At 35.4% G+C, this 72,089-nt stretch overlaps 3 protein-coding genes across 5 annotated transcripts; 2 read left to right on the forward strand and 1 right to left on the reverse strand.

Moving 5' to 3' along the window:
* Positions 1–23,139: 23,139 nt before the first annotated feature.
* Positions 23,140–27,417, reverse strand: LOC126722853 (uncharacterized). 2 transcript variants are annotated; one of them, XM_050425998.1, is made up of 8 exons: positions 27,274–27,417; positions 25,775–25,886; positions 25,608–25,668; positions 25,479–25,517; positions 24,698–24,810; positions 23,789–24,029; positions 23,653–23,699; positions 23,140–23,498 (listed from the first exon to the last, which is right to left on the reverse strand). In XM_050425998.1, exons 2-8 carry the CDS (start codon positions 25,880–25,882, stop codon positions 23,319–23,321), a joined length of 789 nt encoding a protein of 262 aa, XP_050281955.1. In that variant the 5' UTR covers positions 25,883–25,886; positions 27,274–27,417; the 3' UTR covers positions 23,140–23,318. The 2 variants fall into 2 exon arrangements, with proteins under 2 accessions (XP_050281955.1, XP_050281956.1); XM_050425999.1 differs by having other exon boundaries at positions 25,775–25,899; positions 27,274–27,415.
* A 159-nt stretch (positions 27,418–27,576) lies between these two features.
* LOC126722854 (homeobox-DDT domain protein RLT3) lies at positions 27,577–44,196 on the forward strand. 2 transcript variants are annotated; one of them, XM_050426000.1, is made up of 18 exons: positions 27,577–27,742; positions 28,156–28,250; positions 29,164–29,598; positions 31,163–31,221; positions 31,369–31,686; positions 31,824–31,886; positions 31,956–32,172; positions 32,287–32,387; positions 33,118–33,204; positions 33,336–33,470; positions 34,430–34,570; positions 38,210–38,332; positions 38,489–38,947; positions 39,455–39,892; positions 40,058–40,678; positions 41,808–41,912; positions 42,051–42,270; positions 43,829–44,196. In XM_050426000.1, exons 2-18 carry the CDS (start codon positions 28,199–28,201, stop codon positions 43,864–43,866), a joined length of 3,612 nt encoding a protein of 1,203 aa, XP_050281957.1. In that variant the 5' UTR covers positions 27,577–27,742; positions 28,156–28,198; the 3' UTR covers positions 43,867–44,196. The 2 variants fall into 2 exon arrangements, with proteins under 2 accessions (XP_050281957.1, XP_050281958.1); XM_050426001.1 differs by having other exon boundaries at positions 31,830–31,886.
* Positions 44,197–52,774: 8,578 nt separating this feature from the next.
* LOC126722856 (neutral/alkaline invertase 3, chloroplastic-like) lies at positions 52,775–61,033 on the forward strand. The gene is made up of 7 exons (XM_050426003.1): positions 52,775–52,941; positions 53,511–54,295; positions 55,010–55,175; positions 55,285–55,496; positions 59,242–59,735; positions 59,830–59,878; positions 60,382–61,033. The coding sequence occupies exons 2-7, from the start codon at positions 53,606–53,608 to the stop codon at positions 60,706–60,708; spliced, it is 1,938 nt and encodes a 645-aa protein (XP_050281960.1). The 5' UTR covers positions 52,775–52,941; positions 53,511–53,605; the 3' UTR covers positions 60,709–61,033.
* Positions 61,034–72,089: the final 11,056 nt, after the last annotated feature.

A 72,089-nucleotide genomic window follows, 5' to 3' on the forward strand; every position in this document is an offset into this window, starting at 1 on the left:
AAAGAAGGCGGAGCCAGCTAAAATTCTATAATAATCACTAACCAAGAAACCCTTAACTTTGCTAGGAATCCAACACAATTTATCCTCACCTAGCCCCCTTATAGAAGAACAATAAATGGTTTCCAAGAAATCAGACATAGCCTCTAGATCCCGAGCATGCACACCCCTAACGAATCTCACATCCCAAAAGCGGACACCATTGGTGGACATCATAAGCTCAGCCACACTAGCATCCTTATTCCTGCAAAATCTGAACAAGTCCGGATAACTAACAGCAAGAGAAGTCTCTCCACACCACCAGTCCTGCCAAAACTTCACTCTAGACCCATCACCAATATCATATAGAATATGGCGAGAGAAGGAAGGCCATCCCTGATGGATATTTTTCCATAAACCAACACCATGAGGGCCAATCACAGCTCTGGTACACCAGCCCCCCCACATACATCCATATTTTATCTCTATCACTTCCCTCCAAAGGGCATCTTCCTCAATCCCGAATCTCCAAAGCCACTTCCCAAGCAAAGCTTCATTGAAGAGTCTAATCTTCCTTATCCCTAAGCCACCCGAAGAAATAGGAGAACAAACAGTAGCCCATTTAACCAAATGAATTTTAGGATCATCTCCAAAATTGCCCCATAAGAAATTCCGCTGGAGCCTCTCAATTCGGTTAGCCACACTAGCAGGAATAGGAAATAGAGATAGAAAATAAGTGGGTAAATTAGAAAGGGTGCTTTTGATTAGGGTGACTCTACCTCCCTTGGATAAATATAAGCGTTTCCAACCCGCCAATCTCCTCTCCATTTTCTCCAGAATTGGATTCCAGATAGTCTTATCCTTGAATTTAGCACCCAAAGGAAGACCAAGATATTTCATTGGGAGAGAGCCCTGCTTGCAGCCAAGAACAACCAAGAAAAGGTCCATATGATTGACTACCCCAACTGGAACCAATTCTGACTTGCCTAGGTTAATCTTTAGGCCTGACACCGCCTCAAACCAGATAAGAATCATACGAAGAATCAAAATCTGATCTAAATCAGCCTCACAAAAGATTAGAGTGTCATCCGCAAAAAGGAGATGAGACACCGCCGTGGATCTTCCCTCCAAGTTACCCACACTGAAACCCGACATGCGACCTTCATGAACAGCTTTACCCAACATTCTTCCAAGAGCTTCCATCACCAAGACAAACAAGAAAGGAGACAACGGATCACCTTGCCTCAAGCCTCTAGTGCTACCAAAGAATCCACAAGGAGAGCCATTAATCAAGATGGAGAAACGGACAGTGGATAGACAAAAGAGGATCCATTGTCTCCATTTGGCAGAGAAACCACTTCTTTCTAACATCTGCAGCAGGAAATTCCAATTTACATGGTCAAAGGCCTTCTCAACATCCAACTTACAAATCAGCCCCGACATCCCAGACTTCAATCTACTGTCAAGACATTCATTAGCAATAAGAACAGGATCAAGGATCTGTCTGTCCCTCACAAAAGCATTTTGAGAAGCTGAGATTAAATCCCCCATCACCGAGCGGAGACGATTAGCCAAGACTTTAGCAATAATTTTATAAACCCCTCCAACCAAACTAATGGGCCGAAAATCTCCAATCTCATTAGCCGCATGTTTTTTAGGAATGAGAGTAATAAAAGTTGCATTTAAACTTTTCTCAAACTGACCAATGGCATAAAAATGATGAAAAACAGCCATGAGATCAGGCTTAACAATCCCCCAGCAAGCTTGGAAAAAAGCCATAGGGAAACCATCTGGACCAGGGGCTTTATCACCATGAAAACTTTGAATGACATCAAAAATTTCTGCCTCTTCAAAAGGCCTCTCTAACCAATCCGCATTCTCACCAGATATCATTGGAAAAACCAACGAATCCGGAAATGGCCGCTCAACCTGCTGCTCAGAGTAAAGATTCATGAAGGAATGAGTAATGTAGTCTGCAATTATACCCTGATCCGAAGACAAGGTACCATTAACCATAAGGCTTTCAATACCATTATTTTTTCTGTTAGAATTAGCCATTCTATGAAAGAATTTGGTATTGGCATCCCCTTCCTTCAAATACAACACCCTAGACTTTTGCCTCCAACTAGTCTCTTCCATAAGAGTCAACTTTTCAATATCTGTACGAAGATTAGTTTGAGCTAACTTCTCCTCAACAGATAGACTAAGAGTCTCCGCTTTAGCATCCAAACCATTCAGTTTGTTCCAAAGGTCTTGTTTCTTAAAAGTGACATTGCCAAACTCGGTCTCATTCCACTTTTTTAAATCCAACTTTAAGGCAGCCAACTTCTTAGCAAGAATAAAACTTGGGGTTCCTTGGAACGAGTAGGAAGCCCACCACATCTTCACTTTGTCGACAAAATTATCCACCCTCAACCACATATTTTCAAAACGGAAAGGAATTTTTCCTCTTCGCTGCCTCCCACCCTCCAACAATATAGGAAAGTGGTCAGAAAGAACTCTAGACATCCTTTTTTGGGTGAACTGAGTGAAGTGATCAGCCAAAGAAGGGGAGAAAAGGAACCGGTCTAGCCGAGAAGCAGAGGAAGAATTGGACCAGGTATAAAGGCCCCCTTCCATATTAATATCCATCAACCCATGCAAAGAAACAAAATCAGAAAAACCAAACATAGCCCTAGAGAAGCTAGCAGCCCCCAACCGCTCTGAAGGGAAACGGATAATATTAAAGTCCCCTCCTAGACACCAAGGCAAATCCCACCAAGTGATCAACCCGGTTAGTTCCTCCCACATCAACTTACGCCTATTGTTCAAATTTGGCCCATAAACGCCTGAAAAAGCCCACTCAAATTGGTCGCCAACATTTTTAAACTTGCAAGAAACCGAAAAATGCCCCACCGCTTCCTCCACCTTTTCCACAACTCGACTATAGAGAGTTAGTGATGGTTGAGGTTAATAATTAGTCAAAAATTGGGATTGCAAAAATTTGACAGTATTGTCATGGGTATAAAATGTGGTGCTGCTTTGGCCAATGAGCTCCTTCCTCCTCCCATAATAATGGGTAGAGAGTAAAATTGTGGGTTCAAAATCAAATTGGTGTATGTGTAACTTACCAATAAGAAAAATGTGGTGCACCTTGACACCACCAATGAGTATGAACAAACTCAAAGAAAATGGTTGAGCAAGAGAGGGGAACTACAACACACTCAATTCCTTCTGGCAAAAACTTAATGGGGTGATCTGCCTTTTTTTTATCTTTCCTTTTAACCAAAATCACAATTCTTTTCAGTATTTACAACCTTCAATATCAATCACTCCAGAGTCCAAACCTCTTGACTCTTTGTTTAATTGAGTGAATACACAACTCACACGTCCACATGGAATTTAACCCATGACCTAACCCTCCACTTCCCTACCAGGGGAGATGACATTTGATCCAAAATTATGTTAACCTTTTAAACAAACCTAACATCTCTCTGTTTTTTTTAAAATAAGTAAAAAAAAAAACATAACGAACTTCAATATCATTTCATTAGCTCATAAATAACCTTAAAAATTTTAAATCAAAAATAACTTGAGGAAATATGTTTATAAAGTCGCACAAAAGCTAACAGAAAGATTCAATAATGCAAACTATGACACTCTAATGTAACACAAACAATGTCCTACCATATAACATAAATATACATGCTTACAGCACAAAGATTTAAACACAATAAATTCAAATGATATATAGTCCAAACAAATGCAATTAACGAAACAAATGACTGATCCTAAACTCACATATAAAAATCCTAAAATAGGTCCATTTTGTGTCAACTCTATGTCAGCTGGACAATATGGCCCAAAATATAGACTTCAATATCAGTTTTTTCAGTCATATATGATGATTTTGGGAGTAAGACTAGAGAAAACACCAAATATGCCTATTGACCCATTGATGTTGATTGATTCCATTGGACATGAATCATGATTGATTACAAATAATGTTGATTGATGTAGATGGATGCCAAGGATATTTTTTTTATTTTAATTTATTTGCTTTTATTATTGTATTTTTATGTAATTGGTAACGATTTATTTCTTTTCCTTACATGGTCATGGAGTTAATCCTTTCCTTTCTTTATGTAACCTGTGAATCCTATTTGAAGGCCTTATAATTCGCTATTGTAGACAACTTGCTCATGGACTAATAAAATTTTTATTGGGAATTTCCTTTGAATGCATGATGCTAACTCCAAACAACACTTGGTGCTAAATGGTCCTTATCTCTATTTCTTTGCTTGGTTCACTCCAAGTAACACTAAGGGCTAACTCCTGTGTTTACGTTTTTTTTTTCCATACTTGATATTGACTCCAAGCAACCCTAAGTGCTGAGTACTAAGTTCTATCTTTCCTTTTTCACCGCTTACTGTTGACTCTACGAAACCCTAATTGTTGATTCAAAAATTCTTCCACTAAAACCCCAGAAGTCAAGAGAAGGTCTCTTAACTTCACAATGTAACTTTGATACCTCTGCCTAAGTTATATGGTCATCAACAATGTCCAAAATCTTCTTCCTGAGTACTAGTAACTATCAAAAATGCTTATTTCAAGAACAACTATCAAGATCACCATGACATGATGTGTGATCCTCATTATTGAGTATATTTTAATCAAATAATAATGGAAGGTTAAAGCTGCAGGGGGTAGCCACCCCATACCCAAATCTCTCCCCTCATATAAGTAAAACTTAAGACCTCCTTAATGAAGGGGGAGGTATCAATCAGCTAGAAGGACTAATAGTAGTATTGAGCAACTTTAGAGCCCTTATCCATCAACAAGTCAATGAAAACTCCCTTGATGATTATCTCCTTCACAACCTGGTATGACCAATGCTCTTCAATTTTTACTTTTTAAGTGTCCTCAAAATCAAGTTTCTCGAAGTTTCAAATATCAATGAATAAAAACAAGAACCTTAAAAAATACACACATTATTTCCAGTAATATTATGAAGTCTCTATAATCTAACTAGAATGTCCAAGAAAGTTATTCAATTCAGCAACACCTGTTGCATTTATAGGCCAAGTTACCGAATCAAGAGGCTTCTTTTCTTTTATAAGTGAGTCTTGGCCCCAAGGGATGATTCAAACTAGTGACCTCCTTCATGAGGTGTGATCCCCATAAGATTCTATACCTATGTAAACCAAAACAATGAGAAAATACTATATTTTGTAGGTTTATTTCTTGATAAAAAAATGTACAACTCATGCACCCACATATGATTGAACCATTGAACTCATCCTTCACACCTTGGGACCATCTCAATGATAAGAAAAACCCCTAATCAATAAACTCTGCCCATATGCCAACTATTGAAGAAAAAAATCATTACTTGATTTGTTTTTCACTTTTTGGTCCACCTAAAGGATCAAAACCCAAATTCCAACACAAACCCAACAAATAGTCCAATACTCTTACAGCTATGCTATAATCCTCTACTGCTATTGGGAAAACAACAATAAGCAACGCTCAAATGTTTAGTACATTGTCCACAATTGGTTTTACGAACAATATTCAATGCGTTAACACTAACAAGAAACAAAGCCATAGAACAAAGACCAAGACTTAGAAAAGAGGTCTTACCATGATCTCACATCATCCAATAGACACAATTATCTGCTTCAGCAATTGAAAATGTCAAACCCCATGATTCAAAAAACAACTATTTACACAAAATTCAGGTTGAAATGGAACAAGCACTTGCCTATGTTACTTACTTTAGTCTGAGCCTTGAAAATCTGTTGTATAATCTGATACTCAGAGAGACCAATCTTTGAGATTGAGAAAAATAAAAGTTTTGGTGTTGCATAGACTGAAAAGGATTGATATGAAGGAGGTGGTGAGGGGCACAAGACAAGACAAGAGATGAAGAAGAAGAATTATGGGTTGTCATAAAAAGGGGTTGAAGGGCTGAGAGAGAGAGAGAGAGAGGCAGATGTTGCAAAGGTCGTCCCTGGGTTCTCTGCGTCATAGAAATTAGATAGAACAAGAATAAGGTAAGGTAGTTTTGTAATGTGGAAATGTATAGAGTCCTAGTGCTCGGACCTGATCATGGATGTTTTTTTTTTCTTTCAATTATATAGTGCCCATTGGATTCAGATTCACCGTCAATGACTCATTTTATATAGGCTAAGAATGTGTTTACACACTGTTTTTCACGTTCTTAACACGCGAACAAAATGCGCTGCACAACAGTGTATAAAACAATTAAACAAACACTGCTCCTTTATATATTCTTGTTTGTAGTTACCAGCCAAATAGCCAAATTTTTGGTGGATGCTCTAACTTATTAATGTAGCCAAGAGATGCAATCGGTACTTTATAGTGTTTTCAACAAAAAAACATCTAAGGTTCAAGTCTTTTGTATCTCATTTTGCAAAACAGCTGAGTTCAATGGGAAATTGAAAGATTTGCTATAAGTATCGGTCCATGAGGATTTTTGGGTATCTTAACAAGCGGAATATTTTGGTTGTGAGTTGTGACACTACTTCCTTCTATATATATATACTATAGGGGGAATTACACTCTCATTCTTTAAGGTTTATGAGAGAGAAAATATTTTCTCCCTTACATCCATTTGACTAAACTCTATTAAATTGACATTAAAAATATTTCGTACTAACCTACCCTCAAGTCTCCAAGATTTTCCCCCTTCTTTTTTCTTTTTTCAATGAGTTGTGGAGAGATTTTCAACTACAAATCTTTTGGTGCTTGATAAACTTTTCATTACTATTTTAAATTTATCAATTATGTTTTTACTAATCATGGTTAAACTTTGGCAAAGAGAATTTTGTATAAATATATAATATTTTGTTACTAATCTATATATATTGTGGGGTCCAATAATTTGTGGCCTTGGCCCACTTTTACATTGAGACCCAAGGCCCGAGCCGAGGAGGGATATAGTCGAGGACACACAATGAAAGTCCAAGTAGCTTTGATACATAGCCGAGGATGATTCTGTCCTCGGTATCCCCAAGGCATTCCTAAAAGAAATGACAAGAACGGCATAGGAACAATTTTGGGAAGAGCCGAACACATCCGCATCGATAGATAGAGCCCTGGACAGTATGGCGACAACGGACAAAAGAAAGGCTGCCATTACTGCCATTGAATACTCTGCGTCAGACAGAGCAATGTTTTTCAGCTTTTACAACTATCCCCAATCACTTTGAGTATGGGCTGATGAGACAAGTATCAGTCTTGGAAAGTCAAACTTACACGTGGACGCTGGATGAGGGGTGCAAGCTAATATAAAAGGGGAAGTAAGCAGTCCAGAAAAGGGGCTGGGAAAAAAGGCTAAGAACCAGAGCCTCCCAGGCCGTACCGAAGAGAAAGACTTCTCGAATGAACATAGTTTATCTCCGTATGAACACCACGACTAACCATCGTCCGGTGACCAAGGCTTAGCCTTTCAAGCCCACGCTCTACAAATTATATTGTTTGGGCCTTTTTACGTGCGAACCCAATATCATATCATATTGTGGTCGTAACAAATCGAGTCCTTACCATTGGCGCCGTCTGTGGGGAGGCTTGTGTGTTGGCACAGGCGGTGGGTCGAGAAAGTCCCCCCATCACTTCCAACAGCTCGTTGTAATGTTATAACATAAAGTTCCATTAGGGGCTACGCTTCAAAGCGTCAGTAGCGCGGATGGTTCTAAGGGCTTAGCCGAAGGGCTAATCCCCCCAAACCAATGTCCCACACCTTGGCCGAGGGGCTAATCTCCCCAACTACTTAAAAAGGCTAAGTTTTGGACAGAACCAAGGTATTGCATGGTCCTCGGAGTCAAACCTATGGGGAAACTAACTACTTAAAAAAGCTAGGTTTTAGATAGAATCAAGGTATTGCATGGTCCTCGGACTCAAACCTATGGGGAAACCAACTACTTAAAAAAGCTAGGTTTTGGACAGAACCAAGGTATTGCATGGTCCTCGGACTCAAACCTATGGGGAAACCAACTACTTAAAAAAGCTAGGTTTTGGACAGAACCAAGGTATTGCATGGTCCTCGAACTCAAACCTATGGGGAAACCAACTACTTAAAAAAGCTAGGTTTTGGACAGAACTAAGGTATTGCATGGTCCTCAGACTCAAACCTATGGGGAAACCGACCACTTAAGGAAAATTCTAGATTGCTCAAACCTACGGGAGGATTATTTGCTAAAAGTCGGGTTAAGCCCTAGACAGAGTGAAGATCCCGACCTATCCTCGGATCCTCAATTCAAAGGGAATTGATGCAAACGAGCGTTTAAGTTCAGTATGATCGTACTTCAATCCTCAGACCGGATGCCAAAAATGGCTAAGGCTATGAAGGATGTTAAGAAGGTGGCAAAGCACCCTAGTACTTGGCAACCCGCATGGGCAGCTCATTTTGGGTTACCCCTCCTCGGATGATTACCTCTTACACAGTACCGAACATTCAGCTGTCATCTAGGTTAGTCTTGGGTGTGTAACCTTTTTTTTTTAGGTCGGCATTATTGTGCCGAATAGTTTCAATAAGCTCGAAATAAGACCTTTTTCTTAACAATGGACTCGGCCCTAAGTATCGTTTTTTCAGGTCGGCATTATTGAGCCGAATAGTTTCAATAAGCTCGTAAAGATACCTTTTTCTTAATAGGAGTTTTGACCCTAAGTATCGTTCGGAATAATAAAAGAAAAATCATATGATAGCACATCCGTTCACAACATAACTATTGCAGAAAAGAAAGAATACATAGAATAAAATAATGTCAACTTTTATTAATATAAAGAAGTAGTACAGCGTACTATGAGGGGCTTAAACAAGCCTATACAGGAAGCTAATTACAAAAGCAAAAGTAAAAAAAATAAATAATACAATAAAACGACAAATCTTTCTAAACTCTGCTCCAGAAGCGATCGTGTATGAGAGGGTGACCCCCTTTGATGGATGAGGAGAAGAAGAGGAAGAAGTAAAAGCACCAGGATGGATCCGGTGATGGGAAAGAAGAAGAAGAGGAGGCAAAAGGAGGCATCAGTGAAGGAAGAGAGGAAGAAGCAGGGATACATAGTCCTTGCATCAGCCCTGATTTCTAACACGCTGGTGCCATATTAGCTATGCTCGAAGGAGAGCTGATGGTACTGATGATGAGCAACCCCAGCTCAGTTGCATCAAAAGCTTGATGCGATTAACACCTGCTTCGGATTTTAGCTGAAGGAAGATGAGAAATATCTTGAGTCTCTGCCTACCCTGTCTTGACCGAGCCATCTTAAGCTTCAGAGGGACACGGTGCTTCTGGAAAGGGTGTGGTTCCTTCACCCCCGCTTTTGCCTCAGACATATCACACTTTAGGGTTTGATTGCACTGATAAGGAAAACTTTGAGCGCAGTTGGAGGTTTAAGACCTTAGAAAGACTAAAGGGTCTCTATTTAAAGGAAGTAACCTCTTGCCTTGCTTCATATATGGCAGGCAAGTTTAGTGGCATTTAATCCATTCAGATTTCCAAGAAGAGCTGCAAACGAGATAGTGTCCATTCAACTCCCCAACGCCGTCTATGACCGTCAGATTTGATTGGCCTCGTAAAGGAAAGTTATTAAAGACGCACCTCGTACACAGAAACGGCAGGAGCGCATCGTGAGTAAATCTAAAAGAATGTCTCGTAACCCAGCACATTTTCTAGGCAGATGAAGAGACACCGACATTAATGAAGGACAAAGCTGGGCGAGCCATAATACAGGCCCGACATCACCAAAACCCTCCTCCTCGACCAAGAGGTCGGGCAGTAGGATTTTGAGGGGCTATTGTGGGGTCCAATAATTTGTGGCCCTGGCCCACTTTTACATTGGGACCCAAGGCCCGAGCCGAGGACAGGAATATAGCCGAGGACACACAATGAAAGTCCAAGTAGGTTTGATACATAGCCGAGGATGATTCTGTCCTCGGCATCCCCAAGGCATTCCTAAAAGAAATGACAAGTGTAAGGTTGAATTTATTCAACCATCTAATTGGCTTTATTCCGTACCAAATTTGCTTGTAATTCAGCATTTAGTAACCCTGTATTTAGGTGGGATTGTTGTAAGGGGAGTGAGTGAGATAGAGTGAAGATTGCTCAAGAGTGTGCAAAAAAACAGAGTGTCGCGGGTGGACTCGCGGCTTCAACCCGCCAGAAGATGCACACGTGCCAAGCATGCTGGAAGATGAACAGTCATGCTAGCTGGAGCACTACAGGACAAAACAGGACAACTGGCCATACGGTTAACTCGCGACTGGATCTCGCGACTTGGTCAAGCCGCGAGCCACCCCTGTTTTGGAAAAACCTGACGTTTCGCATTCCTCTCCACTCCAGTATAAATACCCTTTTAACCCACGATTGAAAGAGAGTTTCCAGAGAGAATTTTGAGAGAGAAACCCTAAAGAAAAACAAGATTGTTTCACACACAATCCCTACCTTAGAGTCTCATCAAATTCCCTCACTCTCTTCCTCTCCATTGTTAAATCCTTGAGAGGCATTATACCAAACCTGGTTCTCACCATTATCATCTCTGTGAGACAGTCGTTTGGAGTTCTGGGAAGCAGTTAGGAAGGAGCCAATCTTCATTGGTTGATGCTACGGTGTAGTAGCGGAATCCGGGAAGCTAGAAAAGAAAAAGGTTCGGCGCAACCTCGTTGGAGCAAGAAGCTTGGAGGGCTTAGGTGCACTGGGTAGATTAGGCTTGGAGGGTCTATTGCTGTCCTTGTATCCCAACTGTATTTTCTAGTGGATTGATTACCGCTTGGAGGGCGGCGGAGAGGTTTTTCGCCGAGATCTTCGGTTTCCTCTTCGATAACACATCGCGTGTTGTCTTTGTGTTTGCATCTTCCTTCCTCTCTATCTTTGCCTTTATATTATCTGCTGTGATTTTATTATGTTATGGCTTAGATAGTATTTAACCTATTTCACATTATAGCATATGTTAAGTTTCCGCACACTTGTTGTTTAACAAATTGCTTGTGTTGGTTAAGTTAATTTTTGGGGGTCTAAACGTTCAAAAGTGTTTTGTACACGTTTTTGAACTTTCAACAAGAATGGCATAGGAACAGTTTTGGGAAGAGCCGAACACATCCGCATCGATAGATAAAGGAGCCCTGGACAGCATGGCGACAACAGACAAAAGAAAGGCTGTCATTACTGCCATTGAATACTCTGCGTCAGACAGAGCAATGCTTTTCAGCTTTTACAACCACCCCCAACCACTTTGAGTATGGGCTGATGGGACAAGTATCAGTCTTGGAAAGTCGAACCTACACTTGGTCGCTGGATGAGGGGTGCAAACTAATATAAAAGGGGAAGTAAGCAATCTAGAAAAGGGGCAGGGAAAAAAGGCTAAGAACCAGAGCCTCCCAGGTCGTACCGAAGAGAAAGACTTCTCGAACGAACATAGTTTATCTCCGTATGAACACCACGACTAACCATCGTTCGATAACTAAGGCCTAGCCTTTCAAGCCCACGCTCTACAAATTATATTGTTTGAGCCTTTTTATGTGCGAACCCAATATCATATCATATTGTGGTCGTAACAAATCGAGTCTTACATATATATATATATATATATCTAAAAGATGAAGCATGACATTTATTATTGTTATGCTCCAGTTGAGCCACATCATCGACCATGTCACCTTTTTTTAAAAAAAATAATTAATATATAAATAAATAGTGCAACTTTACACATTCTCTAACTCATTATGAATAGCCTTACACATTCCTTAACTCATTAAATCCAACTTACCATTAATTTAGCCCTCTTCCAATTCTCAACTCTTCATTTTCCCCTTCAAAACCATTTGGCTCTTTTGAAGTTCAAACCCTTCAATTGTCAATCTTGCAATTAGCTATGTTAGTTTTAACACTATAAATTTCCAATTGCTCTCTCTCTCTCTCTCTCTCTCCCCCCCCCCCCCCCCACCGCAAAAGTTGCCAAAGTGGCATCAGATTTGAAAAGTCCCTCTGAGATGTGTTCTTTCCCTTCTTATTTTTTCTTTTTCCCAACTTTAGTTTTTCCATTAGATTTCTAAATTTTGTGGATGATATGATTTTTTGTGGGCTGCCGACAATGTGATCACTTTAGGGCTATGGGTGGCTAGGATTGGTTTGTCAATTATGTTTTCAAGGATTAGAAATCTCTACAACTTCTTCTTAATTCATATTCATGTTGTACAATTTTTATTTTATATTTATGTTTTACCCATTCAATTTGTTTATCTTTGACATTTTGGTTTTCTTACATTTGACATTTGTTTAACTCTATCTAAAAGAAAGAAGAAAAGAAAACCAAAGTTTAATGTATTTACCTCAGATAGTTTTGAAACAATAATAGAGTATATGCTATAATTTTACTCCAATTACTGCTTTCATATTTGTTAACTCAATGGTTCTTTTTTGTTATGGGATATTTCTCAATTTCTGTTTGGCTTTGACAAATACTATGTTTAGCACACTATTTCTTATTATGTGCAGCACATAATAATTTGATCTTTCAGTCTAATAGACAATAAAAAATCTACCTCAAAAGTTTGGTCATACAGAAATAGAAAATCTCAAAACATGATTGGGGGTTTAATTTTTAACTAATTTTGATAATGCTAAATGTGGAAATTGGTTCTTGCAGGGTTTAGGATCATTGACCCAGATATATAAGAGTTTTACAATGAAAGTTTCTTAAGTGGCTAGAGACATTTCCAAGGAACTTTAAGAGAAGAAAGAAAGTTATTTCAAAACTTCCATTGTTATATATAGCATAGATGTGTATATACATTGTTTTTGGTTTTTGATTCTTCATTGATTTCATTATTTAGTTATAAACATCTAAATTAAAGTAGATGAATATATAAAGACAAAATTATATGTAATGTTAAAACCGCCTAAGATGACTGTGTAAAGTCAATAATCAAAACTCATTTCTTAAGGAATACTATCTTTTACTCAACTACTAATTTCTTTTTTTCTTTTTTTTTTTAATCTCAATGGTTCTTTTTTGGTGTGAGATCTTTCTCAATTTCTGTTTTGCTTCGACAAATACTATGTTTAGCACACTGTTTCTTCATGTGCAGCATATATTAATTTGATCTTGCAGTCCAATAGACAACAATAAATCTGCCTCAAAAGTTTAATGGTCACAAAAAAATAGAAATCTCAAAACATTATTTGGGGTTTAATTTTTATCTGATTTTGATAATGCTAAATATGGAATTTGGTTCTTGCAGGGTTTAGGAACATTGATCCAAATAATAGAGAGTTTAATAATGAGGGTTTTTTAAGTGGCCAGAGACATTTCTAAAGTACTTTAAAAGAAGAAATACATCTTTTTCATCATTTTGAGCTAGGCCAATTTGAACAAAATGGAAAAATTGATCATTTAAGGCATGATATGTGTGTTTTAATGATGGCATTAGGAATAGCGATGGCAATGGGGTGGGGCAGGTCCGAAGGATGGGGTCTTCACCCCCACCCCGTAAGATTTTGTCTTGCCCCATCTCCGCCCTGCCCCGCATGACGAGAAAAATTTCCTTACCGCATCCCCGCCTCTTAAGGCCCTGTGAAGCCCCGTCCCACCCCGTAAAACTCTATTTTTTGTTAATTTTCCCTACAACTAGTATAATTTTTTAATGAAACCTATTTCATTAATAAAAATATACTTGAATTTAAAACTAAATTTATCCCATCAAATCAAATCAATTTTTAGAAAAAATTGAATAATATATCCAAGTGTTTAACAAGACAATCGTAAAAAAACAAATAAATAAATAAATCTCATAGTATAACACATGACAAAATAAAGGCAAAGAACCACATTGGGTAGAATAAAATAAACTAATATTAATATGTTTGTTTAAATAGTAGGGTTTTAGAATATGAAAAATTTACAATTACAACCCTTAGCAATGCGAGGCGGGGTAGGGACAGGAAGGGGCGAGACGAGGTGGGTCTAAAAAGTCTAAACTCATTCCCACCCGCCTCGTGGTGCGGGGCTAAAATCTTGCACCATCCCAACCCCACCACCTTTGCGGGGTAGGGAAAACCCACGCAGGGTGAACTGGGGAGGGGCGGGTTAAGTGGGGTGGGGAAAAATTGTAGTCCCTAATTAGGAAAGCTTAGAGAGCAGTAGTAAACTACAAGAGCATACCTTCAATAAATGGAACAAAGGCTAAAAGGGACTGAAAAAAAGAAGCAATAAATGATGTCCTTAGCAAGAGCAATGCAAAACACAGCAAATGAGTCCAATACATTATTGTTTGTGGTTTTTGAAACAATAAGACAAACAAACTAAGTTCACCATCATTATTTTGATACTGGTTCATTTACAAGGGATTCAAATATTTGGTTCACACTTTTATTCTTCCTCAATAATTCATAATTAGCTCAAAAACAAATGTTACAACCTGAGATGCTATTCCCAAAATAGGGAAAATAGCAATCATCACTTCATCGATTCAAACAACCTAGTTCTATACAAAAAAGATTGAAAACATAAATGCTATCTATTTGTTTTTTTCAATAGCTATAATAGGTAGGGAGAATTTGAACCTTGAATGTCATGGACACACCAAGAGATTCCAACCATTTGAGTTGCAACACTCTTGGCTAAATGTTATCTAACTAGATAACATTAGATTGATACAGTTTAATTATAATTAAACAAACTTTTGACTCCCAACTGTTGCATGAATAAAAAAAACCTCAATCGGCAACTATTTAGACCATCAAAATTGAAACTTGCCAAATAATCGCTTCACAATCATCCATCACTTCAATTAGATTTTAGAATCAGGTCTTAATGATTATAAAATTTTATTCATTTTTCTTGACTACTCCACCATAAATCCTACTCTTTCTTTGAATTCGGAAGTGGCAAATTGTTGCTCACAAAACCACTTCGCAAAGAGAAGTTCTGAACCACTTTAGGCTTGCATGGTGATTTTATTTCACTTCACATTCTTATGCACCTTTATTTTTTAATTAAAAAAAAAAAAAAAAAGCCTATACTCCTATTTGTTTGATTTCTAAGAAAATGAAGTAAATTTTAAATAAATAAAAACAAGTCTCGAGTAATTGTTCAATTTCTAAGAAAAAGGCGATTATTCTCTCTCTCTCTCTCTCTCTCTCCACCTAAGATTGATGAATTTTTGTGTTTTTTGCATCTTTACTTTCTATTAAGGTGGTGCATTTTTTGAGTTCCCCATCACATGCACTCTCTCTCTTCCTCTTACCGTTTTAGTTTGAGTTAATTCTTAGATATTTTAGAAGTAAGAATTTGAGTTTATATCAAAATACAATCTTCATGGCTATGTATTTGAATATGTTTCATAATGCAAAAAATCGACAATTAAATTCCTTGTCAATACAGATGGACGAAGTCAAGTTAGCAGCTGCGAAATCCTACAAAAAGGAATAAGTAGGCTTGGACTACATTGGTGTGGTGTATGCCAAGGAGCCTCCAATGAGCTAGTATAAACAAAAGGGGAGACTTTTTTCTCTTGAGGTTTGGGATGGAGTATCATTCTTCCAAACTTCAAAAGAGGGGAATGCAATTACCCCTAGTGTATTTTTTAAGAATGAGAAATCAAATCAAATCCCCTCGTTCTCAACTATTAATTATAAAAAAAAAAAATCATTAAGCTTACACTTTTTAAAGCAATTTAAGCACTTTTGAGTTATAATTACTTCCAAATTTTTGTGAACTCTTTAATTATCATTAGTTGACATATGTCATGCTCATCATTAGGGTCGGAGACTAAAGGTTATTAACGGATGCAAAATGAGGTGTCTACATCCTTGCGCACATATCTAGCCCAATATCAGATTCAATACATATTAGCCCATTAATCATCGTAATTAAAAAAAACTAGTCCCTAACCTGTGCTATGCACGGGAGTCTACCTATTTGTGAGGTAGACTAAAATAATTTTATAAGGGTAAACTACGTTTTTGGTCCCTATCTTATATATCATATTTCAATTTGATCTCTAACCTTTCAATTGTGTCAATTTGGTCCTTAACCTTTTAGTACCGTGTCAATTTAGTTCATGTTGTTATCTTTTGGATGAAAATTGATAACATGTCTAATGACCAAAATAAAAAATTAGCTTCCATTAATGTGAGAATAAACTAAAATTTTATTTTGGCCGTTTTCCATGTCATCAATTTTCATATAAGATATAACAGTAGGGACTAAATTGACACGAGACTGAAAAGTTAGAGACCAAATTGACACAATTGAAATGTTAGGAACCAAATTGAAATACGGTGTAAATGATAGGGATCAAATATGTAGTTTACCCATTTTATAAAAAATTTAAGAAACTACACTTTTGCATAATTTGCTCTTGTATGACTTCAATTTGCGTTACAATTTGATGAAAAAGTCATTGCTTGACTGTACAATGGCTTATAAAAAATTTGTCAAACAATTTCAGATACTGCAAAAAAAAAAAAAAAAAAAAAAAACTCAAAAATTTAGATATTAAAACTTCTAAAAGACCAAAAAATATTAAAGAATCAGATGATTCACTACTTAGAAATTATTGAAACAAAACAAAATATATATGATTAAACAATAAAAAATATAAGAGAATGATGGGTTACATTTGAAAGAATAATTTCAATTATTGCAAGCTTTTTAATTTTGTAAAAAACGGCTAAAGAGAGTTTGGTGGTTCATGTACGAAAATTACTTTTTAAAAAATACATGAAAAACCATAAAATAATTTTTTTTTTTAAACAAAGTTGTAAGGATTCAATTCGTAACGGCCCTAAAATGATATTGGGTTCGTACATTAGGGGCCCAAACAATATAATTTGTAGAGCGTGGGTGTTCAAGAACTAGATTAACCTCTCTAGAAGTAAAAAGATTCAACCTCACGTTTATAGATGGATTAGAGCTGATACAACAATCGGTTTTTCTTTGAAATAGATACAGTACTTTTGTTTTTCAAGTTTTCTTCCTAAGTCTTCTCTTTGTTTTTCTCTATCTTCCGATCCTTTTTCTGCATGCCCTCTTTTCATGTTATATACCGCCCTCTTTATTCCATCTTCACCACACACATGTAGGTTGGGTTCAGGGGATCTCTTTCTGTCCCACCTCACACCTTCTGGAACCTCTTTCTAGCAGCTGTAAGGCTGCTTCATCACTGTTCAGGCATCACTTCCACATTAATGCGGCCAGAGAGTTGGTTGAGAGGCAATTAATGCGGAGGCAGCTGTTACCATAGATATTTGTTTGCCTTTTCTCTCTCTCACCTTTGGCCCCTTATCCCACCTTGAGTGGTGACGTAGCTCCGGGGTATGTCTATAACCAGATGGTGTCCTGATCGTCCTCGGACTCGTATTGCCGAGAAGGGTTTTGTCCTCGAATGAACACTGAACTCACCTTTCGTGATATTCCCTCTTTCCTTCGTTTGGTTACCTCTTCAATCTAATATGGGCCTCCTTGGACAAGTTTGCCTCCTCGGATGGGTCACAGGCCCAACTAACTTGACTTTAATAACTTTAGTGACGGACCGGCCCCCACAAAAGTAGAGGAGAAGAAAATAACATAAGAATAACTCATACCTCTACTTGGCTTTAAAAAAAAATTATTGGGGTTTGCTTTGTTTTTATAATGTTCATGATTAACCTTGCAAATTTGGAGATAAGTTATCAATATTTGAGTTTGAGTTGAAGTTGAACTTGTTAGAGAGATAGAGTTTCACGCTTTGTTAAGTTTGGACTAAACATATTTTTGTTTTAAAAAAATGATAATGATGAGTTTGAGTTTAAGTTTAAGTTTAAGTTGCACTTGTTAGAGAGATAGAGTTTCACTCCTTATTAAGTTTGGACTAAACAAAATAATTTTATTTAAATATTGTGCTGACGTAGAAAATTGTGAGAATTTCAGAGGTTTCGGTTATATATATGTATAAATAAATAGATAAAAGAGTATCTCTCATTTTCAATGTGAGATTAAACATATTACTAACTCTTTATCTTTTATATTTATGTTGTAATATAAGTTCATTTTAATTATGTAATATTAAAATGCTACAACAGAACTTGTTAGTTCAGGTTCTATGACTGAAACAAAGGCATCAAATTGGGTCTACTTGTGTGTTCCTGCACTAAAGCCATGAATAGACATGCTTCTCACCAATCTAATTCTTATATGTTCTTCACTTGTTGTAATTGCTTTTAGAGCATTTCTAGCAATCTCTTTAAATTGTTCTACTGTTTTAAGAGTGAACAATTATATTTGCCTTTTACTTACTTACTTTTTCAAGTACACTTTTCAACCGACTCTCTATCTATTTCTTTATCCCATTTAAATATTATTTCTTTATTCTTTTTAAATATTTTTTCATCATTCTTTTATTCATTCCCTACAAGTCTACAATTATATCAAATTCTATGTTAAGTCTTGAAATTTATCAAATTTTTATAATTTGGAGTGAATTTATTCATTAAAGTTTCCCTAAAACTTCATTAATTATTATATAGTTCTCTTGTTTAGATTATTTTTATTCTTCATTAACTTATAATTATCCCTTTCTATTTTTTTCAAAAATAAAAAACTATCTGATTTCTTTCTTTTTCTTTTTCTTTTTATTTTTTATGAGCACATATCTAATTTTAAAAACCCCATATTTTCACTCAAAAAATATAATATGCATTAACTCAACTGTTTGCTCAACCACACATTTTCACTCCTAAATTATTACTCAATCTTTAGCCTTAGGGACTGTCAAAATTTTGAGTTAGAGGGGATAACTTTACTGTTAGCTGTGTGCAGCGATTTTAATCTCTAACTCTACTACTACTTAGCGGTTGAGAAAAATTTTTTTTTTTGGTGGGTAAGAACAAAATTATTTTGTTTAGTATTTTTTAAAGAGTAGGGTTGTTTATTTTGGATAAAATTGGTTAATTAAACTTAATTTATTTTAGTTTTACTATTGGTAATTTTTATTGTTGAGCTATTTTTTTTTTTGGCTTGTTTATTTTTATTTTTAGATTTTAGATCTATACTTTTTTTTTTATTTTTTATTGTTACTAAAATGAAAAAAATGCTAGAGCTACAAGCTTTTTTATAAATGACTGATGCGATAAGTGGTTATTGGTAAGTAAAAAAAATGATGTGAGTGGTGAGCCCATATGCGAATGAATAAGAATTTGCTATTACCACCGCACACCCTTGGTGCGATGGTCACTTCACAAATATAAGTACTTATGGGGTGTGGGGGGCAAGGGCCGGGGTTCAAGTCTCTAGGAAGGAGCTTCACACATATATACACTTAGATTAAGCTAGAGTAGAATTCTATCTTGTATTAAAAAAAAAAAAAAAAAAATTTGCTATTAAAACATTTTGTAAAAATGTTGTAAAAAAGTTTGTGAGTATAACATTACTCTTAAAAGAATCAATGATATTATTTAAAGGAAACAAAATGTAATTTCATAGAACAAAATTGCTAAAATTAGTACACATATATAATAATATTAAAAAAAAATTGGGAGAAAGAGAGAAATCGTTAATCAAAAAAAGAGAGAGATTGACACAACAAGACCAATTGAGAGATCACTAGAGAGTAGAGAGAGAGATTGCTCTCATAGTCCAATTTCTCTTCACCATCCATAACCATCAATTCCCCTAGAAAAATCCAAAACAAGCCCCAAAATTTCAGATCGGCATTCACCGTGTGAAGCTGCCTCATTTGCTCCAATGCCACTCATCCTCCTCCCCACAGCCAAGTGCATACGACTCGAATTGGGTCAGATTGGCTTCTTTGTCTTTTTTTCTCTTCTTCTTTTCTTGTTCTGATTCAACTTTGTTGTTCCAATTTGATATTACTTTTATGAGAACTAGATTGTGTGTCTCCATTTAGAGACATTTGAGAGAAAAATAAATTCGGTTGAGATCTGTAGCCATTGAGAGGTGAATATTTTAATGGGTTACTTGTGACCAACTTTTTTATTCTCTTTAATTGTTTTGTTAATATAGTACTCTTTAGACCAAGAGAGTGACTGTTCATTAGCACAAAAACATTGCAATTTAGAGAGACTATTGGAACATCATTTTGTGCTTTTACTCTCTAAATTAGACAGGATTTTGTGTTTGCCGCATTTGCTATATTTTGGCCTCCTTTTGCACCATAGACAGGACTAAAAGAATTCACGGTTTCTTTTAGATCAGGATCTACCCATGCACTAATGCTTCTTCTCAATTTCTTTTTCTTCCACCTTAGTTTCTATAGGAGATTCTCGTGTATGCTCATTTTGCACTTGTGTTTCTTCTTATTTCAATCAAATTTATTACTCTTTAAAAAAAAAAAAAAAAAATTCCTCCTTAGAATGGTATGAATGTGAATAGTAAATTGTTCTTGGATTGTGTATATGCTTCGTTCATGTCCACAAACAAATGGTATTTATGGTGAGTTTGACATCAGCTTTAACTTTTAACTTTTATGTACAGTTTTTTAAAACCTAATTTTTTTTCTTTTTATTTTTTTTTTCACTTTTTCAATTTTTTTCAAAGTACAAGTATATTTTAACACATTTTTAGTAAATTTTTTTAGTAAAAAACTAGATAAATTGTTCCTACACAAACAATTAGTTGTCTTTTTTATTTTTTATTTTTTAAGGAGAATCAACACTTAGTTGTCTTGGATGGTGTATATGTTTCGTTCTTGTCTGGAAACAAATGGTATCTAGTTGTCTTGAAGATCCACTTTTGGGCTATTTAAATACGTGTACGGAGAATGTTTATGGATTTTGATTAGGAAAGCTTCTATACCAATAAAGTTAATTGGGTGTCTAATGTGGAATTTGCCTTGTCCTTACGATATGCTTAAATAGTTTATGTAGAACCTGTATTATTTGATTTAATTGGAACCCACATACCATCAATTAGTTTGTTCCAACAAATTAGTGTCTCCCCCCTTAAATTCGTACTATATAAAGTATTGTATCAAATCAATTACATTGGATATTGGCTAATCATCAATTGATCAAGACTTACAAATCTTACAATTTTTTTTTTTGGTTGATCTACTCGTATTCAATGGTGCATCTTGTTCATCCCCCATTTGAAGTTGAGTTCCTTTAATTTTTGTAATACAAACAAATGTTGTCCATTTAGAAAGGACTTCTTTAGTGAATTTTTTGGTCCTTGTCTAGCTCCTTCCTAATTTCTACTTCTGTTAACCCCATTTTGGAAATGCTAGCCAATCCCCCATTTTGGATCAATATATATATTTTTAATATTGATTGACTGTTATATTATTTTAGTGAACGTTTGGATAGCAATAAATCTCACGTCTGCGTTTTGTGTTGCGTTTTTTTTTTTTTTTTTTTTTGTCAGCTGCAGCAGAGGACAGAAGCTACTGTTCATGAACAGTAGCCACACTTTTCCTATTTTTTCATCACTTTTATCAGTCCTGTAGGTCCCGTAAACAGTACACATGACCCACAAATATCAGTTTTCAGCAACTTTTTCATTAAAAATAGGTCCCATAGTACTATTCACACATTTAAAAATTATTTTGCTACAGTGTTTTCAGTTTTCAGTTTCAACAAAATAAGTCCAATCCAAACAGACCCTGAAACAATTGTATGTTGGGTGCCAAGTGACTAAGGGCCTGTTTGGGTAAGCATTTTTCGTCACTCAATTTCCGTCACTCAATTTTCATCACTCATCACTCATCACTCAATTTTTTACATCCGTTTGCCTTCATCACTCAGTTTCCATCACTCACAATTTTTCACACTATTTAGAGGGCCCACGCTTGTCACAGTGCAGCTTTTTTTTTTTTTCACTAGCAGCTTCTTTTTTTTTTTTTTTTCACTAAGTTTGGTGAGTCTAGGTACTAAAGAAAAAAAAAAAAAAAGAACAGAATAGACGAACCAGTAAAAAAAAAAAAAAAAAAAAAGGAGGAAAGAACAGCCAACGCCAACCCAGCAGAAAAGAAAAAAAAAAAAAAGGGAAGAACAGCCAACGCCAACCCAGCAGGGAAAAAAAAAAAGTCAAAAGGTGGTCAAAAGTTGCGGCTATGGGTCCCTCATGTGTGTTTATTTACGGAAATGCCATTGAGTTAAGAGTTATGGAAATTGAAAACAGCCTTTTGTTGTTTTCAGTTTCCATAACTCATAACTCAAAAATCAGAGAATTGAGTGATGGAAACAGAGTTATGGAAACAGAGTTATCGTTTGGCCAAACAACCTTTTTGCTATGGGTCCCACCATTTTTGAGTTATGAGTTATGGAAACTGAGAATTGAGTTGTGGAAATTGCTTACCCAAACAGGCTCTAACCTTGTCACACTATATATGGCCCTAAAAACATCTAGCGAAGTAGCTACGTTAGCAGGCTTGCGGGGTCTTTCTTGGCCCATTCCCCTTCTGTATTAATCGGAAACAGTTATTGGGATCTCTTTATCTCTCTTTATCATGTTGGTCTACCTGTCTTGGGTTTACATTGGTTTAGTTTAGGTTGTTGCTACTTCGGCTTTTCTTTTAGGTTAGGGTATTTTGGATTGAAAAAACATTGGACTTTTTTTTTTGGTAAAAAAAAAAAAAAAAAAAACATTGGAGTAGTATTGCTATATATTATATTTAAGTTATATTTTAATTATAAATAATAATAAAAATTTATTTAAAGTTTTTTTTGCCTTAAGTCTCAAATTGTATTGACCCAAGCCCGACCTTGCAAGAATGATCTAAAAATGTCATATGTTTTCAGCTGAAAATTTTGGCTAGCTTGTCCCCCCACCACCCCCCCCCCCCCCCCTCCCCCTCCCCCTCCCCCTTTTTTTTTCCAGGTCTTTTCTTCTCGTAGTAGTTGCTTTATATATATATATATATATATAAATATATATATATATATATATATTTGATAAGAAATAAAGATATATTGATATAAAAAAAAAGAGACACCCAAGTACAAAAAGAGTACACAAGGTCTACAGATCAAATACAAAAATTACATAAATCAAGTAAATCCAAAATTGAAAAAAAGGGTTGGTTTCTCCACACTGACAACTATTCCAATAATGTTATAAAAAAGAATAACTTGAGATCAGGCATAGAATGCTCACTATCTTCAAAACACCTATTATTTAGTCATATTTAGCTTATTCAACTAAAATTATAATGCTATAGACAGAAAAGAGAGTAAAAATGATTTTCACAAACACTAGCATTGTTACTAACAATAAAAAAAATAATAATAATAAAATAAAATTTCCTCCCTAATTACTCCTCAAAGAAGCTCTTACAGAAGGAAAACCTTTGAGCTGCACTTTCACTTTTGATTAGATGGCACAAACTATGTCTATTTAAGAAAATTCTAAAACTTAAACAACTTTTTGTGTACCTTCAATACTAATCGACATGTCAATGAAATTCTGTTAGTATTTCTATGGATGGTCTTAAATTCTTGAGTTCTCATTTCTTCACTACCTACGTCCGAACCAAATTGTTGCTGATCTTGTACAGAATGTTTCAGGGCTTCAACCTCATTTACAGCCTGAACAGCAAAATGTGAAAAAGAAGAAGAAGCTATAATGGACATGTAAGTTCATTCAGGAATAAGTTCAAGTTGAATAATAAACTTATATCCAGTAGATATCACTTTTCATTTGACTCAAGTCCAATTCACCCATCTATTAAAGTAATCTTACCCTGTCGTATTCTTGCACTTCACTATCTTTTATTCCATGCAGGTAATCTGGAAACCATAGGCATAATGTTTTCAATTTTTTAGTAATTATGGTAATCTTAAATAATATAAAAGGAAAAAGCAGACTAAATACTGACCTGAGTATGCCTCATCCTTGAATATCAATAAACTGCGAGGCATCAATACAATCGAACAAGAGTGGTCATCACCTAAGAATTTCTCTTTTCCAATGTCAGAAGTTCTACCATCAGAATTAGTATCCTCGACATTGTTTGTGCAAGATCTCAATCTTGAATGGGGAGTAAAGTCCATAACAGCAGGTGATCCAAGTGACAGAATTGCTACGACTGGAAAATAAGCAGGCCCATCCTGGTGTGGCTGTATGACAGACATGCACTTTTAAGTCGTGCATAACATGAATTCATTTTGACGCTTATCACATGGAAATTATAATTTATAAACATGAAGCAATAAAGTTCTCAAGAGCAATATATCATTACCAGAATTATATTGCAGACTTGAGCTTAAATGCTACTAGGAACTTGGAATTACGATCTTGTTGGAAGGGTTTAGGGAAGAATAAAAAGATCTTGTTGGAAGGGACATTTTGGTAAGAGAAGCAATGGAGAGATTTGGAACACTGTTCCTCTGTGTATAATGTGGTGCCCTTGGAGAGAAAGAAATGCTAAGTGCTTTGAGGGGCAAGAGAAGCATACGTCAAAGTTGAAGTATTTAGTTTTGAAGACTTTGTTTGACTGGACTTTGAATTCTTAGGCTTATTCCGCTGTGGACTTTTTAGAGTTCCTGGATAAAGTGAGTTTCATTACCCTCTATTGTTTTTTCTTTTTAATACTTTCATTTTTATTTTTATCTATATTTTATTTGGGCTTTTCCTTTGTATACCTCCTGTATGCTAGGATTGCACCTCTTTAGCACCTTTTCTTTTAATAGATTTTTATTACTATCAAAAAAATAATTGACAATAAGAAGAAAAAGAAACTATAAAGCAATGGCTATATAAAAACTAAGGAGGGTCCTGTGCAAACCATTATGCCTTGGTTAGGAAGGTATTCATTGATAAGAACATGATTAATTGCTGAGGGGAATAGCCCTGATTCTTCATATATCTTTTCTGTAATCTTTGTTAGCCACAGGGGCACTGCATGATAGAGTGACGAAGAATATCATTAGTGCATATCGCAACAACTAGCAGTGGATGGACTTCAACACTGATAAATCAAAAGCTTATAATAATTTTCAGCAATGGCAAAACACAATTCAGCAGAATTATATGTGCATCATACCTCAACCCTAGTGACAATGAGAGCTAAAATTTGACCAATCAACCACAGACAATTGCTTAATAATACACTACCTTCTAATAAAGGGGGCTGAGAAACATTGTGCGCTTCAAACCAAAGAAACATTTTACAGCTAATTTAATTTCATGGGTTGAAGGGAAGATTTAAGGGTGCTTGGACATCTAATAAAGTTTTGAACAAAATAAGCATGAATTAGAGAACCCAAAAAAAAAAAAAAAAGTGAAGAAGAAGAAGCAAGTTTGAATCACATGAATTTGCATCAAACACTTCCTAAAAATAAAAGTAAAGGCATGCAAAGTGCGAATCTCAAAGCCTATGGATGCCCAAACACCTCTAATGGTAACATGGTTGTTTACTGAAAGAAATAAGAATGAACAAAGCAAACACATCTCCGTATTCCATGCTGCTTCAATTTATATGCAGCATTCAAATACCACACAGCATATATAATTACTTATGCATGCAGGCTGAAAATGCCATAAATCATTATTATTTTCCCACTTACATTCTTGTGGCAGAAGACCCTTTTCATGGACAACACCGCCTGTCAGTTAACATAGACCACAAAAGCAAACTTTACTCAATATGAAAGAAACTGAAAAAGAAAGGTTTACAAAATAAAATGTCAACCTACCCCAATTCTGTAGTCTCCTATTCTTCAAAGATTTCCACTTTGATACAGGGGCTCCATAAACCTATAAAGCATAGGTGAAGTAATATGCAATAACACTCTAATAAAAAACAAAAAAGAATTGGAGAAAACAGAACAAAGCATGTGTAAGAAAAAGATGGAATTTTTACATTATTTAGGAGCATGGTTTGTTCGCTCTCGGATATGAAGTCAGGAATGTATATTAAGGTGGGCAGTGAACCAACTTTCAAGCTGTTCAATCCCTCTTTTGCTTCCATCGCACTGTCAAAACACACTATTACAAATTTTATTGATACGTAAAGCATCAAAAAAGAAAAGAAAAGAAAAAAAAAACAAAACAAAAAACATTATCCTTTGATATTAAGCACCGTAAAACAAAAATAGAGAAAAATGAAGTAAAGAAAGTCTCAAGGATGATAAACAGGATAGATAATTTTGTCAAAGAATTACCAAGGTTTCTTTTTTCTAACTCTGCTTACTAGGGGACCCGCATGATTTTTTTTTTTCCAAGTAATATGAAATCTTGTTTTGATGAATTACATAAAATTTTATTAAACAAAACGGAAATCCAAGTACATGCATGGTATACAAGAGAAACACAAACAAAAAAGAAAACACTAAGATAGCAATGATCCAAAAAGCCATGAAGTGATTGAATACTCCAAGAGCTCTAGCCCACTCAAATACAGATCTCAAAATTAAAAATTTCAGCTGAGCAAAAGGAATTTCAATTCCCACAAACGGCCTTAACCTTACACTCTCCAAACACTTCATAATTAGCAAAGTGGGATAACTTCCCACACCTCCAACATATATTATGCTTCCTATAACCACCTCTCCAACAAGACAGCAGCTCCTTCACAGACATCGGCATCACACCCATGAGACTCCAAATAATGCAAAACCCAATTGCCCACCCTATTCAAATTCATCCTCTGGTTCCTCTAATTGGCCCGCAATTCCCTTGTCGTTCACAGCACGACTACTTCAACCGCTCCACTTCACTGCCCGAGCATTCAACATGTCACTGAATTCCACTTTGCAATCCCCATCCCTAAACTCCCTCAACTTATTTCAAGGGCTCCTAGTCCTTCACTCCTTTCCCTCTAGTTACTCTTAATACTGATGGCAATGCTTCCTAAGATTGTCCACAGTGAGAATCTTCCCATGAGCCATCATCTAAACAAATGAGGCTACCTTTAGACATTGTTGTTAAATCTCCTCTCTCTCTCTCTCTCCATTGGTGTGCAACCCAAGTGCTTATTTATGTCATTGGTGGTGCTTGTAGGTTAACTGGCACCTCCTGATGTTTCCAACAATGACATCCAGTGTTGAAATCCCAACACCCCCAATTATCAATGTATCAAAACAATCATGAAATATGACTTGGGTGTGTATATAATTATTAGTAAAAGGTATACACATATCATAAATACAGACTACCTAATGGGCACAGTGGATCCATAGAAATGCATGCGGTCGTGTTCAAAGCATACGCTAGTTCTGCATGTTCAGTTGGTTGTTTCTCACAGGCATTTTCACAAACAAGTAATTCAGTTCAGGCGCATGACATATAACACAAAACACAAACACAATGAATGCCCAAAACAACAATAAATATTACTATATAAAAAAAAAACTAACCAACCTCGTCTGAGGCTGATTCGATATGGGTTGATTTCCGAGCGGCCGGTTTTGTTGTTTTTGGTTTACAGATAAGACGAGAGAGAGTTTTCTAGAAAAAAAAAAAAAAAAAAAAAGAAAGAAAGAAAGAAGGAATGAAAAATTGTAATTAAAGTGGTAATGTTGTGACCCTTGGATTGTTTAAAGCCACGTGTACTTATCTAAAATGAAAAAGGAGATAACTGTAGACTTGAAAACCGTAGAGCAGCCACTACTATTTTTTTTATATATTTTTATTTGTATATTTTTTTGGGTAATAAAAAAAAAGAAAAAGTAAAACCCCAGACACATACACAAACCCAAACCCAAAACCCTACACTTGTATCTTTCTCTCACACTCTCTCTCACTGTTATCTATCTTCTTCTGCTTCTCTACAAATGACATCAATTCCCACACTTTGCTAATTCAATCGTCGATGGCCCAATTATCAACTGTGAGTCTCTCTCTCTCTCTCTCTCCCTCTCTCTGTCTCTGTGTGTGTTTGTTGTAGTAGCTTCATTTCCATACACAAACAAAAATGTCTCATCCACTACTACTGATACTGCTAGCTACAATCAACGCCCACTCTCTCTCTTCCTTCATTTTCCATGCTTTCATATTTATATATATATATATATATATATATCAATCTTCCTCTTCTTATTTTAATTTTCATGTTTTGTTGTAATTTTTGGAAAATTTGAGCGAAGAATTAAACTTTTGGCGTTTGGGTTTGCACCCTTTCTTTCTTATATCAACCTTCTTCTTCTTCTTCTGATTTTATGGATGAAGATAATTTTTATTTATTTATTTGTAATTTGAGTGAGAAATTAAAGCTTTTGGTGTTTGGGTTTTTGAACTTTGCAGCTGAACTCTTTTGCAAATTAAGAAGAGAAGAGAAGAGACGAAAATGGCAAGGAAGACGGCCTCGCAACTTCAATCCCTTCAACAACTCTACTTAGGTACCTTAAACCCATTTCTTCTCCTCTTCTCACCTTTCTGATGCCTTATTTTGTTGTTTCTGATTCATTCCGACCAAAAAAAAAAAAAAAAAAATTACAACCCATAAAACTAATTTTTTTTTTTTTTTTTTAAATTTCTTTACTCAAAACTGTTCAAATTATTATTAAATTCACCATTTCCTAATAATTTATTATGCTTTTGGGACAATATGTAATTTATGATATTTCGGTCTCCACCCTACTCACATGTTGGGGCCCAGGGGTTTGGACCCACATCTGAGAGCTTAAGTTTTTGGGATAATCAAAAATTTATCATAAACTAAAACTCTACTTGTACAATTCTTACTAAACCATGAATAACCATTCATTATTTATTTGTTTCACTACCTATAGATTTAATGCCATATCTTCCATGATAAACTTTTGTGCCATAAAACTATTTAAGTTTCATACAGTCCCACTTACACCACTCACTATTGTTTGAGTGGATGGATTATTTTCCTTTTCAACCCTATTAGATTTGATTCATCATTGTACTTTTAGAGTTTGATTTTGATATTTGTTACCATAGTATTACATCCTGTGTGCTTGGGCTGCACATGTTTTTATTTATTAAATATTGCGTGGGTTATAGTTAGCTCAATTTCTAAATTCTCTTGTGGCCAAATAAGAGACCTGGGTTTGAATGATGCCTACACCAAAAAATTAATTGGTGTCTTAGTCTTATGGGAAAGGAAAATCATCATGGAGTAGACACCGCAAGTTCAAATATTTTCATATCTGTAATAAATATTGCTATTTATCGGACTTTAGTTATATAATTTTACAGTGCCTATTCGAAATCTTTGTTTTGTAGGTATCTTAATATACTGACCTTTTGTTTTTAATATATTTTTTCCTTTTTAATATGCAGAGAATAAGTATCCTACAAAAGAGTTGATGGAAGACAATGCTGCTGCTTTGGGGTTGACGTACAAGCAGGTCCGGGGATGGTTTATTGAGAGGAGGAGGAGGGATAAAAGAGAAAATGGAAGTATTGTACCATCATGTTCCGCTTCAAGTAAGAAAAATCCCATTCTTACTACAAGGGTTGGGTCGGGTACTATTGCTGCTAGAAAGGTACTTAAAGGAGACCCCTTGTTGCATAAGGCAAAGGCTTCTTTGTCTTTAATAGCCAATCACCCATCTACAGTTGAGACCAGGATTCCTAAGAGAAAGAGAAAACCCATTCTTCTTCAGCATTTGTTTACTTCGGATTACATTCTAAAGAAAGTTTTCCGCAAGGAGGGCCCTCCGCTTGGTGTGGAATTTGACTCTCTTCCTTCTCGGGCATTTTGCTGCCATACGGGTATACTCCAAATATGATTATTTGTGTAACATGTAGCTCTTGTTTATTCATATTGCAATAATAATTAGGCTGTTTTAATTCTCTTGTTCTGCATGATAATTGAGGTTGAGATGCATACGGAAACAGTTGGTAGGGAGTTCTTATATTGTTTTTTGATGCTAGTAAAATTTAACTCACAGTAGTTTTGTTTTCCTACTGGAATTAGGAAGGCAAAGTTGCCATGAAACAAGTCTTTCAGCTTCACCAAGAAACTAAGCATTCTCACATTTTTGAGACATCAAGCAGCTAGGCAGATTGAATGATATCTCTTCCACTATATTTTCATTATCTACTCATATATTGAAAGTCTCCCCAGGCTTCTTCACTTGTGCAAGAGGCCTAAGGGATGATTTTGGACAAATTATTTTCTGAAATGAGTTGATGGGTATGAAACACACTAAAAGTACCAACCCTGAGCACAGAACACACAGAATATAATTTGATAGATCACCAACATTTAAAGATGGGATGGTTGAATATGCAAAAATCATTCCTAAGGGTTGATGTACGTGAGATTTTTTTTCTGACATGTTTTAGTCAAACCTCTTTTCTTTATGCAATGCTTGGTAACTTCTATCAATTTTGCAACTAATGGTTGGGGTTAGGATATCAAGTTTTGGAAATTGGGTTGCAAATGCACCATTAATTGGGATGTGCAATTTGGGTTTGCAGTTCTAGTGAGTAGGGGAATCCATTAACTCTGGTACTGGGTTATGGGGCCATGCATTAGTATCCTGAAGTTTGTAGATCAGTTAAGATTGGAAGGTAGATTCCATTATTTTCAATGAGCCCCTTTAGAGGTCTGAGCTGCAGGATATTGGAGGGCAATTTTGGGTTGGTGGTGGCTAACTAATGATGAAAGTTTTTATGCGACATTGTGTTGTAAGGCTTGCGTGGGATAGAATCATAGGAATTTTCCCTGAAAAAGGATTTGGTGTGCTATGCTCCTGCAAAGGTGGCTTTGTTTATTTGTAAGTAAAACACTTCAAAGAATTCTTTGAGGTGACAACTTGATCAAAAGAAAGAATTTTGGTAATTTGGTGTTATGTGTGTAAAAGGGACAGGGAGTCGATGGTTCATTTTCTGTCAATAGTGTTGGGCTTTTCTCCTTACTCTTTATTCTCTTTAGGTGTTTGTTGGTTCCTTTTGAAATGTGTTAGGGGAACTTCATTGCTTTTCCTCAAGAATGTTTATGCCTTGTGGGGGTGGTTATTTTTATTACCTTTTCTTTTCTTGATATTTACATGTGCTTTCCACAAACACTGGTGCTTGGAAGTTCTTTAGGGCTGTGTTTATACTTCCTATGTATTTGGTTTTGTTCCCTTTTAAAATTTTCTAACAAATTAGTTACCTAACAATGAAATGGTATATAAGGTAATCAGAGACTGATGTAGCAGCCTTTTGGGCATTCATTACCTTGTTAGATTTTCTTTTATTCTCCCATTCTCTCTCACAAGATCTTAATTTGCCTCTCTCTATATGGTTCTTTAATAACATTTTACTCATAATGTCTTTGCTTGTTTAGATCCTAAAAACTCTCGTCCATCTTGCCAAGACAACCAAGGAGCAGGCAAAAGGCTTAAGGTACTTGAGAAAGATTTTTACTTGCCATTCTTTGAAAGTTGTCATGGCCTACTTTTTCTTTTACCCTAGCCACTCTCATTACACCGTCTTTACTAATTTTCACTTGAACTCCTTGACTTTTTATGTGTGTGTGTGGGTGGGTGGTAGGTTTCCGAGCAAGCCATCTTAAGTCACCAGGTCTCTAATAAAAAGAGTGCTCCGACAAAGAAGCATGGTATTGGAAAAGGTTTGATGGCTCCGGCAAAGAAACATGGTATTGGGAAAGGTTTGATGACTCAGGCGAAGAAACATGGTATTGGGAAAGGTTTGATGACAGTTTGGCGGGCAACTAATCCTGATGGGGGTGATATTCCTACTGGTATCGATTATACAGACAGGGAAGTGGTTGTATCTCCAATCTCAACATCTACAGCACCTAAAAAACCACAACATCGGGTGAAAAGATCACAACAAGCTCCTGTGGCTGTAAGTCATTTACTTTAATTTTATGAAATTTTTTTGTTCATTTATGTTTCTGTATGGACGTTGTGGATTGATGATCTTATAAATTGATCCTAATGGTTACTTACAGAAAGTTTTCTGACAAGTATTTATATATTTAGAAACAGGTAAGGTTAAGAAATAAATCACAAGATAGGAGGAAACAGTCCACCAGAAGAAGAGAGGTATGTAATAAGTTGTTATTGAAATTATACGGTTTGAGTAGCTGCATATAACTTATTGTTATATGCCAGGTGGAACCCAACCAGGATGAGCATCTCAAACAACCAGATATAGTAAAATGTGAACTTGCTTTGGAAGGAGCAATATCTCGAGAAGACCTTAATCATGTAGCTATGCTTGTGGACGATGAAGAGCTGGAGCTGCAAGAGTTACAAGCAGGACCAAATCCACTGAGGTGTTCAGATCATTTTGCTGCTAACGGTATACATGGTTGTTCACTTTGCAAAGGTTGGTTTTGGAGGAAGAATCCAACAAAGTTCTATATCATGTTGAATGCATGTATTATTTGTAGATTTATGGTATTTGAAGTTGTTGATATCTGTAACTTCACTTGAATTGCAGATTTGCTGGCTAAGTTTCCTCCAAATTCTGTTAAGATGAAGCATCCATTTTGTACTCAACCTTGGGATTCTTCTCCAGAGATTGTCAAGAAATTGTTTAAGGTGCATAGTTTGCAAAATTTGTTATCAACTGAATTTTTTAAATTAGTCTTCTACCAAGATATATAATATGCAAAAGATGCTGCATATTGTTTTTCTGTTGCAGTGGCTTTTATAATGCATGTGCTTGATGTTCTTATTCATGAATTATTTTACCTAGCAAGTGCAAGATATACATTATCTGCTATCCCTGCTACATGCTGAAAAAATTCAGTGACTCCCTACCTCTTATTTGATCTTTTGATTAGCTTGACCATTGGAATATCAAAAATGCTGACAGTATGCTTCTATATATATATAAGCTTTTGTTAATTATTTTATAATTTAGAAATCTGTCATGTTTATTACTCGGAATTAAGATCGTATAATTTTTAATTAGTCCAAACTGATGGGGGTTGGCTCTATCCTATCTAAGGTCATATAGTCACTTTGTTATTTATAGCATCCTTCTCTAGACTCTCTTCGTCATGTGTTGCAGGACTAAGACATGGTCATTTATTGTTCTGCATGAAAACAAATTAATGAATATACATCTTACTTACTTATCAAAAAAAAAAAAAGAAAAAAACAAAAACAAATTAATGAAAAAAGTAATAATGTTAAAGCTTTTTTCTTGATTCCTGCATTTTCCCCCTTGTAGGATTTAATAGTGTTTGTATGTGGAGGCTTTTTGTTGGGATTATTGCATATTGATTTATCATGCTAAGACTTACGGCTGACTTTTCTTGAGCAGGTTTTCCATTTCCTTTATACTTATGCTGTTGCAGTTGATATATGCTCCTTCACTCTTGATGAATTTGCTCAATCATTTCATGACAAGGTTAAATCTCATTTCTGATCCACCTTTACAAATTGAATTTTTGTGTGTTTTTGTGTGTCTTACCTTAATATTTGAATAACATTTAAATTACCTTTTGTTGGTTTCTTCTTTTTTCTATGCATTCCTTTCAGGATTCCCTGTTACTTGGAAAAATTCATGTGGCCCTTCTCAAGCTTCTTATATCTGAGGTAGAAGCAGAGCTTAGTAATGGATATTTTCCCCCACATTTGAGCATATCCTGCAATTTTCTTGCATTACTTCACTCGGTGAGTATAAAACAATGCAGGTTGTCAACAATTAACTTGATCAATAATAACTTTGTTTATTATTGTAACTGTTTTGTACACTTGTATCATTTTGGGACAAGAAACAAATAATTATAGTGAAATGGACGTGACTGTATGCAATGGATGTAAATGATTTGGGCCTACCTTTCCACTGTTAGGATGTGAAAATGATTGAGGATCTATTACTTCTCAATGGTTAGATTTTATAAAGGTCCTGCATAATAAGACGTAGCTATTGTGAGTAAGGATTTTTTAAATTGTAAAAAGATAACCACTTTGTAGAAGTTTTTCACATATTCTTACTTGATGACACTTTTTTTGTTTGGTTCAAAGATGAACTTGTGGTTGAGGTTTTAGAAAGTTTTCAAAATCATTATTGTAAATAAGTGTGACCATCGTTGTAAACTCATAGGGTGCATGTGTAACTTACCACTAAAAGAAATCAGGTGACAAGCAGCCTGTGTGGCAGTTAAACTGTCTTCTTCTCAAATAGAACTATATAGGTCTCAGTAAGTTGACAAATCTGGTGACACATTTAATTGAATAATGAAGTAATGGTAAAAAGAGAATAGCAACTCATAATAGAAGAGTTCACTGCCCAGATTACAGAAAAAGCCTCACACTCTAAAAACATGATAAAGGGCCTAATGTTTCCACCTTTTCTAAGAATATCCCCAACACTTTTAAAGATCCATGTGCTCTTTGTTTTTTGATAGTTACAATGAGGAGGGTGGGATTTTGAACTCTAGATGTCTTCATTGGAAACACTAGGAGGTTTGAGTTGAGCTACAAGGCTCTCGGCAAAATCCATGTTCTCTTTGTAGGACATTAGTTTCCAAATGAATTATAATGATGCTTATAACTCTTAATTCTTTTATTATAATAAAATTAAATGGAAGGTATTCATACTTGTGTACTTTTATTGATGATTTTGGCAGGCTGAAAACCAAAAAGTTGCTCTGGAGTTTTGGAAGAGAGCTTTAAACCCTCTAACATGGACAGAAATACTGCGTCAAGTATTGGTTGCTGCTGGTTTTGGTTCAAAGCAAGGTGCAATGCGGAGGGAAGCCCTTAACAAGGTATTCAAAATATTAACCCTTTCATCAAAAAAAAAAAAAAAAAAAAAAATTGACTCTTGGTGATTTGATTAACTTGGTGTGATAAAATCATAATTTCTGTTTAAACAATTTTCCCTATAAAAATATAATTTATGTTTAGGTGTTGTAGATAGTACCCCCTTAATTGGTTTCTTATCATATGAATTTGATCAATAATAAGAAATAAGATTATTTGGCATTTCAAAAGATTTGAATATGTGCAAAAAAAATGAAAGTCTTTTAATGGCAACAAGCAGAAATTTTTGGTTGAACTTTTAACTTTGTACTCTTTGCCAACGTGTGGTTTTGGACATCTTTTTGGTTTAACTCAAACTCTACTTTGGGACCTTGGGTTTAGAAAGTTAGACAATCTTGACATTATACTCATATAACTCTAAAGGGTTGGTCTACTGGTTCCTCGAACTCATGATTTCTCACCATAAAGTCTTGAGTTCAACTTTATCCATTATTGCATGAAGGGTTGTACATATCTTTTTTTTGATAAGTAAGAATGATATATATATATATATATATATATATATACGAAAGCCTGCTCTATGCATGAAGAACATAGAGCAAGCCCAGAAAGTACAAGAAAAAGAGAACAGAGAACAAACACAATAGAGAACCAAACAACACAAAAATTACAATAGAGAAAGGGAGCAAAGAAAAGAAGGGAGGGAATCACTAGACGTGAGTCCCCAAGCCCGAGACCAATCAAGCATCTGATCACCAAAACTATCCAAATCCTCAAAAGTCCTCTGATTCTGTTCCTTCCAAATACACCAAAGGATGCACAACGGGACTAAGTTCCAAATTTGAGACGAATGCTTCCCTAGCCAATTCCACCAACCAAAAAGCAAGTCTGGAATCGATCTAGATATAACCCAAGACAAGCCAAAAGTTATAAACACAAAGCTCCATAATTGATTTGCCATCTCGCAATGAAGAAGTAAGTGATCTACCGTCTCTCCAAATTGATTTGCCATCTCGCAATGAAGAAGTTAGTGATCTACCATCTCTCCACAATGACGGCACATAATGCACCAATCCACAAACTCCAATCTCCTCAATCTCAAGTTATCTCCCGTAAGGATCTTATTCCAAGCTACACACCAAACAAAAAAAGAAACTCACCTAGGGGCCTTAACTCTCCAAATAGCTTTCCAAGGAAAGAAGTTGAGGGAGAATCCCTTAATTTGTAATAATACGATCGGATGTCAAAAACCCCATTAGGCTTCAATTTCCATCTCATCCTGTCTCCAGCCTTCATAGGAGGAGTATTGGCTCCCAAAATACGAAGAAAAAGCAGCCCTTCATCCATCTCCCAATCATTAAAATCTCTAATAAAACGAACATTCCAACTTCTCCTCTTCTCCACCCCCTGCCTTAGCAAAGAAGCTTCAACAGAAACCTCCTTATCAAAAGCGATACCATACAACCTTGGAAAGGCCAATTGAAAAGGATGATCCCCATACCACCCATCCTGCCAAAACCTCACTCTATTCCCTAACCTAACAACAAACTGACAATTTTTGTTGAAATCCTCCCAACCCATGCGAATACCTCTCCACAAACCACACCCATGAACTCCCCTACCCAACTTAGAGGTCCATCCCCCCCATTCTTCCCCATATTTTGAAGCTACCACCCTTCTCCACAACCGATTCTCTTCCTTCCCAAACTGCCACAACCATTTCCCCAATAAGGCCTTATTGAAGGTAGTAAGTTTCCTTATCCCCAAACCAACATTGGCTATAGTAGCACAAACTTTATCCCAACCTACCAAGTGAAGCTTGCTATCACCCCATAGAAAATCCCTTTGCATTTTTTCAATTTTATTAGCCACATGAGTAGGAATTGTGAATAGCGATAGATACCCGGTTGTACATATCTGGGAATTGGTTTTGTGCTCAAGAGTATTGGACACCTTGTTAGCCCAAAAAGAAAAGACTTTATTCCCATACTCAAATTCATAGGTTTATTAAGTAAGTGGGTTACTTATTTAATCTCTAAAAAAGTATGTTTTAAAAATCAATTTCCATTTTTGACATTGATTAAACCCCAAACTATGGTGAACATCCCTACTTGTGGCTAATAGAATTGAAAAGTTGCAAAGGGACTTGGGTGTCTTTCTCTTTTTGATATCAATGAATTTTTATTACTTACCAAAAAAAAAAAAGTTGCAAAGGGACTTTTTGTGGGGTGATAACAAGACTCATTTGGTAGGATGGGACAAAGTGTGCGCGCCTATGGCCAATGGTAGTTTAGGTATAAGGAAACTAACTACATTCAATAAAGCTTTACTAGGGAAATGACTTTGGCAGTTTGGAACGAGGAGACCCGGCTTTGGAGGAGGGTGGTAGCTTTGGAGTTTGGGGAAGAGTGGGGGGATGGAGTTATAAGTTGGGTAGGGGTGCTTATGGGTGTGGATTATGGAGAGGTATTCGTATGGGTTAGGAGGATTTTAGTAAAAATACTCAGTTTGTTGTTGGGATGGGGAGTAGAGTGAGATTTTAGCAAAATGGGTGGTGTGGGATCAACCTCTCCAATTGGCTTTCTCGGGGTTGTATGGTATTGCCACTAATAGGGAGGCCTCCTCTAAGTTTGCTTTGACAAGGCTGGGGGTGGGGGTAGGAGAAGTTGGGATGTTCGTTTCATTCGAGATGTTAATAAATAAGGAGTTGGACATAAGGGATGTTTTTCTTCGTATCTTGGAATCCAATATTCCTTCAATGGATATTGGGTACTGGATGAGATGGAAGTTAAAGCCTAGGGATTTTGACATCCGCTCATATTATAATAAACTGCGAGGTTCTTCTTCTATTGTCTTTCCTTGGAAAGGTATTTGGAAAGTTAAGACTCGTGTTTCCTTCTTCGTTTGGATTGTAGCTTGGAATATGGAATAAAATTCTTACCGGCGATAATTTGAGACTTAGGGGTTTTGATTTTGTTGACTTGTACATCATGTGTCGTCATTGTCGGGACACTGTGGATCACTTACAGCTTCCTTGTGAGAAGGCTCATCGGTTGTGGAGGGGTTTTTTTTTTTTTTTTTTTTTTTTTTTTTAAAATCTTTTGGTCAAGTGTATGTTTCCTCCTTCATATGCCATGGCCTTATGCCCCTGTAAAGAAGGGGCTTCAACAATTCTGCTCAATTATCATCTAATTCATATTGAGTAGCCCTTTTCTCTCATTTAATTTTTTATTTTATTTTTAAAATCCATGTACTTGCAGTTAGATCCTTTACCATTGCACACAAATCCCTCTGAATATTTAGAATTAAATTGCAAGAACTAGCATCAAGATAAGGGTATGGACTCTCAATAGATTAGGGAGGGAGATTGTTGAATTTAGGATATAACCTTCTTTCAGTGTGACTTATTAAATATAAGTTGTTTGAATATTTGAGTGCATGTGCTTTTCTCTTCTTATGTATGGAATTTGTTGCTTTAATGCTCATAGAAGCTGCAGGATAAGTGTTTTTGTTTTTTATTTATTTATTTCAATTGGTTCTTCTACTTTCTACCCTAAATAAAAATCTTTTGTTGTTCAGTAGACCCGATGATATGTTTAATATTTAATTTTTGAATTTTAATCTTCAACGTTTCTGTTGTCTAGGAAATGAACCTCATGGTGAAGTATGGTCTACGCCCGGGTACATTGAAGTGCGAATTGTTTAAAATTTTGTCAGAGCAAGGAAATAATGGGTTGAAAGTTTCTGAGTTGGCAAAGTCATTGCCGGTAAGTTGCTAGAATGTGGAGTTCACTTGTTAGGTTAGGAGAGAGGATGTTGACCATGTTGCTGTTATAATTCTCACTATCATCATTACTTTTGAAGGATGATAAATAAGTGTTCTGGTGAATTATATTAGTAATGAATTTTTTTTTTTTTTGAAGATTGCTGAATTGAATATTGCCAGTACAACTGAAGAACTGGAGTCTTTAATATGTTCATCTCTTTCAAGTGATATTACGTTATTTGAAAAGATTTCATCATCTTCCTATCGTCTTCGTATTAGTTCTGTTGCAAAGGAAGTCGATGAATTTCAATCTGACACTGAGGACTCTGGAAGTGTTGATGATGACCCTAATGACTGTGGTCCGTGTAGCGACAGCGATGATTCGGGTTGTGAATCAGGAAATTCCAATTCAAGAAAATTTAAGTATATGAGCCGTCATAAAAGTCAAAATAACATGCTGATTGTACACAATGAAATTGATGAAAGCCATCCAGGAGAAGTCTGGTTGTTAGGATTGATGGAAGGTGAATATTCAGATTTAAGCATAGAAGAAAAGTTGAATGCATTAGTGGCTATAACTGATCTTCTTCTTGCTAGCTCCAGTATCAGAGTAGAGGTAATCTATAGACCATTATAGCAATGTTCTTTATTTTGAAGTGCTTTTGTTGTTTTCCCTCTGTGTGTGTAGCAAGTGACCTCTTAATGAAAGTTCTGCAGCCCTTCGTACTATAACTCTGTTCAACAGTGAATGTTCCTATGTTACTTATGATATTTGGTGTATCCAAAATGAATATGATGGTTTAGGACATTCTTCTTGCTTCTTACCATATCTTCATCTTATCAAATTGGATGTCATTTTCAGTTCAACAACTGTGGTTTCATCATCAATTTACTGGGTCTTTCGTTGCTCTGTTGTTGACAGGTTTATAAATAGTGCACAATATAAATGTCTTTACATTAATCGCATAGCATTTCAATTTCCACGCGATCTATTGATTTTTATGTATACAACTGTAGCTATGATTTTTAAATGGTTTTGGTAATGCTGGATAATTCTTCGTACTTTCACTTTCATGATTATTTCAATCGATGATTGAAGCTTATTTAGCTATTTTCTATTTAGGATCCAACACAAGCTATTGCTGAATGCGCACCTAACATCCATCATTATGGTTCTGGCGCAAAATTAAAGAGGTCATCAACTAAACAGCATAGCATTGACAGGCCATCTTGGGGCTATACTGGACAAATGCATAGTGTAAAAGAAGCATACTCATTATTTAAGTTTCATCCAGTTGATTCTTCAGTGTCAATATCAAAGTCTTATGAGAAGGAGAGGTCCTCTGGCGAAGGAGAAAATGTAAAAGAAAAAGAAGTTGAGTCAGGTTTGCATCTCATGCAATCTGTGTTTTTGGGGTCTGATCGCAGGTACAATAGATACTGGCTTTTCTTGGGCCCTTGTAGTGCATTGGGCCCTTGTAGTGTATATGATCCAGGCCATAGGAGGGTTTACTTTGAATCTTCTGAAGATGGTCACTGGGAGGTGATTGATACCGTAGAGGTACCCTTCTGAGCCTTTGTTATAGTCTGTAGCCCTTTCTTGAGAATTATATTTATTAGATGTATTTAACTAGTAAAACTACACTTGTCCATATCTAATCATCTGTCACCTCCTGTACATATTTAACCGCCACTATTTGCTTGTTTTTTCTTCAACCCAATGCAGGATTTGCGTGCCTTGTTGTCAGTTTTAGATGACAGAGGTAAGCGGGAGGCAATCCTTATTGAATCTTTGGAGAAGCGACAAGCATTTCTCTGTCAAGCAATGTCAAATAAAATAGTAAAGAGTGCTGGAACCAGACATTTGACACAGTCTGATCAATCTGAGCTGGACATGGTCAGAGAGGACAGTTGTTCTCCAGTATCTGATGTAGACAACCTAAGCCTGACTGAGACTATAAAAGATTCTTTGCCTTCATCAGGGGCTGTTGTTCTAGATGTTGGAAATAAGGGAGAAGAACAACAAGAAAGATGGAGCAGACTACAAGAATTTGATTCCTGGATATGGAATTCTTTTTACTCAAATCTTAACGCTGTAAAACATGGTAAAAGATCATATCTTGATTCACTTGCTAGGTGTGAAAGTTGTCATGATCTATATTGGAGAGATGAGAAGCACTGTAGGATATGCCATACCACATTTGAGCTCGATTTTGATTTAGAAGAAAGATACGCCATCCATGCAGCCACATGTAGGGAGAAAGAAGACTCTGAAATTCTGTTCCCACAGCATAAGGTTCTATCTTCACAAATCCAGTCTCTGAAAGCTGCAATCCATGCAATTGAGGTGGGTTTCATTTGTCTACTAGCTTTGTGTGTGTGCGTGTGTGTTAAGCTGACATGCTCTGCTAAGGAACTTGGCAATATATTGGGAGGAGGGGTGCTTCTTCATAGTGGAGTTGCAATGACCAGGCCCTGGTGTTTTTTAGGAATTCTATATTTTGTTTGGGCCTAAGGAAATTATAACACTAAATGAGGTTCAGATAGGATTGATGGTACAGGGTTGAGGAATTGACATGTGCATAGAGAACCGGAATGGCTATATAGAGTTGTGCTTTGGGACTCTTGTGGTTGAATTTATACCTATCAACTCTAAGGCCTAACTTTATGATTCTGTAAGGTAGCTATGGAATATGCCATTGCTTTATGGTGCCAATGGTTTGATTGGTAAGACACATGCATATGATTGACGGAAGAATGCATCTCTCAACAGGCTGGAATGGTGAGAGAGTATTTGTGCTGCCAATCTTGACAATCTGGGATTCTTATCCAACTACACATAATTAGGATTCTTAATGGTATTTGGGCTTACAACTTTTTGTGTAATTAATAGCCAATGGTAAATGTGGAATATTTGGGCAGAATGGAATCGACGTTCTTTTGAGGATATGGTGAAATCTTTGGATCAGTTGCTAGATTTATGCAGACAGACCCTGTTTGATTGGTCTTGGTGTTGGGGCCTCTCAGATTGTTCTACTATCACTGATTTTCTTTTGTCTCTTGGGATAACTTAATGCCTGTTTGCTATTCTTTTCCCTCTTTTCTACTTGTTCACTATCGTGAATCTTGTATTTGTCTTGCTTTTTCTCTTTTAATAAATTTTTTTTTTACCTATCAAAAAAAAAAAAAAAAAAAAGCCAATGGTAAATTTGACAAATATTGACCCAGTGTAACATGGATTTACATCTCACATGGGCCCCCCCCCCCCCCAAAAAAAAAAGAAGAAGAAGAAGAAAAGTATTAGCCCTTCACATGTTTGATTTTGGGAGTTTCTTGTTGATGTTGAAAAAGTGCACTTGTGTATGTGTCAACTTAGTGTGGATATCTTCTGTCTTCATCAAATAAAAAACCTTTTTTTTTTTAATTATAAAAAAGAATATAGATGATGTATAGCATTCAATTCATTTTATGTGCAGTCAGTCATGCCTGAAGAAGCATTGGTGGGTGCTTGGACAAAGTCTGCTCATAAGCTTTGGGTCAAAAGGCTCCGACGTACCTCTTCTATGGCTGACCTTTTACAGGTTTTTCCCCCCTTCAAATATATATGAATTTATTCTTTTATTTTTCTATAAGTAGCAAGAGCAGTTTCTGGGTGTAAATCTTGCAGGTTGTTCTCTGAACTGCACATGTTTATTCATTCTACTTCATAAATCTCACAGGTTCTTGCTGATTTTGTTGGTGCCATCAATGAGGACTGGTTGTGTGAATGCAATGGTCAGCAAGTTTCCTTTAATATTATTGAAGAGACTATTACATCCTTTGCATCTATGCCGCAAACATCATCTGCAGTTGCACTTTGGTTGGTGGAATTGGATGCCTTAATTGCTCCCTACTTGGAAAAAGTTCGTTTTCAAAAGAGGCCAGAAATCAGTACCAAAGGTAAAGGTATCTTTATCTGTCATATGCATTTTATTCAAAACATCATAAATTTCAACTCATGGGACTTCCCGATTTGTCTATCAATTTGCTGAATTGATTTAGGCTCAAATCCTTTTTCCAAGTATAAGTTGAGAAAGTAGAGGCAGATTGTTAATAATTTGAATTTTACAATTTAGTTGTGGTCCTTTTGTGAACCTACTGTCGTCGTGGAGGCAGGCATATTTATGATGATAGGTGAATAGTATCCTTGTGCAGTATTCTTTATGGTATAATATTCACTGTTACTAATAATGATATATATATATATATATATATGGATAAATCTGTTACAGTGGTACTTATAATAATATGAAGTTGAAAATAGCTGCTTAAGGAATTCTTCCTTTTTCCCACCTCAAGATATAAAAAGGAGTTTCCATTGAACTTCTTTTCTTTAATTTTCAAAAAGAAGTGTTTTCTGGAGAGGAATCTCTAGCAAAAAATTTGCTATATAATAATTGTTAAATGTAATATTTAAAAGAGAAATTGTAATTATAAACAATGAAAAGGAAAGAAATAAATGAATTCTCCACATAATATGAATCACTTTAATTTTTTAAGAAAATAATAATAGAATTAAACCTGCGGGCTGCAGCTCACTTTTTTTGTGGAAAAATTTTCCTTATAATATTGTTCTGATTAAACAAATGGGCCTTGATGTAATCTATTTTTTTCATGGAAGATTTCTTGATACTTCCTTTGTTTGAAGTGGTTTATGTTTAGTACAATCAACAATCTATTCCTTTCCTTTTGTTTTGATCCCCTTGTCTGTCTTCCTAATGGTGGTGATCTGCTAGGCTGATTCAATATGGCATGACATGTGTCCATTTGACAAACTGTCGATGGTAGAATACTTTAAACCTTGTTAGGAAAGATTAATTAGGTGTTTCTCCATTTTAATCAAAGATCACTTGCTTTCTGTGGTTCAAGCCCCACCTCCCCTCCTCCACCTAAAAAAAAATCAAAGATCTCTTGCTTCTCTAAATGAACTGTATCTTACTAATTATAAGAAGGGGCAAAGTGAATGTGATCGATGAATAGAGCAAAGAACTAGGTTCTTTGTTAGTTTGTTATGGCTAAATAAATGAAAAAAAAAAAAAAGGAAAGTAATAAATCCCCTAATTTAAACGCTTCATTAGGAACCATACCAAGTTGCACTGTGTCTTTTTGGGGCTAGATTGCAGAACCCATCTGTAATATATATTCTGGAGGTAATTTTTGTAATTTTCTTATTACATCGGCTTACGTCCCATGCTATACTTTACACAAGCAGAGATTGTTCATGTATCCTCTTTAATCTTTAGTGGTAGTGATATTTATTTGCTGCAAAAACCAGTTGGGATGCATAGTTGCTATGATCTTTTTCCCAGAGTGGCTGGATTCTGGAAATAGATGCGAGTTATTGGTTGAAACTTGAAAGTATAATACATATTTTGGTTTTGCACATAGATATTTTATGTGAGTTCTCTTTTGAATATCTAAGTTACATTATCAGCTAAAATGCTCCTTTGCGTTGCAGGTAGGTGTGCTCCAAAGCAATCAATGCAGCTTTCTTAAGATGCTTATGCTAGTAGGAATTAGTATCTCCATATTTGAGGCATTGAGGAACATTTTACATGTTCATTTTTCTCACTGTCACAATATCACCCAAATATCTGTTGCGGAATCAGTGAACAGTTGTTGGCTATAGTGGCTTTTAGTTTTGAGGAGCATCACCGATGCTTTTTGGGTTTTGAATGGAAGGTGCCGATAGCAATATCTTTTTTGTACAAAGTACTGCTCGACTCCATTCCTTTTTTTGTTGTCAATATAAACTGATAGCTTGAGCTATTGAATGTTGTACAGCATTAGATTAGATATATTCAAGAAAGCAAAGTCTTTGGTTCATTTTTTTTTTTTTTTGCTAATCAACAACATTATCATTCAACAAGCAAAACAAAGGCTGTCAGCCTTACAAGCATCAGCAATCACTGCTGGGATACAATTCATATTGAAACAACATGCTCTACAACATCTAAATGCATACTTTGCAGCCACATGGGCAGCAGTATTGCAACATCTCCTAACCCAACTAAACTTACAATTCAAAAAGAGTTTACGAAAATCAAGTATATTACTAATAGTAGTAGCAATGGACCAATCAGGCTGCATTGCCTGTGTGGTTAGGGGATCAAAACAGGACTTAGCATCTCCTTTGATGATGATGTGCTTCCATTTTTCTAGTTGGTTCATTAACTTTCACAAGCCCCCTCTTAATTCATTACATTAATGTAGTCGAGGCCTCTTTCAAGTTGCAACCTTTTGTGTTGATAAAATAAAGTTTTGTGAATGTTTACTTTTCAATCTACTTAACAAATAGAGGAGTAAATCTTTGGCAACGTATGCTTCTTTATTTGTTCTCTTTTTCATTTTCCTATATTTCAATGTACACAGTGAAGAAGAAAAGGGTAATCTTTTTACTCTCTCTAGGAGTTCACAGAACAGGAATTGTTTGAAATTTGGCATCTTCGGCGTCTTTCTTTTCTTTTTTCTTATTATGGTTAGATGGAAAATTGGAGAGACTTGTCGAGGGAGAGGAACTTTCTGGTTCATTAAAATATCTATGAAGATTTCTACTCTCATTTTTTATTATTATGTTAATATAAACTCAGCGGCTGCTCTAGAATGACAATATTTGTGTTTCTGCTATGCACTTTGCTGTGTCAGTTCACTTTGTTGTCTGATTTGCAGAGAATTGTTTGAACTGTTCTGTTTGAATGAATTACTGATTCATCCCCCCAACCAAAAAAGGAAGGACATTCCCTTCCAATGGGTCCTCTGCAACTATAGAAGAAAACTAGCTACAAATGAAACAAAAGATCGAATGTTAAACTCACTGAGAATGACCTTGCAAGTGATCTTATATAGTCATGCCTTGCTCAACTCTTATGGTCTTTTTTGAAGTCCTTGTGTGGCATTGTTGCTTGCCTTTTGAAGTTGAAATTCATCGGTTGAAGAACGTTATAGATTAAATGCTTTAAGATGTTAACAGGACCAGCACGATGGTCTTTTGTTGAACTCAAGAACTCTGAACTGAGAAGATGAGACATATTATAGTATACCTCTTGGCTACATGCCAGCCATGCTTAATTGTTTATAGCCAGAGGAATACTTTGACGACATCCGGTTGTAATCATATGTTTGGATTTCATTGAGAAACAAATGTACAGCATCTAAAAAATTGTACGTAAATAAGGAGTAGAGTAGTCGATAGTTTTATTGGTGAACTCTCTCTAGTTACAGCTTCCATAATGGAGTTTGGTTTGGCTCCTCCTCAAGCCATACATCCAATGAACAGCATGTGCGATGCTTTGGGCTTTTGTGGCAGCAACATTTGTAACCTGTGGTAGGGAACAGCTCATGGCAGCAATGAGGTTGTCCTTGTCGTCTCCGAAAGATCGGAGCAAACATTGTGCAACCGTTATGTTTCTAGCTTCTAGGAGCAGATTACATCTAGTGCATCCAGTGCATTGGACCTGTAGATATGGTGACGTGTCCAAAAATGGACACGTCACAATCGCAGTGGGTCCAATGACACTGGACATTGGATATAGCCCGCTCCCCTAGCTTCCTATCTTGGTAACTTGATACTTGTCTGGTTGGATAATTAATATTGAAATCCACATTCATTTCAAGCATCAATCTTAAAGGAGAGTCAAGAGGTACGAAGAAAGTGCACATGATTTTTGCTTTATCTACTCCTCCATTCAAATTCCTTACTATTTAATCTCCTTTCCCTCTAGGATGGATCTTAAAACTAAAATAGATATAAAAGGATATATCAAAATATATAAAAGCAAAGACCTCATGAGGGAGAGAATGAGGTCTTGCCATATGGCGCTTTAATATTGCATTTAGCCTCTTTAACCTCTTCTCATTAACTCTTTTTACTGTTACCCAAAAGATCATGTTATTTTTATTTTATTTTATTTTTTATTTTTACTCTTATCTAATATTGCATTTAGTCTCTTTAACCTCTTCTCATTAACTCTTTTTACTATTATCCAAAAAATTATGTTAATTTTTTATTTTATTTTTTTTACCATTGTCTAAAAGATGGGGTTGTTGTTGAAAATTAGACAAAATTAGACCAAACTTTATGAAACGCCCAAGCCCACTTATTCCCTTACATATTATGACCCAAGTATGATTCTTTCCCAAGTGTAGATGAAAGCCAAGGCTCTATCCCACTTACAAACTCTCTTTCTCCTCCCCCACATGTAGATCAAACTCGAAAGCCAAGATCATAACTCACTTAGAAGTTCTCTTCCTCTGTGCAAGTTTCCCTTCAGACACACACACTCTTCAGCTTATTTAAAAACAATGGTTTGCAATCCGTATTCAGTGACCCCATCTAACAAAACCAACATTCCTACTCATTTTTGTAGTCTTAATTTAGTCTTCTTGTGTAAACTAATGGAGATATATAGTCAAGGAAAATATACAATCACTAAAAAAAAAGAAGGAAATTTATAGCCTAACCTCAATAGTCTGACCACTCTCTCTCTCTCTCTCTCTCTCTCTCTCTCTCTCTCATTTTGAGTGGTATATTAGGATTCCCTATATTGAAGATAATATTCAATATTACCAATGGGCTACACATTGTAAGGACTGTCTTCTAAAATAATGAATACTTCTCTTGTTGTGTTACAGAAAATGTTAAATGGTATGCGATATGACATAGTCATTGGTAGTCATATTGCATTCAACTATAATCATATTAAATTTTGAGTTGTCAATGATGCTATGGTACTAGGTATGAAGACCAATTAGTTGATATGACATGATATACTCCTACAGTCGATTAAGAAATTCACAACAAGTTGGATCAAATTGTTTGTGATGCCTTCGAATTGCAGATTTTTTATTTTAATGCAAATGCATGAAAGTGGTAGGTCCATCATAAGCATAAAGATGATCATAAGTTCAAATATGAAAAATAATTGAGATACTGTGGTCATAGATTCTGATAGCATTTGTCCATTCTGAAAGTGTAAACAATTTATGGGATTCTAGCAAAAAACATTTGGCATATAATCTATAGTGCAAAAATAATTTTCGTAGAAACTAGAGAGGACTTCTAAAACTTTTAGTTAGATGCATACCAATTTTTTAAAGTCTTCCTATAGTATTTACATGGTTTGGCTTAAAGCAGAATTTCATTGGCAAAATCAGTGATGTGTTCATTCAATCAAATCCATGAGCAACAAAGGTATGCCATTTGTGATCTTTTTATTGTAAATGTTACTTCATTCAATTATTTAATTATATATGCACTACTTTTTTTATTGTTAGTTCCTGATTTATATTGTTTTTAAAATTAAAAAAAAATATCGTGGCTAACAATATGTACTTATTTTACTTATTATAGCAAATCTATGTTTATTTAGATGTTCTTTTCTCTGAATCCTCTTCAAACTTTTCTTGCTTACTCAATTCTTATTGTTGTAAATAGTGAAGATCGGAATTCTATAGAAATCAAGTTTATTGTTTCAATTTGAGACCAACATAATTTAATTATAGTTTTTATGCAAAACTTGAGACCAACATACTTTTAGGCAAAATTTTTCCCGTGCATCGCACAGGTTTTCAACTAGTTAGATTAGTAGTAGGCTTATATTGGATTGGTGTTTATGGTGTGTTTTTATTTTTTATTTTTTATTTTTTTATTTTTTTATTTTTTATTTTTATAATTTGATAGCAATGCACATGTACAAAGACGCACACACAAATACTGAGTTGCAGTGACACATCATTGATACATAGCAGTTATTTGTTAATAGATATGAATTGGTAATAAGAAATAAATCAACCTCTTAACCCTAGTGGCGTAGTACAATGTAACCCAAACTGAATTTTCTATTCTGCCTATACCTAACTGAAAATTTCAAAAATTGTAGGGATACTTATACCAATTTTAACAGATAATACAGTATCCAGAGTTTGCTTGTACAATGTAAATAGAACCTTTCATACCCCTATCATTGTATTTGTAGTGTCTCTCCATGAAAAAAGGGATATAAATGTCACTTGATGTTCGGGCTGGAACTTGTCATCACAGTTGAAACAAAGACCCTTTTTCCTCCTTTCCTCCATTTGAGCAGGTGACAATCTTTGTAGTGGAAGCTTGAATCTTGAATCCAACTTAACCTCTAGTTTTGGGCCTAGAATTCAAAGGTTGGCAGATTCAAAGGAAGATTTATAATCTCTACGGCTACTAATTTGATATTCTTCTTGGATTTTGGCTAGTCCAAAAGCTTCATTGAGACTGTCGGGGCTAAATATCTTCACAACCAACCTCACATCATCCTTGAGGCCACTAAGAAGACAACTCAGCTTATAATTCTATGATAAGCATTTGATTCTATTTGACAAAGCCTCAAATTGCCCTTTTTTAATATTGGACTATTATCTAATTATCTTTTATTTACTATTTTGGATCTTGGTTTGTATTCTAAACATCATTTAATGGGTATGGATTTACTTTATTATCCATTATTACTTTAAAATTGATAAATGTTTAAGAATATATACAAAAATAAATGTTTAACAATATATAAAAAATATATATTTAATAAATAATTAATACACGTTTCCCTGTCGTATCATATCCTAAGTTTTTCAAGAAATATTGTACCTCTATACCCGTACATGTATTTGTACATGTGCATCTTAGCAACAAGCATGCTTGGGGGCTAATGTTCATGACCCATTTTTCTACGAGCTTCAAGACCCTAGTCCATAAAGGCTCAAAATCATTCTAATAAAGTTAGACTGCTAAAGCCACAAACTCCACTGTCAATAATGAGGCCTATAAGGATGATCCAATTGACAATAAAGATGACCACAGTAGAAATCTGAGCCACTCTTGAAGGGTGACTAGCTCACGAACCAAGTCTGTAATGAGTCCAACCCATTGATAATAAGCTCAGGGAGGTTCAATTTGGTTGAAAAGGGAGTGAAATCTGAGCATGTATTACGAAATTCATGCACATGCATCAAGTGGTCAAGTCCAAGTCAGCCAAGGTGTCCATGTCTTGTCCTTATTATTTTCCTCATTGGACTTCTTTGGGACTGAACTCTTTGGGCAGCTTCTTTTAGATCATAAGAATATCTGAGGATAGGGTTATAAAAAAAAAAATGAAAAAAAAAAAAGAAGAAAGAGAAAGAAACTCTGATTTTTTTTAAAGGGTAAATAGGTAAATTCTATTAATATATATGGAGGTTTGGGCTAATAACAATTAGGTCCAAGACTTTTTAAAACTAATCAATTTGGTTTTTAAAACTAATTTAGACTATAAAACTGTTGAAAAAAAAAAACTAATTGGTTACAGACTAAATTAGATAATTTTGAAAATTTTTATACTTAATTAGTATTAACCAAAAGAATGTTAGCGGATTATTGGGGCTCTTATATTTTGTCTAGCCATCCTTGTCTCCTAGTTCTGGTTAAGAACGGCAAGTAAAAGGTGAGAAAATAGGTTGCGTGCTTTTCCGGAGGTTGAACTTTTGTTGGTATCTAACTACCATTGGTATTTATTTTGCCACGTCTTTTGTGTTTGCCCACAAAACTCTTGGCTACAACAAAAAGAAAAAAGAAAAAAAAGGGTCTCGTCTACCAGTACGTTACCAATAATCCTAGCACTTAAAAATTATACTAGCAAACAAATAAATCAGTGATAGATTAGACGCCATAAATCAATTACGAGTTTTCAATAAAATAAGAGACAGGTCGTTCGTGTTTGTGTGTGTGTGTATATATATATATATATATTTTCAATCCATCAACAATGGTCATCGAGTTTTTATTATATATATATATATTTTCAATCCATCAACAATGGTCATCAAGTTTTTATTATTATTATTATTATTATATTTTCAATCCATCAACAATGGTCATCAAGTTTTTTTATTTATTATATATATATTTATATATATTTTCAATCCATCAACAATGGTCATCAAGTTTTTTTTATTATATATATATATATATATATATTTTTTCAATCCATCAACAATGGTCATCAAATTTTTTTTATTATTACTTTTAAAAATAAAATAAAATTAATGTTCCTATATTTAGGGTCCGTTTGGATAGAACTTATTTTGCTGAAACTGAAAACTGAAAACACTGTAGCAAAATAATTTTTAAACATGTGAATAGTGCTGTGGGACCCATTTTTAATAAATAAGTTGCTGAAAGTGATTTTTGTAGGTCCATGAATAGTGCACTTGTGCACTATTCACGTAGAAAGTCAACATTCACGGCTTGAAAAAAAAAACGTAAAAAACGTAAACGCAATTTCAGTCCTATCCAAACCGCATCTTAGTAAGTCATGGATTGTAATAGATTTGAAAGATATGTACCCCACAAATTTTATCCACCACGTTATCATCTATAAAAATTTTGGATGTCCTATTGTTTAGAATTGAAGTAATATGAACAAAAGATATAAAACAAGTTGAAAAGGGTGACTCGAATCAAGCTAGTTAAATTTGCTAAAAATAGAAAAGAGAAAGGAAAATATATATATATATATATATATATATTTTAAAACACTGGTATTGAATTTGCTAAAGAAATGTTATTTTAACACACCAAAAATGTATTTTATTATTTTAACATAGTATTTGACAATAATTAAATACATTTCTCATTAAAATAACCTAAAATAAGATCAACCTTTTATTAAAAAGAAAAAAGAAAAAAACTCAACCACAAAAGTAGAGAGACTTGGCATCAGTGACATGTGAGAGAGGAGAGAGAAGAGGAAAATAAAGAATAAAAAAAGTAATGGAAAATGTTTATTTTAAAATTCAAACGTCGTATCTTTTTATTAGATGTAAATTTTGAAAATCTAACTATTGGATTTAATGTTTTTATTATATCCTCTATGCTTGAAAATTTTTAAGAAAGTAAAAAAATCAATAATTGCATATTCAAATGTTTAAATTTCAAGTTTTTGTAGAAAAAATTATTGATAAAATGGTAAATAACATTCAATTTGAATGAAATTTGACATACATATTAAGAACATAAATATAAAGAACATACAATTCAATGGTTAGATTTTCAAAATTTTTATTTAATAAAAATATATAGAAGGAATTTGAAATGTTTCTTTCCAAACTAATTATAATAGCATTTGATATTGTACACTGATAAAACACATTTAATGAAACTCACTTTTTATCCTTTGCCTTTTTAATATGCTAAATGCTAAAAATTTAATATTTAGCACATCCAATTTTAGTGCTCTTATATATTGAAATTGAAACAATTTGACAAAATATATATATATATATATATATATATATAAACATGTTGAAAAAGGCCATTTAAATCAAGTATAGTTGAAAATTTGCTAAAAGAGAAAAAGATTAAAAAAAAAAGGGATATATATATATATATATATTATAGGGGTAAAGTCCCCAAATCATACAATGGGCCTTGGGTCCCATATAGAATTTGATCACATCTGAGGAGAAGGTGTGGGCACCAAAAAGGTTCCCGGCCCAATTCTTATGGGCCCAAAAATTGTTGAAAGGGCTGTCCGAGGAGGAACGTCTCCTTGGACGTACTAAATATGGCTCAAATATGCACTCTGTCAGCACCAAAGATTCGCTCCAACGAGTATTAGTAGCGGGGATGAGTCCCACGAGCCCAGAGGAGGGAAGAAAGGGTAGGATATCAGTGGAGAGACTACAGTTACCACATTAAATGCGTGGCAGCTACTTTTTTGGCCGCATGAATGTGGAGAGGACTTGCGAATAGTGTTACCTTGGTTACTACAACTCACAGAAAGATGGGGGAGATGTCTGATGGGACGGGCACTCAAGTGAAGGTCCAGATGATCAACAAGTGTAAGTTTCTGATGACTTCCAGGGGGCTATATAAGAGAGGGGAGTCCCCATGAAAAGGAGACCGGAAAGAGGAAGAACTTGGAACAGTGGAAGGAGAGAAGAACCAGAGTCTTTGATTAGAAACAGAGATACACCCCATACGTCTCCTCAGATAGTATATCTGATGGACATGAAGGAGTCTTTCTTATTTTCGATTGTTGTATGGCCCAAAGTTAACTAGCACGCACTTCGTTAGGGTCTAATTCTGTAACCCACTCTCTACAAATTCATTGTCTAGGACTTCTTGGGTCAGAACCCCATAACTGTTGGGCCTGGGCCTCGAACTGTGACCCTACATATATATAAAAGGTGAACGCTTAAATCTAGCATAGCTGAAAATTTGCTAAAAAAAGAAAAAAGAAAAAAGAAAATTCGGCTTCCTAAAAATAAAAAAGAAGAAAAGAGGAGGGAAATAAATCAATAATTAAAAATATTAGCAAAAATGTGGACCAGACAGAAAAAGTGTAGTAGAATATTCATTGTTCACGTGTTTTTTTAAATAATCACACGTCTGCTTTTACAAACACAACAATTTTAGTATTTTTCAGAGATTAATATGAGTCTCTGATTCTTTTACATAGTTTCGTTTGGAACGCAAGAAAAACAGCGCCTATTTTCTTGCACCATCTTCATTCTCAGACTTATTTGCTTGCCACCCATCAAAGATTTTCTTGTTTCTTCAATTGGGTATTCTCTGTTTGTTCATTACCTTATTCTTTTGCTATTTTGCGATTTTAATTCATCTGGGTTTTCATTTTCACCTGCCATTCTTTCTTCTTTGCTGTTATATACCGAACATTCTGATTACTATTTGACTTTTTTTGTTTTTGTTTGTTGGAATATTTCACTATGTAGTATATGTTGGTTTCATTTGAATTTCACTTTGAAATGATTGTTCATGGATTGAAATTCTGATTATATATTACAATTTGCTACCTCTTTTTTTTTTGGTTTGTTTGGTAATATGAATTGGGTTCTTTACCAATCTGAATGTTGATTTAGTATTTTTGTTTCTATGCTTGTCTAGATTTTCTGTTTCTCAGCTACCAAACAGAGGGTAATACATATTATTATTATTTAGTTCTTTTACACTTTTAAGGTTCAATAATAATCTGATGTTTCAGCTGTCATTTCTCAATTGATTTAGTTCTTTTTTTTTTTTTTTTTCCAGGATTTCAAACATTACAGATTCACTTCTGAAAAAACTTTATATGTTGATGATTTATATGTTTCTGATTTTAGTTTGTACCATGCAGGTGTCTTGAATTAAATAGGAGATTTTGGATTCTTTTTGACCAAAAGGATTTCGAGTATAATACACTTTGTTTAATTTGATAGAAGAATTGTATTAATGGGAACTTCTGAAGCAGTTCTGCAAGTTTTGTCTGGGGCTGTACCTCGTCTATTTCATAGTGACTCATGTTTTAGCACGTTGGATTCAATATATGCTTCTAAATTCCGTTTAAAATGTTCGAGGAGAAGGGCCTCAAGGTATCTGCAGTTTCTCAAGTGTTCAAGTGTGCTGCAGTATGGAGTTGGAGGGATAGGAAGTGGTCTTCCCAATAAAAAAGCTGATCCTTCTTCGCTTCAAATTTGCAAATGCCAGAAATCCGAGAGTGTAAGTGGGGTAACTAAGGAAGATGGAAATGGGGCATGGTTTGTTGACAATGCAAAGAACTTAAATCCCATTAATGGTATGGTGAATGCGCCAAATGTTCTGGAGTTTCAGGATCTTCAACATTTGAAAGAAGAAAATGAGGGTTTGAAATCTAACAGTGCAAATGGTACACTAAGAGATACCTTTCACAAGATTAGTGTTGATTCCATTGAGGATGAAGCATGGGACCTACTCCGGGAATCTGTGGTGTATTATTGTGGTAGTCCTATTGGAACAATAGCTGCAAAGGACCCGACAAGTTCCAACACGTTGAATTATGATCAAGTTTTCATACGAGATTTCATACCTTCTGGTATAGCTTTCTTATTGAAGGGGGAGTATGATATTGTTCGGAACTTCATCCTTCATACACTTCAGTTGCAGGTAATGCAAAGGACTATATAATACCAAACACTTTCTGGAGAGAAATCAACCTATGAAGTTGTTCCATAATACTCACTGCTTAACAACGGAAACAATTCATTTACCTAGCTTGTTTTGTCAAGTTACATTATGTTCACCATTGTTTGATTCACATATTAATTCAATTCTGTGTTATTTGTTTTCCTCTCATATTTCTTGATGTCTTTTTTGCTTGTGTATGAGGGTGTCTGGAGCTTTTCAAGCACCTGACTATTTCCTTGGGTGTGTGAGAGATGCGTTTATTCAATTAGTAGTTGTTATAGTAGATTGTAATTTATTTTTTTGGAACCATCTACTTGAAACTTTCTTTGCACGCAATTGTCGAAATGAACTTGCTGGCATGATTCTGTAATGAAACTTTCCTTATGTACAACTGTAGATATGATAAATATAAGACAATTGCTTATTTATATGTAAATGTGTTAATGTCTGTGGCTTTGCAATACAAAACTCTGTCAGATTTTTATTTATTTTGAAACATAATATCAAATAGATAGCTTATACATGTACATCCTGCTTATATGCAAATCTTGGTTGCAAATTCAAAATTGATGCCCATTTGAGAACATTACTTGTAAGAGGTTGGTATCTTACTAACTATCCTTATAAGATGATTAAATACTTGTTTTTTTATGTATTCATCCTATTAATTACCCATGGCGCCATGAACTGCAGAGCTGGGAGAAAACAATGGATTGTCACAGTCCTGGTCAAGGGTTGATGCCAGCTAGTTTCAAGGTGCGTACAGTTCCCTTGGATGGTGATGATTCTGCAACAGAAGAGGTATTGGATCCTGACTTTGGAGAGGCAGCAATTGGCCGTGTCGCACCAGTTGATTCTGGTAAATATTTTTATCTTCAGCTCAACTGGATTTCTTTAAAAGAAAATATTTTCATTCATTAGTTCCTTCTGGTGCTGAATCTGTATTTGTAATATTATGTCAATTTCAGGATTATGGTGGATTATTTTATTACGTGCCTATGGAAAATGCTCTGGGGACCTGTCTGTTCAGGAGAGAGTTGATGTGCAAACAGGAATTAAAATGATTTTAAGGCTATGTATTGCTGATGGTTTTGATATGTTCCCTACGTTATTAGTGACAGATGGTTCCTGCATGATAGATCGGCGAATGGGAATTCATGGTCACCCTCTGGAAATACAGGTATATCAGATGTCATATCATTCTTCCATGGTCACTTGGATATAATTTACAGAAGACACCATGATTTTGGATCATGAAGCAATTGCTTGTGGCTGGAAAACTTGGAGGAAGAGAGGACAAAAATCATTGAATGATTTCTATTAATTACTTTTTAGGAATATCTGGATTTTTTTGGTGTCACTGGGGTATGAAAATTGATGTTTTGTTATCGTAATTAATGATTAGTAATAAAGAAAAAGCATAGCTCGGTTATTGGAAAGATGTTGATGAACTTTTAAATAATTCTAATGGAATAAAGATTATAAAACTTGACATGGATATAGGAGTTGGGAAGGGTAATTGAGGTTGAAAGATTAGATTTTAAGCTTGTTGAGGCTTGTCATTCCACAAAGGAATTCAAAAGCGTTACCTAGTGCGAATAATTTTGTATTATCAACAAACTAACAAAAATACAGTGTACTGACGAGGTTAAAAAGGTTCTGTTGATCCTTAAAGGAGAAACACTGGTTTCTTGAGAATAATTTTGGAGTGTTAGGGGTTTGGTTGATGGTTACTTGTTTTGTAACACTGGAAAGGAGGTTCAAGAAGATCATCTCTTACATAAAATGAAATTATTGGTGATCAGGTTATGAGGTTCAGACAGGCGTTAAGTTATGTTATCTTAGAAGGACAATGATGTAAGATCATAATACACAAATGACAAAAATGTTGTTAGGGATGAGTGGGATGAAACTTGAGCATCAAGATACCAAACTGAATGAAGGAGATACTGACCTAGGGCATCATGGATTGCCAAATAAAAATAAGTAAAAAATAATTTTGTTGTGTTTAATGCAATACAAAGATGATTGCTTTGTCTTGGTAATGGATCTGTAATTAAGGCAGGGACGCTTATCCAAGAAGTTAGGAGATGTGTTTGCATTAAAGGAGCCTAGATGTTGAAGATGATCTTAGCCATGATAAATACCGTTTTTGTTATTGGCATTAAACTCCATTTTTATCAGTGCTTAAGTGTCAAAAAATTATCTCATGGCCTATCTCAAGCCTAGAAGGAGGAGGGTTGTAGTAGGTTGATGGCTTAGTGTAAAATTTAGTCACTCTATTATGAATTTTAACAATATATGTGGCTAAGCTCGGTTAGTTTGTTGAGGATTTATAGCCCCAGTTTTGGAACTAAAGCTTTGTTGTTGAAGTGTTTTTTAGGAGTCTTTTCAAAATTTCCAACTCTAATAATTGGTTTTGCTGGCTTATTTCAACAATTTCATCAGTCATCCTTTTGCCTTTGCCTCCCCTTTTGTTTTTGCTTTGTATTTTTTGGTGTGTTTGTGTGTTTTTTAGAGGGGAGGGGAAGGGGTAATGGCTTTTGACTAGTTAGCGGCTCTATTGCAGCATGTAGAGATGTGAACTTATCTTGCTTCCATCCATGCATAAGGTAATAGTATATTTTGGACTTAATATGATCCGATACATAATCTAAAGTTCTTTGGAGATCATTGTGGGCATTGAGTTGAACTTGAGAGATGATTTCTTGTCTGGTATTGTTGTAAATAGGATAAGTCTGAATATGCTGGTTATGTTTTGGGCTATAAATGATAGGATAGTGAAATATATTTGCTTTTCATGGAATTATTAAATCTGATAGATTACTTATAGGCTTTGATTGTGGAGAGATTTATGCATGCACAGAAAAGTAAGTTATATATGCTGTATGATGTCTAGGTAATTCTCTCTCTCTCTCTCTCTCTCTCTATATATATATATATATATATATATATTTATTTATGTATTTATTATTTAAATAATAAAGATTTATTAATATTGAAGAAAGAGACACCGAAGTATTGGGGAATACAATCAAATACTTAAATTACATAAATCAAGTAAACCAAGAATAGAAAACAAAGAATGGTTTCTCAATGCTGGCAACTAGTCCATTAAGGTTCTAAAAAAGAATAACTTGAGATCTGGCTTAGATCTCTCATTATCTTCAAAACACCTGCTATTTCTTTCCTTCCAAAGACACCACATCAAATAATGGGGAACAACCATCCATATATGACCATTTCGATGACGACAAATTTGTGTTTCTTTTTAAAATTCCTAACAATCTAGAGGCCACTTGAGCAAAAAAAACAGATTAGAGACAATGTCAGAGGGTTGGCTACTATTGATTTGATTATTTGCTTAAATCAGATGCTTAGAGACTAGAGAAATTGTTGCAGTTCAATCTGTTCATGTGCTAGTAGCATTGGAATGATTTCAGGGATAAAATCTTAAATCTTATGGATTTGAAAAAAGAGAAAAGTGGAAAAGAAAAATAATCGGATTTCCCTAGAAAGGGCTTTGGACTTCAACTTTTATTGTTGGTGTAAAGATTTGGTTTGGTTTGTTTCTAATAAAAAAAAAGAAGAAAAAAGAAGAAGAAAGATTTGGATTAGATTCTTGGAGCCAAAATTTGGTTTGCAGAGGGAATAACTAATCCATGGACGTTGCAGTTGTTAATGAGGTCTTCATTGGTGGGGCTTTTTCGTAGCTGCTTCAGCGTTTAAAAGCTCAATCTCTCTTTATCTCATCTAGTAAGCTAAAAGCGTTTGAGATTTTTGTCAATTTTGTGAAGTGGCTTGTCCTTTTTAAGAGACTTTTCAGTTCAGTGCAACGTTACTGACACAAGACAATCAGAACAATTGAACAGTAAAATTGAAAGACAAGAAAATAAAGGGATAAAACCTAGGAGTCAGAGTCTTGTTTGCTGTCAGCACCAAGCGAGAAAAACCACTAGAAGTTAGTACCAAGGGTTGGCTGGAGTCGACACTAGACCAAAGAAATCAAAAGGCTGTTTTTCTCATTCATAAAAAATCTTCTCCAAAAGGAGTACAATAGTTTGCTTATAGAGGAAAACTAAACCATAGTTCTAATTGGTGTAGGAAACTCTAATTGCCTTATTACAAGAATAACTTTACTACCATATATTAAAATACTAATAGCCTAATAAACTACTAGGACCTAAAACATGAAAATACAATGGACTTGCAAAAATAAATAATACTAAATTAAATAAAAATCTCCTTGTGTCTCCCTCATCATTTACTTTTGAAAGAGACTGAGCTTCTCATATTTTAAAAAGTTTCAGACCTCCTAAACTGGTCCCAAGTCTGGTACAATGTCTTACAGGCTTTGAGCCTGCTTGAGGCTGTCGGTTAAGTTGATGTAGATAATATCCTTTGCTCTCACTTTTAAATCTCTTGCTCTCCGGAATTTCAAATTGAGCTGCTTCACATTAAGAAAGAGTGGAGTTTATTAAACTAATGATCATAATGAGTTTTTGGGGGAGCTTCTTCTGTGCTCCAATGGGGTCTACCCAAGGTCCAAAGAAAAAGGTTTATGAAGGTATACTGTATATATGATGGCCAAGCCATTAGCTAGATATAAGGAACCTTAGGTGAACAAACACTATGTTTGATGCACAATTGATATGCTACATTGGGATAATTTCTTTCAGAATTGTTAGAGCTGCTACTTAGAAATTGTTCTCTGGGAAAGAGTGAAATGTTGTAGTCAAGGACGATAGGAGTGCCCAAATGGTTAATGACATTTGCTTGTGCTGCAGTTTGGTAAAGGTTATAATATACCAAATCTTGCAATTTTACCTGTCTTTTTACCTTTCCCCTGGTGCTAAAGTCAGTATCACCTGAGCATGCAAGAAAAAGAGTTTAGTAGTCTGATGATGATCTTTTTGTTCTTGTAGGCACTTTTTTATTCAGCGTTACTTTGTGCTCGTGAAATGCTTGCTCCTGAGGATGGATCAGCTGATCTTTTGCGGGCACTGAACAATCGTCTAGTAGCTCTGTCATTCCATATTAGAGAGTATTATTGGGTTGATATGAAAAAACTAAATGAGATTTATCGTTATAAGACTGAGGAGTACTCATATGATGCAGTTAATAAGTTCAATATATACCCAGATCAGATTTCTCCTTGGTTGGTGGAATGGATGCCCAATAAAGGTGGCTATCTAATTGGAAACTTGCAACCAGCTCACATGGATTTTCGATTTTTTTCTCTAGGAAACTTGTGGTCTGTTGCGAGTGGTCTGGCAACAATGGATCAATCACATGCCATATTGGATCTCATTGAAGCCAAATGGGCAGATTTGGTAGCTGGTATGCCGCTTAAGATTTGTTATCCTGCTCTTGAAGGTCAGGAGTGGCAGATTATCACAGGCAGTGATCCTAAGAACACGTAATGTATCATGTATCTTGCTTCTAAATGATGATATACTTTTTCTTTGACTTTGTTGTTTCCTTCATGCCACAGTTTCTCTTTTTTGATACAGGCCTTGGTCCTACCATAATGCAGGTGCTTGGCCAACTTTGCTCTGGCAGGTTAGTTCTTGTGGTCCAGTTAGGAACACTCTTAAATATGTTGTTTGTTTCATTTTCTTCCTGAAGAGAGAAATTAGTTTTATTAATATAGTCAGTCCAAAAAAAGAACAGGGGGTGGGGGGGGGGGGGGGGGGGGGGAATGCACATAAAGTGTTATAATTAGTTACAGTTTTGAGGAGTACTCATGTCTCTTTCTGGAATTCAAGGTTGTCTGGTCTTTCTTGATGAAATGCAATTGGTTGGAGGACCTATTATCTGTTATGTATCAGTATGGTCACTTTTTTTCATAATATCTGACCCTATTTAGGAGCATCCAACTAACAATCACTGGTCTAATCAGATGACAATAACCACCTGTACTGTTCAGAATGTCTTGTGTATCTTTTTAACTTTCTGCAGATTGTATACACATCAGGATGGATATGCATAATCAATCGGGAAAGTTTTAACAAATTATTGATAAATAGAAATAAAGTTTTAACGCATTCAAGATGTCTTTGCAGCTCACAGTTGCATGCATAAAGATGGATAGGCCAGAAATTGCTGCTAAAGCTATTGAGGTTGCTGAGAAACGCATATCACAAGACAAGTGGCCTGAATATTATGACACTAAAAGAGGAAGGTTCATCGGAAAACAATCACGCCTGTTTCAGACCTGGTCAATTGCAGGATACCTTGTGGCAAAGCTCCTGCTTGCTGATCCAAGTAAAGCCAAGATTCTTATAACTGAAGAGGATTCTGAACTTGTCAATGCCTTCTCTTGCATGATTAGTGCAAACCCAAGAAGAAAGCGTGGTCGGAAGAATTTGAAACAGACATATATAGTATGAGTATTCTATAGTCATATTGACTAGGTGCCAGACAGTTTACCTGCGTGCATATAAATCTGGGTTTAAGTATTTGCCAATTAACATTTTAATCTATCAAAGTTCTATGATTCTTTGATAATTGGCCAACAGTATGATAATTCTTTATTAAATGGGGTGGGAAAGCTGAACTTGTTGCAAAGGCCTTTCATGTGATATTTAATTGTAAAGATTATGTAGCCTAATTTAGGAAATTAGGTGGTACTTAATTACTCTATTGAACACACAGACTGTAATTTTAAACTTCTATGTATCATAAATAAAATTAATTATATTGTCTTTGGGATTCCACTTTGAGTCAAGAAAGTCATATAATTTATTGATTGTCATACTGTTTTGGATTTGTTAATCGTTTTTCATAAGATTGTGATAAAGGGCAAGTTGAGTCATCCTTTCCTTTGTATGCTCATCTATTTTACTTCTCCAATTATGCAGGGACCCATATTCATGGTCTTCTATATTGCAGGCTTAAGCAGTTTTGACTCATTGTTATAAAAAAGAAAAAAAGAAAAAAAAGAAGAAGCAGTTTTGACACATAAAATGATGTTACACAATTTTTTTCAAAACTATTAAGTTGGCAAGTTATTGATTCTCATATTGGACTATCATTGACACCACTTTGATATCTACATTAATAACTTGTCACCTTAACATTTTTCAATTGTGAAATATGTTGTGAAAAATATTTTGACTCTACATTTATTGTTAACAAATTCTCTATATAGTACGTTCATTGTAGAATGCAAATTTGATTGTATTACTTTATTCGATGATTTCATCTATTCAATTTATCAATTAAGCTAATCAGATTTCTGAGATCTCGTACCATAATCATTTAATTAAATTTCTGAGCAACTTGGTAATGCAAAAATATGGTTAACATATATTTCATTGAATATTTTAAACAACAATTAATTTTGATACGGTTATTTTAAAATGCAGCATATAGAACAGGAAGGCAAGAATAAAATGCCACAAAATTAACAATATGCTCAGTAAGGAAGCCTGGTTGAATCATGTGAATAGGAAACTAAATTTAAATAAAAATTCGTTATTCCACATTAAAAAATGGTATAATCCAATTAAATAAATTTTTTTTTGAAGATGTTTTCCTTAATTATTAGTTTAATTTTTTATCATAGTTTCTTTCTTTACTGACATTTTATGTTTACTCATATACCTATCTTTGGGTATGAATATGATTGCCACATTTGGTCTGCCATATATCATTAAATTCTCACATTGTAGCTCCCATATATTACTGACATTGTTACAGTCTTACAGACACTATCAATTACTCGTGCTATGCATGGTCGACTCACATTCTTTAGTAAATATTATAGGGTCATGCTAACGAGTGCTCTTAAGGCACTGGTTAAGAATCCAGTTAAAGAAAATTTTGACATCACTTTTATAGGAAATGAAAAAAACTGGCAAAATATTAATTGTTTTTTTTTTCCCCTTTTCCCATAAAAACTTTCTTTAATTGGATTCTTAACCAGTGCCCTAAGGGCACTTGTTAGCATTTCCCAATATATTGTCATTTAAAATTCATTACTATTGTGGTTGACCATTTGTAAAAATTTTCTTTAATTGGATTCTTAACCAGTGCCTTAAGGGCACTTGTTAGCATTTCCCAATATATTGTCCTTTAAAATTCATTACTATTGTGGTTGACCATTTGTCTTGTTAAAGTTAAATAACTCATTTTGATTACTCTCTTGCTCCATTAATATGAAGAGAAATAGGATTCGAGATTGACCCTTTGTTTGAATAGTTGGGTTCTGAGCCAACTACAAGTGTAATTCAAGGAGCTCAGAGTCAAATTTAAATTTTCAAGCTTTTATTTATTTATTTTTTTTGCACTACATAAAAATTTAACTTATGATACAAACATTTTTCTTTATTAACTAACATGAACATAAACATATCTACAAACATAAATAAACAAACATATAATTTAAATATTGAATGAGAAGTGGGTTCTATTTAACTCAGTTGGTAAAATTTCTTGCCATAAAAATAAGAGATATGAGATTCGAATTCCCCAACACCAAAAAAACTAATTAGTGTTTTAGCCTAATGATAAAGAGCAACCATCATGGAGTGGGCACCATAAATATTGATTTTGTCAAGCATTTGTATTAGAGAGTTAAACATTTTTAGGATCATTGCCATCATCTTCTTAATCTCATGAAACATAATTTATCACGTTCTTGACCTCATTCTCTATATCAAATGTATAAAGTGGAGCAAATCTAGTATATGGAGGATTTTTTTTAAAAAAAAAAAAATTTTTAATTTGGTCCACTTTGGTCCATTTTGGTACATTCGAGTTGTTTTGGTCCCTTTGGAACTACTTTGGTCCGTTTTGGTTCACTTCGGTCTATTTGATCTGTTTTGGTCCATGTCGGTCCATTTGGTCCAAAAGAAAAGTTATTTAATTTGCCTTGCAAAGTAACTAAAACTTAGAAAAATTAATGCGAGTGCTAGCACCCTAGTATTTCATGGTCACACTTTTGCTTAGGGTCCGCAAACAATATGATATCTATGTAGAGCATTGCAAAGAGAAAGAAAAAGAAATACTAAGCCAACTTTGGATTTTGCAAACACGCTTAAAAGTTAAAACTATGAAACGTTTTAATTTTGAAATGGTAAGAATTTTAATATCCACTTAACAAATTTAAACAACAGGAGACTTGCCAAATCCATTGCATTTATTAAAAAATAAAAATTGGACCCCTAAGTTGTAATTTTTTTTATAAATACTACATGTAAATAAATTGTTAATACGGTTGCTTGCTTTTATTGACTATTGTAAATTGTGTGGGAGTCGTACAGTGTTGGGTTGCCTAATTGCATATTGTTTTTTAGGCCGACAGATATGGAGGTCTGTCGTGCCATTAAATTTTTTTTTTTTTTTTGGGTGGTCGAGGAACATCACTTCTTCCGTGTCGTCCGTTAGTTTGGGTTGAAGCAAGGACAACCCAAAGTCGTTAATATTTCCATTAAGCTTCATAAAATAACACTCCAAGGGAAGATGGAGAAAGACTGGTTTGTAGAACATGTTGTTTATATTGAGCTATGGGCTCAGCGTGCTGAACATGTTCACGATGCACTGATCTTTGAAGGGGACACGCAGTATGGTGATGATTATATGCAGTAGTTTTGTTGCATTACTCGACTTTTTATTACCCAAGAGACGGCGTACTGGGACATTTTGGTAAGTTTACAATGTTTCTTCTATTCCCAATTCTGTCTAGTTGCATGGTTTTAGTTCGACCTACTAACACTACTCCCTTATATGATAGGTTTGAGTCATAGCTTAGGATAGTCTAAGGATGTGCGAGCCAAATTCCGCAATTTGCATCGAGAGTATGCGTACCTTGAAAATTGTGGAAGAGCTCAATCGGGTGAACCTAAAGAATGCGCATGCAGCGAGCAACACAAATGAACCGACTGCAGCACGTGGCGAGTGAGGTGGTGGGTGTCGATGGGCGTGGAGCCCATGGAGGACATCGATCTAGTCCTGGCCACACGCACGAGTAGGAGCACACCTTAGAGGACAAAGAACCTGTGTTTGTAGATGGTTTGGAGTCCAACGATGATTATTACGGGTTGTGATGACATCCGGCCCATCGCCATCCATGGCCCACAATGATGCAGGTCCATCCCACACCTTTGCCCATGATGACACATGGCCATCTCCATGTATGGCCCGTGATGATATTTGCCCACCCACATCCCCTACTTGAGATGGCCCTTGTTTATCCTTACCCACCACCTTTATGTCTTCCCCACTGATGACCGGTGCTGTCCCTATGGATTTGCACAATAGTTTGCCTATGATATTTGGACTCAACTATTTTAATAGTTGAGTCCAAACTCAATAATCCTTGTAACTTTAACCTAATCTATAACCCATTAAGCCCACACTATTGATATGATCCACACTATTGCGAAAAACTTGATAGTCAATATTTTGAGTTTTACATTGCACAGAACTCAATTTTTTGAATATTGAGTTTTACTTGACATTTTTATTGAGAAAAGTCACATCATCAAATACCATTATGGGTATTTACTCATGAAACTCGATATTTGTGAAATTGAGTTCTATGTGTTCCAAAAGCCATGTTATTCTACTACATAGTTCACAAATAGTACTATTTTGCTGAAATTTTTTTAAAAATTAGTTCTATGTGGCCCATTTGGCCACAAAATATGTGTAAACATAAACATTTTGTTATATTAAAAGCATGGTTTTAAAAACCAGAACGAACAAAGAACCGAAAAAGAGACTGATTACTGGTTTTATGATCCAATCGGGGTTGGACCGATGGTCGAACTAATGATGTCATAATTAATATAATTTAAATATTTAAATAATTTTTATATGAATTTTGAATTTTAATAAATTATTTTAAGAAAATATAAAATATAGATTTTTTTTTTCTTTTTATGCATACTACCTTCTTCTTCTTCTTCTTCTTCTCTTTTTTTTTTTTTTTTTTTTTTTTTTTTTTTTTTTTTTTTTTTTTTCTAGTCAGTAATTATTGACAAAAAAAGAATAATTTACTATTAAAGTTTCAAATTTTTATTTTTATAAATAATAGTCAACTTTAACTATTTATCTATCAAAAAAAAAAAAAAAAAAAATTAACCCCCCCCCCCCTCTTTCCAAAAAGTCAAGTGACTAGACAACTTACTGACTTGTTAATTATTATGAGTTTATGACCAATCCACTATCCCATTCCCAGCCACACACGTATACTCTTCTTTAATGGGTTTTTTTATTTTTATTTTTATAAATTTCCCCTCATAAATCTAGCACTCCACGGGCCCACACGGTTTACTATCAGAAACTTTTATTTTTTCATTCTCATTGTTTTGTCCTTCAGGCTCCAGTACCTCCATCTGTCTCTCTCTCTATCTCTCTGTCTCTCTGTGGAAGTTGATCTCCATCAGCTCCTCTCATTTCCTGTCTCATCGAAAAGCTATGGATGAATCATACCAGTCCAAGAGGTTGGTTTCAACACCAAGCATGAGCATTTAGTAATTTTCTCACTCTCTCAAGCCTAGCAAATCTGAGAAAAAAGAAGATTTTTATAGAAAAAAACTGTCCTTACCCACTTAGACCAGCAGATTTGAGAAAAAAGAAGATTTTTCTGCAAAATAAAGCTCCATTTTAGATCTCTTTCATCAATTTTGCAAAACCGGTTCAACCATCCTAGTTTTCGGTTTTTTTGGTTGAACCGACGGTTACCGATTAAATCCAAATTTTCTTAAATTTTCGGTTTTTAAGCATAATTGGACTGGATTATTGTTCGGTTCCCGATTGAACCGGCCGGTCTGGTCTGATTTTTAAAACTATGGCATTAATCACATTATTACCAACAATATGCCAAATTTTTAATAAAAGAAAGCATTCATACCATTGGATCTAGGAGCCTTTGTTGGTCCCATTTAGAATAATGTCTCTTTAATTTCTTCTGTGCTATATTCCCCAGACAAAATTGCCTACATATCATTAGTCACCTTGTGAGGGATTGGATCAAGGCGTTCTTCCAACCTATCACATGCACCTGACTTGAATATGTTCTCAAAGTAATGAATGGCCATATCTACAATATCTTCTATCTCCTCTAGCCAAATATTCTCTTGGTTTTTGATCCCTTATATAAGATTTCTTCGCCATCGTTGTGAAGCTTTGGAATGGATATACTTGGTATTCTTATCCTCATGTTTTAGCCAAGAAATGCGAGAGCGCTGTGCCTAATAGATTTCCTATTTGAGCAAGAGGTCATCCAACTCTTTACTGACTGAGACAAAATCAGCTTTTGTGGCTTCTGTCAGTTCACTTTTGGTGAAGAGTTCCACCTGTTTTTGTAGTACTTTGATCCTTTCCGTCTCCGGAGTCGTTTTAGCAGCACCCCATGCATACAAGTCAGCCCCACCCCCATGTGATTTTTTCCTTAACATCACTTAGAGCCAAGGTTGCATCTCTATGTGTACTCCACGCTTCATGGACCACATCTTCACAATCATCCCAAAGTAGCCATTGTAACACCCCATAATTTTGATACCAATTAAATTATTATACGTAAATTTTAAAGGAGGCCTATAATTAAATGGATTAAATTAATTTGGGCCTAAGGTATTAAAAAGAAGATAAATACTATGGAATATGAAGCCCAAGTGAGGTGGCATGAGTAAATATATGGACCTTGAAAACCCTAGCCTTTTTCCTCTTAGGTCACATGTGTTTTTGTTGATGGGATTTCTTTTTTGCTTCAGCCGACTATTGAATTTTGCCTTTCTTCACTGTGGCGTTGAGTTGGAGTCTTCAGGTATAATTTTTCTCATGCTCAAGATTTAAGAAGTTTGAATAGTCAATAGCTAGCAATTGATATGAACCTAGACTATCATTATACTAATAGAAAAGGGCTCCTATAATTGTATTATATTAGATAAAGATTTGGTCAATATGTCAGAAAGGAACACAAACTTGAAATTGAGCCAAATAGAGTAATAGGTTTGGACTTGGTCACCATGTTAAAGTGAAAAGAATGCTTATGGTTATTGCATTCACACTAAGCCTCAATTGTTGACAGGTTATTATGCATTCACACTGGTTCAACCGTGTAATAGATTTTGGGTCTTTAGAGTGATGATTACAATATTATAATAGCAATTGTTTATATAGCTGCAGTGAACTAGTAGTTCTAAGTCCAACATTGAGGCTGAAAAACTATGAATACTGAATACATTCTGACCAATTGTCATGCTATTGCCATGCTACATCACGTATTGCCATGCTATTCCCTACTAAGTATGGTCCAAGCTTTGATTGACTATGTAGCTTTTACTTTTGTTTAATATATATATATATATATATATATATAATATTAAGGTCAGTAAATGTCCTGCGGCATCAAGAGAGCATTCTAGCACTAGATTGATGGATTAAAGCAATCTCACGTGACCTTCAATGTTAAGTTGAATATATATAGTTGTATATATAATGTTAGAGTCAATGGACATCCAGTGCATCAAGAGGGAATGCTAAGCAACAAATTAAGGTAATACGTGGCTTCCAATAGTAAATTGGATAGTTACATGAATAAATGGAGAATTTTAGATATATCATTATTGTCTAGGATAAACCATTTAAGTGTGAAAATAGATTTTTAAGTGGAGAATTGTGTATTGATGAACCTATTTTTGGTGTTGTTAGGTTCTAATTCTACTGAATTGTTGTGATTCAAGGGAGGTTGATTTCTTTTATTTTTGCAACTAAGAGGTAAGTGTGTTTACTAATTTTGGGGATTTTTCCCAAAACAATGTTGATTATTAAACTATGTTATATCAAAGAAATATGTTGATATTCTATATATAAGTTGATATTTTATAAATGTTTAATGTGCACATTAATTATTCGTTTTATGTAAAACTTGTGGGACAACCTAAATTTATTTAAATTTGTATGTGTGAATATGCCCTTATATTTTTGAGAATTATGAATGGATTATTTTTGTGATCATCTTGTATATGTTTTGAAAACCTATGGCAAGTCGTGATTAAAAGCTCAGTGTTGTATTAGTCCTTAGCAAAAAACAATCATACTGCAGCTAGTCCTTAGCAAGGGATGGTCCCAGAAAATGGGACAGTGCACATTTGATAGCTCCTTAGCAAGGGAGTATACTATTAAGGATCCAAAAAGGAAGCTCCTTAGCAAGGGAGTGCACCTTTAGGTTCCAAAGGAGCCTTCCTTAAGAAAAAGGGATGGAAAGGAGGTTCTAGTCCTAAAAGGGGACAGCACAACCTTGTCAACGGGGCGTAAACGTTGACCACGAGAAAAGCCTAGGAAATTGTTTATATGAGGGTATATATATTATGATGTCTCACAATATAAAGATATTATTTTCTTTTACAGGAAATAGTTGATGACAAAATATTGATGAGTTATAAGTTGTAAATTTGTTGAAAGAATTTGTAAGTTCAAAAACGTGTACAAAAACACTTTTGAACGTTTAGACCCCCAAAAACCAATTTAATCAACACACGCAATATGTTAAACAACTAGTGTGCGGAAACTTAACATATGCTATAACATGGAATTGATTAAACAACTATCTAAGCCACAACAAAATAAACCACAGCAGATAATGTAAAGGCAGAGATAGAGAGGAAGGAAGATGCAAACACAGCGATAACACCAGATATGTTATCGAAGAGGAAACCGAAGACCTCGGCGAAAAACCTCTCCGCCGCCCTCCAAGCGGTAATCAATCCACTAGAAAATACAGTTGGGATACAAGGACAGCAATAGACCCTCCAAGCCTAATCTACCCAGTGCACCTAAGCTCTCCAAGCTTCTTGCTCCAACGAGGTTGCGCCGAACCTTTTTCTTTTCTAGCTTTCCGGATTCCGCTACTACACCGTAGCATCAACCAATGAATATTGGTTCCTTCCTAACTGCTTCCCAGAACTCCAAACGTCTGTCTCACAGAGATGATAATGGTGAGAACCAGGTTTGGTATAAAGGCCTCTCAAGGATTTGACAATGGAGAGGAAGAGAGTGAGGGAATTTGATGAGACTCTAAGGTAGAGATTGTGGGTGAAACAATCTGGTTTTTCTTTAGGGTTTCTCTCTCAAAATTCACTCTGGAAGCTCTCTTTCAATCGTGGGTTAAAAGGGTATTTATACTGAAGTGGAGTGGAATGCGAAACGTCAGGTTTTTCCAAAACAGGGGTGGCTCGCGGCTTGACCTCGCGGCTTGACTAAGTCGCGAGTTCCAGTCGCGAGTTAACCGTATGGCCAGTTGTCCTGTTTTGTCCTGTAGTGCTCCAGCTAGCATGACTGTTCATCTTCCAGCATGCTTGGCACGTGTGCATCTTCTGGCGGGTTGAAGCCGCGAGTCCAGTCGCGAGTCCCAGCCGCGACACTCTGTTTTCTTGCACACTCTTGAGCAATCTTCACACTATCTCACTCACTACCCTTACAACAATCCCACCTAAATACAGGGTTACTAAATGCTGAATTACAAGCAAATTTGGCACGGAATAAAGCCAATTAGATGGTTGAATAAATTCAACCTTACAATCTCCCCCTTTGGCTATTCCGTGACAAAACCCTAAAACAGACTCTAGACTTAACATGTGAGTTGGGAACAGTTGATCAAAACTCACTCACACCTAATTCTAGAAGCTGTGAAGCACTTGAATCATATGAACATAAACTCCTGAAACACAACAATACACTATGATCATTGTAAGCAGAAAATTATAAATGCATATGAGACAGGCAATATGTGATCAAGCAAAGATGGAGTTAATAAACAAACCATGGCTTGAACAACCAAGTGAACACCACAAGGTAGTGATCACAGTGTTCATTCACACTTGGAATGAACACAAGGACATACAAGTTAACAAGCACAAGGCAAGACACTTGTATGCACAACACTCAACCAATGCATAGCACACAAGGCATATGCATCTAGGAACAATCCTACAAGGGCACAAGAGTGACAGTACAACAATCACAATGCAGAACATTTAGATTAAAGTACTGATTTCAACATAGCATAAAGGCTGCACTTAAGCATGGTACATACCACAAGGCCTACAAACTATGCATAAAACATAAACCCTCAAAGCTTACAAAAGCATATGGGTACAAACCAACAAATACCTGAATAACATCAACAACATATATTAAAGTTTAAACCAAGAGAATATGAAATGAGTTAGAAACAGTTATACACCAAAACACAGTGTATCAAAACCAAAAGAACCATAAGTTTAGAAGATAAGACGAAAAACAAAACAAAAGTATGTGTGTGTGTGTACTCCCCCTATCACTATGCACACTTCCCTTTGAACTTTTCTCCCCCTTACTGAATGCTCTCCCCCTTTTTGTCACGAATAGTTAAAGACTCTCGTCCAACTTTCGTTGAATCTCATCTAGCTGATTCTCCATAGTCTCGAGGCGCATTTGGACATGGTTGTTTGTGGAGTAGAGAAGCGCCACAAGCTCATCAACGCGTTTCTGAATATGCTCAAGAACACTACCAACTCTGTCAGTATGAGAAGCAGTTTGTGCTTGCGGAATACCAGCCGGTGAAGCTTCAGGAATATCACGAGATGCAGATGTGGTATGTGCAGGTGTCTCTGAGTCAGGAGCAAATGAAGGAACCGGAGAGATGTGAGCACTTCTTGGTGATTTGGAGGAGTGACTTCTGCTTGCTTGAAGAGTGAACAAAGAAATGGGACGTTGACGAGTCAACATTTTACCATCTGCAGGAGGAGTAATGCCAGCACTAAGGATGAGTTTCATGACGAGACTGCAAAATGGAATGAGTCCTTGAGCTGTAGATCGACAAGCGGTCTTCCTCAAGTTGTAGTAGATGTGAGCACAAATATCAATGGGGGCTCCGGTAATGAGATCACACAGAAATATAGCTCTCCCAAGATTGATGAATGTAGTGTTGGACAGTGGGTAGAGATTGGTGAACATGATCAACTTCAGTGTGGTCAACTCAGGTGCAAACTTTGCGGTGCTGATGGAAGTTCCTGCACTAGACACCTCATGATCGTGTCCTAGGATTTGTAGAATTTCCCCAACCTCTGGATTTCGTTCATCATAGGGAGTTAAATTCACATTCTGAGGTCTGGTGATGCTGAGAAGATCTGCGATGGAGTCTGGGGTAACACTAAACTCTGTTCCTCTGACCCAGAAAACGAGGACAGGTCCAAGATCAGATGCATTGGAGAAGCATTCTTTGACCAGCTCATCCATTGGATCATCAAAGTTTCCGAACAAGTTTGCCCAGTCTCGTTTCTCAAAGATTCGAGGGATGAATGTAGTCCCTAAGGTGTTGAACTCTACTACCCGCTCCACTATAGTTGTTGACTTGTCAAACACATTTGAGTAGGCGTGTGAGTTCAGGGGAACTCTGAATCTATCCTCATTGGGATCTTGAGATGCTTGAGATGATAGACGAGTCCTTTTAGCAACTGGGGATGCTGATTCGTCAGCAACAATGTCTTTACCCCTGGAAGATCGACGAGACATCTGCAAGAGAACAGACCAACAGAAAAGAACCAAGCAACAATACCCCACAAAAGATTGTCAACAAGATTCAGTAAAACCAATATTTCAATGTATAAACCCAGACTGAAAAAAAATACAGACCCAACCAAACCTTCCAACAAAACACAGAAACACAAACTAATCCGTGCAACAAATTTGGTAAAAGTGCACCAAGAAGAAGAAATACAACACAACTGTCATTGAGACAGGTTAACATGACAATGATATGCAATAGGAAACAGCATTT

This window comes from Quercus robur, chromosome 4, assembly GCF_932294415.1.
Source record: "Quercus robur chromosome 4, dhQueRobu3.1, whole genome shotgun sequence".
Taxonomy (NCBI): Eukaryota; Viridiplantae; Streptophyta; class Magnoliopsida; order Fagales; family Fagaceae; genus Quercus; species Quercus robur.

Excerpts from the sequence above, each read along its gene's own strand:
- LOC126722853 (XM_050425998.1), bottom strand. The coding sequence starts at position 25,882 with ATGGAAGCAAAAGAGGGATTGAACAGCTTGAAAGTTGGTTCACTGCCC. Across the intron at positions 23,700-23,788 it reads CAAGGATGAGGCATACTCAG|ATTACCTGCATGGAATAAAA; the intron begins GTCAGTATTTAG and ends TATGGTTTCCAG. Across the intron at positions 23,499-23,652 it reads AAGTGCAAGAATACGACAGG|GCTGTAAATGAGGTTGAAGC; the intron begins GTAAGATTACTT and ends TTTGCTGTTCAG.
- LOC126722854 (XM_050426000.1), top strand. The coding sequence starts at position 28,199 with ATGGCAAGGAAGACGGCCTCGCAACTTCAATCCCTTCAACAACTCTAC. Across the intron at positions 31,687-31,823 it reads CACAACAAGCTCCTGTGGCT|AAACAGGTAAGGTTAAGAAA; the intron begins GTAAGTCATTTA and ends TTATATATTTAG. Across the intron at positions 31,887-31,955 it reads AGTCCACCAGAAGAAGAGAG|GTGGAACCCAACCAGGATGA; the intron begins GTATGTAATAAG and ends GTTATATGCCAG.
- LOC126722856 (XM_050426003.1), top strand. The coding sequence starts at position 53,606 with ATGGGAACTTCTGAAGCAGTTCTGCAAGTTTTGTCTGGGGCTGTACCT. Across the intron at positions 55,176-55,284 it reads TGTCGCACCAGTTGATTCTG|GATTATGGTGGATTATTTTA; the intron begins GTAAATATTTTT and ends TGTCAATTTCAG. Across the intron at positions 59,736-59,829 it reads GGCAGTGATCCTAAGAACAC|GCCTTGGTCCTACCATAATG; the intron begins GTAATGTATCAT and ends TTTTTGATACAG.